The sequence below is a fragment of the Camelus ferus genome, chromosome 11, assembly GCF_009834535.1.
Source record: "Camelus ferus isolate YT-003-E chromosome 11, BCGSAC_Cfer_1.0, whole genome shotgun sequence".
Taxonomy (NCBI): domain Eukaryota; kingdom Metazoa; phylum Chordata; class Mammalia; order Artiodactyla; family Camelidae; genus Camelus; species Camelus ferus.
This window is the reverse complement of record NC_045706.1, coordinates 65,232,509-65,293,146: the sequence shown is the minus strand read 5'-3', so window position 1 is coordinate 65,293,146 and position 60,638 is coordinate 65,232,509. Positions and strand designations below refer to the sequence as shown.

The window sequence follows — 60,638 nt, the reverse complement described above, 5'->3', positions numbered from 1 at the left end:
CCCTCCATGCAGCCTGCCCCTGCCAGCATCTCAGCCTTACCAGCAGTCTTCTCCATCTTTGCAGACCTATTCTCCAAGGGGTCCCTCACGTCCAGCTCCAGGAGGATGGCCAGGTTCTCAGAATCACCAGCAGTCACGTGGGGAATGAAGGGCGGGTGGCAGGGCCAGCAGGCCAAGGATTTCCAGCTCAGAATCCACCGTGAGCCTGGCCTCTTCCCAGGCCCCCGCCACGGGCTGACCACTGCATGGATGGTGGTGAGGGGAGAAATGTGGGCTTATAAGGAGGGAGCCCCCAGTCCAGTAAAGTAGGGGTGGGGGTGGGGATGGGTGGAGGGAGTGAAAGACAGAGGGAATCTGGCCTGTTTCCCAAATCCCATCTGAGCTTCACAAGTTTTGCTATTCCTGATGCCAGTCAGGATGATTGTTTCTTTAAATCAAGTCACTTTTCTTTACACTGAAACACATTTATTTAAAAGGATGTTTAATATCTCACAGGGAAGTAGGAACCAGGGCCACTAGGCCTTTGGGGGAGGAAGCTGGGGAAACAAATGCAACCAAAGAGGGATGTTGGAAACCCTCAAGCTCATGCATGTGGTGGGAAGGGCAGAGCAGAAGGTGCTAGAACGTTTGGGAACACAGTGGCACCAAACACACCAAATGCCTTTCCTTTATTGTAATTGGGCAAGAAGGAGTTTTGGGAAGGGTGTAGCTGTTCTGTTACAAGATGCAGGCCTGTGTGCCCCGAGGATTGTCTTGGGTACCACTCGTGGTGTGTGTCCAGCCCTGTGGGAACCCCTGATCCAGTTCAGTCCCCTATTTTACAGCTGGGGAAACTGAACCCCACAGAGGGCTAGTGACCTATGCTGGTCACACAGTTAGAGGCAGAGTGGGGTCCAGAGCCTGACCTGGGGGCCCTCCCCTAGCTTCTGTGCCTCTTGTGATGGCCGGGCTTGCTTCTCTCGTCACCCAAGCCGGCCTCTCCCATCTGTCCCCAGACCTCACCCCTCCACGCCATCCCCCACGCCTTCCCCACCCCTGCAGTAGGAGCCTGTGACGTGTGTGGTGCTTGTGGCCCAGGGAAACATGCATTCAGCCTTGAGGAATGGGACACCAGCAGCCTCGGTGTGGGTCAGGCTCCCTGTGACCCCACCCCTCACCATTGTCCTCAGCACCTCCCACCATCTGGGGTTCCAACGAGACAAGTGAGGTGGCCATCATGGAGGGCCACCCATGCAGTTCCTCTGTGAGGCCTGAGGCGTACCTACTCCCGACATCACCTGGTTTAAGGACGAGGACCCCCTGCCTTCTGGTGCTGGGGTCGTTTCCACCAGAGGCGGCCGGCAGCTGCAGCTGGAGAGGGCCTGGGGCTCAGACACGGGCATCTACACCTGCAAGGCCAGCAACCCCATGGGGGACGTGGAGAAGGCCACCAGGCTGAAGGTTTACGGTGAGCTCCTGGGGCAGTGGTCAGTCAGCTAGGATGGGTGGTAGGAGGGAGGGCGGCCATGGAGGCCTCCAACTGTCTCCAAAGGTGGCTGAGGAGAGCGGCCAGGGGCCCAGGATACCACGATAGAGGGGTTACCCAGGGAGAAGGGTCATCTCAGCACGTCTCACGTCAGACAGGCGAGGAGCAGGCCAGGAACAGGAGGGCCTGTCTCGGGGCCCGGGCAGAGCAAGTCAGGAATCCAGGTCTCCCCTCAGGGCTCTTCATGAAATTGCCCCCATGATCATTAATAACCAACTGCTCTTAATTAATCACTTCCTGTGGTCAGACCTCCTGGGGCTTTTCACACAGCACCACGGGTTACAGGGACCAGGGCCCGTGTCTCCCCACTCATGGGTGAGCCTGGTGGGCTCTGGGGCAGGTCACCCTGCTAGGAGGCGAGGGGACCTAGTTCATACCTAGAGCGTCTGACTGTGAATCGTGTGCTGCTAGCCTCTGGGCTGGCCTGCCTTGAGGGGCTTGGCTCTCAGGACAGGCGAAGAACTCAGAGGAATTGCTGTGTGTGGGCAGGGATGGGTCCGAGCAGGTGAATTTTGAGAAGGCAGAATGCAGGCTGGTGTGGTCATCGTGAGCCCTTGTGAAGAGTCATCTCTGGAGGTCTGGTCCCCAAAGATACAAGATTTAAAGGGCTTGGATGCTGGAGCCCTGGAGACCCCAAAGGGAAGTTGGGATGTGGGGGGTCTAAGGGCAACCTCTGAGGATGAGCCCAGCTGCCTGCTCAGGGATTCTTCTTCGGGGATCTGAAGTCCTCCTGGAAACGGAGTGAAAAAATGCATGTGTGTGTTTTCAGCGGGGCTTGTGACGCAAACACAGTTGAGAAGCCCACCCCGTTCCCTCTTCTCCCCATGTCCCCTGGTGATGGCTCTGTGGGCTCAGCAACTTGCGGGCCTTCCCCAAGGGGGAGAGAGAAGCCTCCCTCTGGCTACCCCCTCGGCCATTGCTGGCTGAGTTAGGAGCCCGCATGGGCCGGGTCACCTGGGCCAGGGTCTGCCCGCTTCCTCAGGACAGGGAGGGGCCTGTAGGAGCAGAGGCTCTGGTCTGGGTCCCAGGGGAACCCACCACATTGAGTTTAGCGGCTGTCAAGACCTACTGTGTGCACATGCTGGAGGCACACAGAGACAAGCATTATTAGGCTCATGAGGAGCTCGCTGGGGTAGCAGGGCATGGAGAAAAGATGCAACAGTGCGTTGGGGGCGGGTGTATAAAACAATATACATTTACTATCTCATATTATTTCTATGTGTCAGGAAGCCCGTTACCTAAGTGGTTCTGGCTCAGAGTCTCTCATGAAGTTGTAGTCAAGATGTCACCTGGAGCTGCATCACCTGAAGACTTGACTAGACTGAAAGATCTTCTTCCAAGATGGTTTGCTCACATGGTTAGCAGGTTGGTACTATTGGTAGGAGGTCTCAGTTCCTCACCATATGAACCCATCTACAGGGCTCTTGAGTGCCCTTATGACACAGTGGCTGGTTCACCGAGAACAAGGGATACAAGACTGGGCAAGGGGGAAGTCACATGCCTTTTGTGACCTAGCTTGGAAGTAAGTCATACATCTTCATTTCTGCAGTATCTTGTTAGTTGCACAGGTCAGCCTTTCTCAGTATGGGAGGGAAGTAAACAAAGGCACAAAGCTCAGGACCAAGGACAAAAATATAATTCCCAGAGAGATTATTTTCATAGTCAATGCTGCCCAGAAGTTATTCATGCCCAAAATTATGGTAAGAAGATTATAGTCCTTTCTGGAGGGCTGAGACCAAAGGGAAATGGTAGGAACAATGGAAATACTAACAGACCACAAAGTTGTGACCATCATAGGGGACCCACAGGTAAGTACAGCAAACGGTGATTGTGGTTAATGTCAGCAAGAACAGAAAGAAGATGAGACCTTGAGATTAGTACCTGTGGTCATACTATCCACAGGGGCTTTCTTTAGAAGACTTCCAAGAGAAGTAGGATGCAAAGAGCAGCACAAAATGAAAGCCCAGACCCTTAAGAAAACCAGAGATTAATGCAGAGCTCTGGGTAAATGCCTAAAGATTTTCATAACTAGAGAGAGAGAAGTATCTCACATTCAGAAGCCAAATGCAGGGCACAAGGGTGCAAATGTACAGAGACAAAGATAGATGAAACAAAAAAGTTTCAGAAAGAGTAAAAGCAGATGCTATAGTTAAAATGTTCAGTTTAATACACTGGGAACTAGACTTCAGGAAGTAGAAGGGCGTCTCCAGAGGCCTGAAATCATCTTGTTTTAAACGCACTACTGTAATAGAAGATGCCTTGTTTGTTCATTCAATGTACATTGATTACTGCTGCATACCAAGCATTGTAAAGAAAAGCAGGGTCCTCATGGAAAGGACCATATTTTAAATAGGAACTGGAGCCAGGACTGTCCCTATTTGTAGTCCTTGATGGTGAAAAAACGTACTCATCTCTGGGGAAAAGAGAAAGCAAATAAATAAGAACTACACTGTGTGCCCACATTTTAATTATGTTACTTAAGTATCCAGGCTAAATGTGTAGGGTCCTGTCCCCATCCCAGTCCCAAGAGCGGAAGAGGGCCTGACGGCTACGCAGAGTGTCGTGTGGGAATCCTAGCCCGTCCAGTCCTGGGTTTCCCTGGAGGCGGCTGGCAAACCCCTCTGTCTCTGGCCTGCACCCCTTCCACCCCTCACATCTAGCCCTGAGTCCCGCCCAGCCCCTGTGAGTCCACCAGACCACACACTCAGGCCAGAAGTGGCTTCTTTCTTCAAGAACTCAAGACCCTTGAACATGAAGGCCTCTAGGCTCTGAAAACAGAGAAATTGGTGGTTTCCCTATGACGATGGGACACTCAAGGGACAGTACTCATGGGAGGTCCTAGGGCACTAGCCTCTCGTCCCCTTGATGAACGGGGTAAGACATCTAGGGGAGCTGGTGGAGACTGGGGCTCACACTCCTGGTTCACAGGAAGAGGGCCTGGATGATGTGCGGGAGATGGTAAAAACAGACAAGTCCTACCCTGAGCGTCGACTGCGGGGCGTCCTGAAGGAGCCGAGCTGTGGCTGCTGGTGAGAGGCAGGGCTGCTGAATGGGGCAGGGGTGGTGGGGCAAGCAGAAGAGGGGGCTGGCAGAGAAGGAGGCATTTGCAGGCCTCCTGCGGGCAGGTGGGCTCTGCTAAGCCCTGCTTCCTGCTTTTTGTCCCAGCCCTTTCCTCTCACTCGCTGACAAGGACCAGGGCCTGTCATCCCGCACCAGGCTAGACGGAGAGTGCCTCAAGTCCTGTGTGCGGGAGCTGGTGTGGATGCTGCTGGACCACATGGGGGACGGGGGAGGGTCTGGAGGTGGAAAGGGAACCCAAAGTGGGGGGACATCTGCTCTGAAGTCACAGCCCCCAGGGCCAGCTTCCATCATAAGTCATGGACTGAGCCCCACGTACACCCCCTGACCCTGCAGGAGAGCATGGGGCAGCAGGAGAAGACCCTGCGGGCACAGGTGAAGCGGCACACAGTGCAGGAGAAGCTGAAGCTAAGCCAGAACTTCCTGCAGAAGCTGCGCTTCCTGGCAGACGAGGTGTGTCTCCCGAAGGCATGTGCAGAGGTGATGCCAGCCCCAAACCCGAGTGACCCGAAGCAGAAGTGGGGCTGCACAGGAGGCGTTGAGCCAGACCAGCCAGGAGGCCCCTCCTGCTCTGACAGCTGTTGGGGGATGGGGGTGACCAAGCCCTTCACCCTGTCAGGTGTTCTTCCCGCTGGATCAGTGGGAGAAGAAGGAAATCCCAGCGTCAGGGGTCCTTCCCTCCATGGATCCAGGGCTGGCCAAGAGGCAGGACCTCTCCCTTACGGGCCCCCAGCTGCCCACCGCAGTCCCACACAGCATCCCGGACGTCTTCATCTGGATGGTGAGCGACGACAAGCACATGGCCTCAGCCCGGCGCCCAAGCAGGACCTGCTCTTCTCCATCGTGGGGGAGGAGCTGGGTGAGGACCACGCCAGAGTCAAGGCACTCTTCCTCAAGGTGCTGGAAGGGAAGCGAATTAGGGGGTGGATGGGTCCAGGCTTCGTTCAATGGGTCAGCCTCCCTTGGACGGAGCAGCGCGCTCACCCCGAGTCTGGCTGGCCTGAGTTGATGGGGTGCTCAGAGAAGAGGTGGAGAGAGTAGGAATGACAGGGGCTCCCATCCCGTCCATCCTTCTTGGCGCTCTGTTCCCAACCCCACAGCCCAGTGGGATGGCTGCGGAGGGACAGAGGCCCTCTGACCACGGCCTCCTGCAGCCCCCTGCCCCTTCCTCACCCCATGGGCTCCAACAGCTGACCCCGTGCCCACCCCCAGCTGCCAGGGTAGTGGGTCTTCGGCATGGTGGGCTGGAGCCCTGCCTGCATCTGGGCCATAGTTGGCAGTGCGGGGACTTGCTGTGGGGCCTGCCCTGCGGCTTCGAGGGGGTCCAGGCGGCCCCGGGTTTGGGCCTGCACTCCCTCCTGCCCAGCAGCCTGGTCTGCACCAGTGAGTGAGGCTGTCTGCGGCCCAGCTCAGGGAAGCCCCTGGCTCCAGCCCTCACCCTGGGAGGGCACTGGTTGTCGCCTGTTCCCAGCCCCCCAGCCTGCGTTGCCCACAGAGAAGCAGGCCTTCAAGCCCTGTGCCCACAGGTACCAGGTTCGGAGCCTCTGTGCCGCTAACAGCAGTGGCCTCTCAGACCCCTAGCCTGAGTCTTCTTTATCAACTCATGTCAGTGCACAGAGGTGAGGGCCTGGGGAGGAGGGAGCAGCACTGGCTTTGCGGGCACTGGGGGAAGCCTGTGAGGTTCTAGGGCCTGGGGAGACAGATCAGCCAGCACCCCAGATCCTCAGAGGGCAGCCTGGCAGATACCTGTGGGCCCGGGCCACATGGTGGAGGCTTTAATGTGTTTGTTCTCTCTGATAAAATTGCCTTCTAAAAATATGTGATTTGCCTTTTAATTCCGTTTATGATAAACCTGTTGTATGAGACTTAAAAAAAAAAAAAAAAAGATACAGGTCCAAAGGCAGCCCACCCCCACCCCATTCACCGGGAGAGCTGAGGGCAGGGGCCCTCGGTGAGGGGATCGGGCCTTGGCACCTGGCCACTCAAGGCCAGGCCGGCCCCTCCCACGTCCCGCAGGCGCGGGACCGCGCGCTGCGCTCCCGGGCGGGTAGCAGAGCCCCTCCCCCATCCCTAAAGCGTTCCCTGCAGGTGGCAGGTCAGCGGCCTCGCGGGAGGGGCGGCGGTTGCGCGCCCAACGGCTCGGGCTCTGGCTCGCGCCCTCCGCCCAGGCCCCTCTCGGGTCCCCGCTAAGGCCTCGCTCTTCTCTCGAGCCCCGCGCGGTGGGCCCCGCGCGGTGGGCCCCGCGCAGTGGGCCCCGGCGCTCCGGCTGCTCTCCGAGCTCCCAGCCCAGCCGGAGCAGCGCGCCGCCGCGCTGCCGCACCGCCAGAGTGCGGGCTCTGCCGGCCGAAGCCGCAGGCTGCTGAGGGGACTGGGGGCGCGCCCTCCCTGCCTGGCTCGCTTGCCTCCTCCCGCAGCCGGCGGGTGCGACGTGCCGCCTCCGCTGCTCACGCCGCCGCTGATGCAGCCCCCGCCGCTGCTCCCGCTGCCGCTGCCTTCGCTGCCGCTGCCGCCGCCGCCGCCAGTGCCCCCGCTGAAGGTGACTGACGCTCCGCTCGCGCCCGGACCGACCCCGCTACTGGCGGCCGCACCTCTGAGGTAAAGTTCGCTCCACATTGGGGTTGGTCGGCCCGGCCCGGCGGCAGCCTCGCGGCGCCGGCTCGCTCCTGCCCGGGTGGGGCCGGGCGGGCTGGGGTCCCGGGCTGGCTGGGGTGCGGCGGGGAGCAGCGCCGCCAGCGGAGGCCGCCAAGATGTGGGGCGAGGGCCTGGCGGGCGGCGCGAGGCGCGGGCGGGAAGGCGCCACAGGCGTGGTTGGGGGCGAGGGCGCCGCGGGCTCCCGGGGCAGCGAGGGGGCCGCGGGCGAAGGGGCGGCGGGCGGCAGAAGTCGCCCGAGTGGTGCGGAGCGAGTCGGGACCTGGGGGAGGTGGGCGAGCTGGGAACCGGCCGGGCTTCTTCGGGGAGGGTTTGGCGGTGGGGAGCGCTCCCTCCTCGGGGTCCAGACAGTGACCTTGGGAGTGGGCACTTTAGGCAGGAGGGAGGGAACTAGTTGTTCGTCTTCTACATTGAAGTGAACTGTACCCTTCATTTAGGATTAAAAAGTCAGTTGTTAATGTATAGTTTATTTATTTATTAAATTTTAATTTTTTTATTGAGGTATAGTTGATTTCTATAATATTAGCTTAGGTGATACACAGTTACTTCAAACAAGGATGATTTTTTAAAAAAAGCTGGTATCTTGTAGGTGCATTTGCGTATTTGCTTTGATCAACTTAGGGAATCAGAATGGAATACACATTTCATGAGTGGAATTTCTTAGCTATTTTGAAGCGGTTCTATTTAATGTGTTAAGTATGATTTAGAATGGACAGATAGAAATAGGAGGAGTTGGAAAAAAATATAGTAGGCCACAGATTTTCTTGTTGATCTTGCACAAGGAAATAATTAACAATATCTGTTAGAGTAGAGTGTATTGATTTAAGGGTTACGGTAGAAAATAATTCAAGGAATTAGGAAGATAAAGGGTGTTGGTCCATGATGATTTTGAATCCTTGACTAGTTTTAAATATTTGATAACTGTGTAACTTTATTTTCTCCTCTGGATTTCTTTGATAGTGATATCCAAACCAAATTTAAAATTATTTCCTGTTAGTTTGACATGTGTTATCCTTGCTTCCTAAATTCCCAAATTATCTGATTTAATCTCATTCTCATTTCACCCATGATAGAAGTCAGATTAAGCAGTTTTTTTTCAGTGACCTGCAGCGAGTTATAGAGACAAGTCATCTTTTTTATATTAGCGGATTGGGAAGAAAAACTCATAAACTCTCACAGGCTTTGTGTTGTGGATGACTGAAAATAAACTTTTACAAATTAAAATAAGTAATTTTGTTGATTAAATAATTTTAAATGTGATTAAAAATTTTTTTTTCTAAGTCTTTTTGTGAGGTAAGTAAGCAAGGAAAATAATTAGAGAGAATTCTTATGTTTTCTTGTCTTTTATTTTCCTTCCTCCCAATAGGACCAGACATATTTTCAGTCATTTCAGGTTCAGAATATGGTAAGAGTTTTTTCACTTATTTTGAAGGAAAACACATTTATTAATTTCCATAGAGATAAGGGAAGTTTCTAAGAGATGTATTATTTAAAGTAAAAAAACCCCAGTGGAGGTTAAATCCTGGTGTTTCTTAGAAGTCTAAATGTGTTTCTTTGTAAAAATGAAAGTTATAAAAGGTCATTATAAAGAATAAAGTAGGAAAAAGATCACTTATAGTCCCATTATGCTAGCCTTTTTCTTATGCACAATTATTCTGTTTTTCTGCTTTGTTGTGATTATATCATATTTGAAGTTTTAAATTTTTTTATTTTTGAGCATAAGCTAAGGAAATTCCACCTCGGAGTGGTTCCTAGCTTCTGTGCAGGTGGAGGTCCTTGGAGGAGGTCAGAGTTGATTCAGGTGGCGTTTTTGGCCCTCCAGTCCTAGACTGGTCTAGGGCCTAGGAATGTCCTGGCGCTCCAAGGGTCTTTTTCCTGGAGCTGGAGGTCGATCCTGTCCTGCTGCCTCATTGGTCATCTTGTTAGTTCTCTTGTGTTAATTGAATGGTGAGATGCCTAGTTACGGGACAGATCTGTTTCATTGGTTAGTGAAGTTAAAGAAGATTTCTATAGATTGGAAGGGGTCAATATTTTTTTAATGAAGTGCTTTGTCTTAAATAACATTAATATTTATAAAATATTTCCTATCTTAGTTTTTCAAAGCTGTTCAAAGTAGGAGTGTCTCCTTTTGGGATTGCCTTCAGGAAGCACTCCCTGGTGCACAAGAAGAGCAGCGTTCCTTTGCAGCCACATCTTAGTTATTAACTAGACGAATACCCTCCCTTGACATTCATGCCTTCTTCAGCTGATGCCCTGTCTCTCCCCTCCTCCCAGAGTTGGAGCTGCATTTTCCACTTCTTCATATCTCTTCCATCTTTAGCCCCTCTGTTCTGCTGGGCCAGTAGAAATTTTAGCCCCGGTGACAGAATCACTCACAGGTCTGTAGACGTGGAAAAGTGCAGGTAGAGATAATTGTGTGGTTCTGCTCTGTCATCTTCCCCATGGTAACTGGCACATTCCTGTGAGGCCATCGCTGCCTAAGGATGCTGTTTAATGCTGACGTTGTCATGACTGTTACTAACTTGCAGAATGTGTACATAATGAAGGGGAACTTTACTTTCTTTGAAAGTATCTACTTAAGCCACATGTGATAAATATTTATAAGTTCATATTCAACCTGAAAACTACATGGAAAGGGTACATTTTCAGCTGACTAACCATCTTCTTCTTATTCTTTTTTTTTTTTTAAATAACCTCTTCTGAAACCTCATTGGCTTCTAGACAGTTTTCTCTTTTAGTAATAAAATAAATGTTAATTACTTGGATCTTTCTATTGCTATTTTAATAGGTTTCACCAATCCCTGAAAGTGTAAAAGGACAGTTGTATCAGTGGCCTGAATGTGTGGGGCACATGTCATTGATGGGGGTCAGTAGTGGTGCTCAGAAGGGACCCGCAGAGGACAGAAAAGACCTGTATGGTCCTCTTAGTGCCCAAGCCAGAGAGGTGTCTTGAGATCCTAACCGATTTGGGAAGTAGCGCAGATGGGGAGATTTGGTGGATAGGAGCTGTTGGTAAAGCATTTCTGTTTCCTTTTACAAGATGCAGTTTCCCAAACAGGTATCTCAAGAAGTGCAGGCTCCAGTGTATTTTTCAAGCAACATGATTAACATCATTGAACTTTTTGATGATGCCACAGTCTTGAAGCCATCTCTCAACTTCACAACCACTGTGAGTTGGCATATTTATTAATGGTCTAAAGCAGTAAGTTCAGTTTAGTGAAACAGAACGGGAAATAGTACTGTCAGTACTTTTAAATACTTGAAGTAGATAACTTTCCCTCTTCAGTTATATGAGGTATGTGGAATTGTTTCCAAATGACCTTTATCTACTTTATCCCAAAAAGTAGGTCCAAAAAAAATTCTCCTCAAAGTATATTTAATAAGCTGTTTAAGTTAGCCTTGGATTGCAATGTTGAAGTTTTGTAAATTAACTGAAGGAATTAGATGCTAGTCAAAAAAATTCCATTCCAATTTGATTTTTATAATAACTAATTTTACTTCTACCAGAGGTGTAGCATTAAAAATTATCAGCACATCTACTCACTTCTTGAGAGAATATTGAATTACCATTTATTACCTGAGTGAATTCTGACCCTGAGCAGGGTGTGCTGCTGGGCAGGGCTCTGAGACCTAAGGGAGACCCAGTCCCTCCCCTGGAGTCACAGTGTTTGTGACAGTGATGGGAAAATAGACACACAACTGTGATTCAGGGCAGGAAAAGATCCACGTCATGAGTACATTTCTATAGGGATTTAAAACAGGTGTTGGCACACTTTTTCTGCAATGGGCTAGATGTAAATATTTTTAGCTTTGTGGGCGGTTGGTCTAAGTCACCACTGTGCAGCTCTGAAGTAGGGTGAAGCCGCTCCTGCAGCCTGGTAGCCAAGTCAGGGTGACTGCTTCTCAACAAACCTTCTTTACAAAGAGACTGGATTTGGCCTCCTTGCCTGGCATAGCTTGCTGACCCCTGGTTTAAAGCAAGGAGGGATCACTTCTTATTGAATAGTTGGAGAGAAAGTTTATAGTTTCCATGTTGGTGTATCTGTGGAGATCTGGGGACAGGGATGCGCTCAGAGAGGGCATGCAAGCTGTGTTCCCCTTTCCCCATACCTTGTTTGCCCTAAGCATCTCTTCTTTTTGGCTCAATATCCTTTTATAATACACCAGTGATCTAGTGAGGGAAAAAAAGTTTTAGAGAGCTCCTGATTTTAATAATCTTATAATTTAGACAGTTGGGAAACGTACGTTTAAAAAAAAGCCAAAAACAACTTGAGGTTACAAATGATAATTTCCAAATGAATAGAGGGAAATAATGAGAGTTCAGGGTGGGAGGGCTGGCTTTCTGAAAGGGGAAGGTTTAGGCTATTTGTGAAAAGATCAGTCGTGTTTTCAGAGTTGAGATGTGTGAGTTGGAGGTGGGGAACCAGATGAGCTGAGACAGAGGTGAGCACTTTGGTTGGCGAGTTCAGGGTACATTCAGGTGACAGCAACTGGGCCAGGGCAGTGGCAGCAGAGAGCTCCTGTTCCCTGTCCAGGAGTGGTCAGAGGGAAGACAGGAGGTGGAGCTTGGGGAGTTTGCTGAGGGTCCTCAGGGTCTCACCTTTTGTTTAGCTTTATGCTGTTGGCAGTGAGGAGCCTAGAGCCTTAATGAACATGGGAGGGGTGGGGCAAAAGCAGTGCCACGGGGGGACTAGGGGATCTGTGTCCTGTTGGATGGTAGCAGCCTGGGCCAAGGCAGGGAGGAGCCTCCTGATGGGGGAAGTGGGTGGAGATGTCAGAAGTACTTTTCCTCTTCCTGGGGTCCTCTGGTTCTGCTCCTGCAAGCTTCTTGCTTGCTTTTATTGTCTCTCCAGAGTTGGCTCTCCAGGAGGGAGTCAGGAGCCTATTATAATAGACCATTTGGGGTTCTTGTTAAATCTGTATGTGCTGCCCAGGGACTCTTGAGTACCTTGGAATAATTTAAGTGTCCTTGATCTTCCAGGACAAATTGTCAGAGCCGGGGCTTCCCCTGCTGCCGCTTTGGCGGTCCCTGTTTACTGAGCCAGTGGGGAAAGGAGGACTTGATTCTGCAGGAGCTGCTTCTTCCTTGATAGTCCTGTCACTTCACTCCTGAGTGTCAGCAGAGGCCCTCGGGCACCTGCAGGTGTTCTGTGGCAGAGCTGGAGTTCCAGAGCTGAAACCTTCCCCTCCAGCACGCCTGGCGCTGGCCCCCTTGTCTGCAGTTGGGCTAACTGCATTTGCTGGCTTGTTGAGATATTATGCACTTTTCTGTTTTCTGTTGTTTTCTTGTTGGTGCCTGTTCTGGCACCGTGTTTGCTTACCATAGATGTAGGAGTGGTTATTTTTAGCATAGCAGAACCAGTGGTTTGGCTGTTTAATTTTTTTTAAACTTTGTGTTTTTTAAACTTTGAATCCTTCATGATTTTTCTTGCAGCTTTCTCTTGATTTGTCTGTGTTAATGCTAATGAAAATAAGGGAAACATCAAAATAGTTACCCCAAAGGGTACAATATCTTGAACATTTTTACCATAGCAAAATATATATGATATAAAATTTTCCATTTTAACCATTTTAAAAAATACAATTCAGTGGCACTAGTGACCATTCATAATGTACAACCATCATGACTGTCTATTTCCAGAACTTTTCATCACTCTAGACAGAGACTCTGTGACCAGGAAGCACTAACTATGAACTCCCCCCTTCCCTTAGCAACCCTGGTAACCTCTAATCTACATCTGCCTATTCTAGAAAACTCCTATAAGTAGAATCATAAAGTATTTGTCCTTTTGTGACTGCCTTATTTCAGCTAGTATAATATTTTCAAGATTCATCTGTGTTGTAGCACATTTCAGAACCTCGTTTCTTTTTATGGTTGAATAATATTCCATTGTGTAAATGTGCCACATTTTGTTTGTTTATTCTTCTGGTGACGGACACCTAGGTTGTTGCTGTCCTTTGCTTTTGTGACTAATGCTGCAGGGCACATTGATGTACAAATACCTCCTTGAGTTTTCAGTTCCTTTGGGAGTGGAATTGCTGAGTCATATTCCAAATCTGTGTTTGGGCCAACTTTATTCATTCTTTTAGCCTGCTTTACTCACTCTTGCTAGCAATGAGCACTGTTTTTATAAACAGTGTTGTTGCTGGTGAGGGTGTGGAGAAAAGGGAACCCTCCTACACTGTTGGTAGGATTGTAGTTTGGTGCAGCCAATGTAGAAAACAGTATCAAGATTCCTTAAAAAAACTGAAAATAGACTTACCCAAAGATCCAGCAGTCCCACTCCTGGGCATATACCCAGAGGAAACTCGGATTCGAAAAGTACATGCACCCGTGTTCATAGCAGCACTATTTACTATAGCCAAGACATGGAAACGACCTAAATGTCCATTGACAGAAGACTGGATAAAGAGGCTGCAGGGGGTGTGTGTGTGTGTTTATAGTGGAATACGTTAAAAGAGGATAAAATAATGCTGTTTGCAGCAACCAGGATGCACCTGGAGATCATTCTATTAGACAAAGAATGGAACTGTCATTAAATGAATAATTTCTTTTTTTATATCACTTTTGTTGACTTTGAAATGGCTTTTTCTGCTTGTGAGAGTGTGAGAGTATATGTGTCTGTGTCTTTGTCTGGGTATGAGAGAATGTATGCTCATGTGTGTGCCTAAACTCTCAAAACTGAGCAATAGTAAAAAAAAAAAAAATGGGGGTGAGTATCTTCATATTTTGCACAAAAACAAGTGATCAAGAGTGAGCTAAGAGTATGGATGACTGATAATTTAGAGAACATTTAAACTTATATTTTAAAAGGAAATTAAAATTACTCTTCCTAGGAGTGTGGCCCTGGGTATTGAAAGACACAAACCTTGTGAAGAGTGACATTGATGGTGTTTGTAAGTAAAACCTGGCAATGTGACTTAAAGTATTTAGGTCTTTCATCTCAGGTATTTAAAGTTACTTATACGGGTATGAGTACTTTCTGGTTGAACATGGATGTTGTGGTTTTCACTTTCTGTTCTTTGATCCTACAATGTGTGGAGTTTACTGTACTTGGAAGTACTTCCGGGCCATGACGTGGAGTGTTTTTGGCTCCTGCCTAGATCTTTGTAATGAATGCTTTCCATGTGCTCTCTGTTATTTCTTGACATGGTTGTATTTTTGGACCTATTGGAAGATCGTTTGCCTCCAGTTTGTATTACAAACTTTGCTGTTATTTTGGAATTAGACACAACACACACTGAGTTCTTCCTGGGCGGGGTCACATTTGTACATCCTAGTTCCCTGGATTGGTAAGTAGAGATGACCACCCAACTAACAATATTAAGTGTGCTTTTAGGAAGAAGTCATGCAATGTTTTGACTGAAGGAAATGTATCAATGAGAATGGTTAATTCTAGAAGTTGTTCTCTTTCCTTTTAGGTAAAATTATATGAATATCATCTTGAAAGACTCTAGAACTCTCCTGCTTTCTATCCATGAATTCCCTGATTCTGTCAGGTGTTTCCAGTTACTCCACACTGAGCCCCAGGGTCTCCAGCTTTAGGTTGGTTCTTGCCACCACTGGACAGCTGAGTGTCTGTCCTGAGATTAAAAGAACAATTTTATAAAGACTTGTGAAGTGATGCATGTATTAAAAGACACATGGCCCATTTAGCTGTCCTCATGTAATCATCTCTCCTAGACAGCCTTCCAATAGTGTTTTCCATTCTCTCTCTGTCAGGTTCAGCCTTTACTCACCTTGATTCGTGTTTACTTTCTGAACCCTGATGCCCACAGCAGTACTCATTCTATTCGTAGTAATGCTTTTGTATTCTTTACCTTTTCTGAGAACCTTCTTCTACTTTCTACTGTAGCAGAAGCAGCCTGATACTCTTACTAGTGTGTCATGTTCCTAGAAACCTTCTCAAGCCACTGACATGAACGTTTCTGCCTGTCTGCTCATTCAGGGTCAGTAGGTACATAGGGTTCAGTATTTTCTTGGTGACTTCAAGATCATTGTCCAACAACCCCAAGTGAAGAGGCCCTTATCACTTGACTCTCAAAAATTTCAATTACAAATCCTTTGATCAACATTCAGGTCAGCCACTTTCCCTTTTCCTCTTCCTACATCGATGACTCTCACAAAAGATTCAAAGTCTTACTTTTGTCCTCCTGGGGGATTTGAATGTCCATGTGGTTGGTCCATCTAATGTGCAGTATCCTGTGATCACCACTGTGGCAACACTGGTCACCCAAGGTCACGTTATCACCTGAACACTACTCTACTGCTGACATCTCAAATGCCTGTCCTCCCACCCTGTTTATGCCCTTACTCCTTCAATTCTATTAAATGTTTCTTTGGTCTTACTAAAGAGCAGATTATCTTCTTTGGTCTTGACATCTGGTTATTCTGGGTCAGTGGCTCCTTCTGCCCCTATTTTCCTCCAGTACCTGAAGCACATGGTCAAGTGAAGCTGGTAGAATTCTTCCCTAGTCCCTTGTCCTTCTATGACATCTTTCCCATGAAACCCAAGATGGACCATCTCAACTCTTTATCTTACCCATGTGTCTGCACCCTGATGCTTACAAAGGCAATCTTTTGAAAAACAGATGAGAAAATAAATGGGAAAACAATTAATAAAATCTTAGACCCAGAGAAATGCTATTCTTTATGAGCCTAGCAACTTTGGGATACTTTACAAAAATGTACAACAAATATACGCTTCCAGGACTAATATCTGAGGACTAATATTCCAGGACTAATATCATACTTTTTTGGGAATAATTTTAGCAGAGACTTTCAATGAGGGTAAATAACATTTCAGTTCTATTGGTGTCAGGTTTTTCTAATGGGACCAGAGTCCCAGGATGACACAGTTGAGTCAGGCTGGTGGCAATACCATGACATGCAATACCTTTTCTGGGCACACCCTTACCACTCACAGGCTTTGGAAAAGGAGAGAATTTAATGTTCATGGGAGTTTAATGTGAGAACTAGAACTTAAGAATGCACTTTCCCCACATGGCTTAAGGTAGAGTGGGAAAGCATAGGGAAGAAATGAGGTTCTTTTCTGATACGCTTTCACCCTCTCCTCGGCTGAACCTTTCTGTCTCATGTTTCTCTAAGCTTGGGCCTCACAGATTGAACCACACCAAAAGCAGCATTTTCTTGAGGAAGTTTATTATGCAAAGCCTTTGATGATTTTTTCTTCCAGTTTAAGGTGATCATAGAGAAAAGTGATGATTTTGATAGTCTGATGGCTTCAAATGAAATCATTGCCCCAGGACCCCAGCAGACCGTCCTGGTTCCCAGTGAGGATGGGGCAACTCTTCTTTTCCCAGTTACACCAGCACACCTGGGAGAAATTCCTGTCACAGTCACAGCTGTCTCGCCTGCTATTTCTGATGCCGTCACCCAAAGAGTTTTAGTGAAGGTAAGTATTTGAAGTCTAAATAAATGAAATAGAAATTCATAGTTGAAAAGGAAAGAGAAAGTGGTTTTTCTCTTGGTTAAATCTATTGGCAAGACCTAGTAGATCCTCTTCACCCTCCTGGAAATGCCCGACGGTTTTCCATCTGAATGGAAAACTATATCCCATCTATGTTTTAGAAGTAATTGCCAATGTTCCTTTAAATTTATAGGGTGACTAGAAAGCAAGTCAGTTGCATTCACAATCTGTGTGATGTTGGGATCCTCTTAAATCATGCCAAGTTGGTATGTAGATTTTGAATTTTGGAATTCCTCAGTATGGGTAGAAGAGGTCTGGTAGATTTTTTTCAAAGAGAGTATGCAAACAGACGGCTCAGAATAGGGGATAAGTGCTTGTGTTCTGGAGTGAGCCCTGGGTTCGCATGCCTGCTCTGTCAAGGGTGCCTTTGGACAAGGTATTTTACCTGCCTCTTTGGATAATAATAGGACCCACCTAAAAGGATTTCTCATCACATTTTCATCTTTTTCTTTGTCATTTCCACTGCCATTGTATGAAATGTTTTATCAAATTTAACTAGAACGTAAACATTTATCAACAGATTTGAAGCAAAAATCAAGACGTGGGTACTTATCTAACCACACACAGGCCAGACTTACTATCTGCATAGAGTTCTCTGTAAACAGATGAGTAGAGACCATGTTAATTGTGTTCCTTTTCTCAACAGGCTGAAGGGATAGAAAAATCCTATTCGCAATGCAGCTTATTAGACTTGATGGACAGCAGGTGACAAACTACCCTGAGAACGTCTTTTCCCCCTCCCTCCTCATACGGTGAGCGGTTGTGAAAGAGTTCAGATCAGCTGCAGTTGGTAAGAACAGAGTGTGTCACCATCACTGCTGGTTTCTTGCATATAATAATATATATTTTTCATCAATTTGTAGGTGCATTTTCTTAGTCCTAATGAGAAGAAGTTGCAAAATGATTTTAGTTGGTACCCACTGCTGATGACAGAAAGGCTGCTAGATGTGTGTCCTGGACCAGTTCTTGTCAGTCATCAGCACGCGTGAAGCACCTGGGGAACTTGTGTGAAGGCAGATCCTGGTTTAGGAGGCCTGGGTGGGGCCACAGATTATGCATTTCTCACAAGCTCCCAGGTGATGCAGATGCTTCTGGTGTGCAAACCACTCTTTGAAAAGCCAGGCCATACTAGCCTGTGGCTGGAGGGAGGGGTTATTCTAAGGGCAGAGCTTCTTGACCACTGGTGAATGCCAGCACCATCTGTGGGGCTTTGCAAATACATGAATCTCTGGATTCTGTTGTCAGTCTGCTCAGTCAGAATCTCTGGGGTTATGGCTAGGGCTTGCATATTTTGAAAAGTTTCCATGAGTGCTTCTGATCACCATATACTGAGCACTGCTGCCTGAGCAGTTCTCTGTGCAGAACACAAGTAACCTTCACAGCAGGAGCTGCCCACTGGCTGGGTCACCCTCTCCTAGTTACCTTTTGATAACCAATCTAAAAGTCCTTTCAACTGTCCAACAGAGCTTCCATGCAAATGGTTTATTTATAGAGTTGTGCTGTACATGTACCTGAAGGCCATGTGTAGATTAAAAACATCTAAATAGTCTGTTAGGTCTTTAAGGTGTCAGGACCGGGGACACTTTTTCAGATGCTTTTTAAATCTCATTTGCAGGTATCACACTTTTTATTATAACCCCCAACAACCAGTGCCTCTAGTGAGGACTTTTTGGGGAACCTTAGGTAAAATTCTTAAAAAGAATTAAATAATCTCTCTACTCAGGGATGCTCAGAGATGCCTAAGCACCTCCCACAGTGTTGAGATGCTGAGTGATGCAGCAAACACACGGGTGGCTGAGGTGCACACACAAACACAGATAACACACATACAGAAATGCGAACACACATACACATACACACACAGATACACACATACACATACACACATAACACACATACACATATAACACACACATATACATAGACACATAACACACGCATACATGCACATACACAGGAGGGGAAGGAGCCTAGAATTTTAAATTACCCCACTGCTGTTTACATTGGAATGAGTCTGCCTATGGTTATTGAAGTGCTGTGAGGTTTCATTGTAAAGCTTGATTTCAGTAATAGATTTTAAAGCTTTACCATTATATGGTTATTTATTTAAAAAAAAAACTATTTGGTACTCCAGATGCAAGAATGTTAGCTTGTTGTCTGTTGGAAATTTTTGAGAGTCTGTGTTCACTTTGAATATTAAAAACATAACCTGCAGTGGTAATAATAGTTAAAAGCATAGCCTGCAGCAGCGTTTACCTCACTGCGTTAACATCTAATGTTTAAGACATCATACGCTCACATGGCTGCAGCCTACTCACATGAAGCTCTTCCTCTGTTTAGTGGATTCAGTTTCTTTAGAAGCAGCTTTTCACTAGGTATCTGGACTTGGAAGGGTGTATATTTCTAAAATAAGCCACATGATGGATATTCTATACAGTTCAACCATAGTGGGGTCAGAATTAGAACTCAGCCTCTATATGTGAAAAATTTTATGTATTTTCCTGAGTTATGGTGTTAGAATGTGGGTAAAGTGTGTGTTTTGTATAACTTTATATAACTAACTTTGAAGAATATTTCTAATCCCTTTTCATCCTGAGATTCACTGAAATGCTCGAAACACTTGTTAGTTCTACTTTGTTGTTGCTGAATAGAGCACTTTGAAACATACCACAACCCCTGCTCTTAGAAATGTCATTTCTCAAGAACTTGTAGTGTATTAGTAAGGAAATCAGAGTAAAGTTCTATTTCTGTGAAGAATACTAATAATAAAGCCTTGTTTTTCCTATATAAGAATGATGGTTTCTTGATCAATTTCTGACATTTTTGTCCAAGAATTTTTTTAAACTTACTTTTTTGCTAAGATATGCCATGTCCTTGAGCTGAAAGTCTCCTAATTTGTCACATAACCTGCAAGTTCAGTACCACTTATTTGGCCAGTTTTCCTAAAAGCTTGATGCACAGTTTCTACTCTGCTCCAGGCGGTGGAATAACGATACTGCTTCTGGGTCAGGTGCCTTCTGCTCTCACAGGGAGTCTCTTTGCCACCAGTAGGTACAGTTAGTTGAGGATTTACTGAACATATTAAATATCTTGTGCTTTCAGGAGATATTCTTGGTTCTTCCATTAGTGAGGCTTTGCCTCACTAATTCAGATGCCTCATGGCTGTGGTGAACAAAACATGATAAATTTTGCTCCAAATATTTATGTTTTGGATTACCTGACTAAAGAGAAATAACTGATGGGATTTAAGAGAAAAAGCCCCTTTTTTCATTTATGAGGCAAGGGAAGCATTTTGGAAACATACTTTTATTTGTAAAAGTAAATTTGCTTAGTTATCTTCAGTCAGAGTTGACCCTAGACTGTGTTTCAAAATGGACAAATTTTTGTCTCTGTTTGTGGGACCAGACAGGGTTGAATGTGCCAGAGCTGCAAGCAGTGGGAAGCTGTCATCATCCTCCCTCAGCTCAGTTCTCAGTAATCATCGTCAAGATGCTTGTTCAGGAGTTCAGTTCATTTTATGTATTTTCAGGAAGGTACCTGAAATTTAAAGCCACTTAAAATGCAAAGGAATGAGTGTGCACTGATTTGTTCCACATTCATGGAGCATCTCTTAGGGCTGGGGTCAGGTCCAGTGCTGAGGAGGTGGAGGAAGTCAGGCCTTTGCTCTCACGGAAGTCTGCACAGTGAAGAAAGTCTGTACACAAACGCACGTGGTGCCGTGTGGCGGGGACCTTCTCAGTGCATTTAACATTTCAAGTAGTTGGGGGTTAGGAGAGAAGTGTGTTTATGGGGAGGCCCTGCTGGCCCCTTAGAAATGCCACACCGGCAATTCCTCTGCCCTGCTTTCTGCAGAGGCTGATACTGTTTGCAGACACCAGGTGCTCTGTGTCTACAACTTGCTGATAACAACAGTTAACCTCAGTTCAGTGCTTACTATGTGGCAGGCGGTGTCCTAAGCACCTTACATCTAATAGCTCCTTTCCTGGTTGCAGTCAGTGTGGTGATTGTCCTTGTGTTGTTACAAGTGAGGCAACTCAGGCATAGAAAAGTTAACTAACTTGCTAGGATCATGTAGCAAGTGAGTGGCAGAGCTGGGATTTCAACTCACTGTCTGGCCCCTGAGTCTATGCTTTTACTGCCCATACTTAGGAGAAAATGAAAAGTTGTGAGGCCTTGTGACTAATAATAATAATGTAAACTTGATTTCCTCAAGTGCTCCCAGAGCCAGCCACCTGAAGTCCCAGTCTCAGTCTTGCACTGCCATTAGGGGCCTCTAGCAAGATCTCTGTGTGACCAAATTGATCCATCTGCAGAGTCTTAGAATAGTTCATGCAAAGTGGTAGGAAAATGCTTGTTCAGTATAAAGTATATATTGATCAACACTATCTAAATTCCTAAACCTTTTGACTTTATTTTTGCAGTGAATGAGTTCAGTGTCACTAGAGGCAAGTGTTAGTGGTTTTGCTAACTTTTCCAAAGTTAAGAATTAGAAAACTTAGTAGACATTATTTTAATGTGAGCTTTTCTTCCAGTTTCCCTCATTGTGTAGAGACTTGTTTATCCTAAACTAAATTCTATGCAATAATGATAGTAACTAAGACGGTTTAAATGTTTTACAAATGTTTTCACTTAATCCTCACAAAACCCTTGGAGGTAGGCATACTGTTATCATTTCCATTTTACAGATGAGTAAACCGGGGCATAAGGAGGTTAAATAACTTCCCTTTGGTTACCCCTAGGTCGTGTGGCTCTGGGGTCCATGCTCAGAACACTATGGGACAGTGTTTCTTGGCATCATTCTTTGTTGGAAGCAATAGGATGTGATGGAGTTGGACAAGGGATTGGGCCAAGATGCTTCAATAGACCTGCCTGCAAGAGGTCTCTGTGGGGGTTCTGATAAAATAGTAATGGAGGACCATGGGGCCTTGTGGGTAAGGAGACACCAGAGGTTAGAATCTGGGGAGTCAAGTTGGACCAGAAAGAGCTTTAAGATGTTGGCTCTGAGGTGATGCATGGCAGGCAGCTGTCCCTGGGAAGTTGGCCCTGACAAGGGCTGAATGTGAGTAAGGGGGGTGATGAGTGAGTAACCAGTGAGGCCTTGAGTATTTCAGGATGCTTTCATAGAAGAGAGGGGGCTTCATCACCTTGTCAATTGATCTATAATACAGTTGACCCTTAAACAACAAGGGCTGGAACTGCATGGGTCCATTCATATGCAGATATTCTTCAATATTAAATCTACAGTACTCCACAGTGTGGTTGGCTGAGTTCAGGGATGCAGTGGCACTGTGGATGCAGAGGGCCAACTCTGTTATATGTAGATTTTCCCCCGTGTGGCTCAGGAATCTACTGTATACACTTTTCAAAGTGTTTTGGAGGTATGGAGGGTCATCCTATTCACTTACCCTGTAGTCGAAGGCTAGTAACTTTGCAGTTGTCATTAGTGGGTCATTCATTTGGCCAAATAGAGCCAGAATTGTGAAGTAGGTAGGGTGGTGGTCTTTTTTCATTCATTCATTCATTCAGACCTTCGTTGTACACATATTTATTGAGTACCTGCTGTATGCCAGGCACTGGGAATACAAAAGAAAAAGAGTTCCCTTCCCTCCTGTTGCTTACGCTGTGGTGGGATTAGGAAGAGATGGTTAATGTATCAATCAATACATCGGGCAATAAGAAAAATGTCAGATAATGATATGTCTGGCAAAGAATTAAAAGAGAGGTCATTGACAGAGTGGAACTAGTAGCTACTTTAGGTTGAAGAGCTAACACTTACACCGAAATCTGAATGACACAGGCCAACCGTCCAAAGATCAGTCAGCAAAGCGACCCCAGGAGAAGGGAGAGCCAGTGCTGTTGTGTTAGACTGACTCTGCTTGGCATACTTGAGGGATGGAAAGGTGTGAAGGGAGCGTCGCTGGTGGGGAAGAATGGAAGCAGGTGAGTCTGCAGAGGTGAGCAGGAGCCAGACCACTTGGAGCTTTCAAAGCAAAGGCAAGAAGTTTAGATCTCTGTGCTTCGGGAAGCCATTGAGTGGAGTGATGTGATCTGACTGCTGGAGGCTGGGACAGGGGACAGCAGTGGCGCTGGAGAGGAATGGCTGGATTGAGGATACATTCTGGAAGTGGGACTCTTCCCCCTCATCACAGGCTACTCTTCTATCCCCACTTTTAAAACGTTTCCTCTTTTTCTTTTCCTACAAGGCCTCAGCCACCCCCAAGGTGTTGGCAAAGTACCACATTTTCTGCTGTGAAAGTTACATTCCATTTTGGGAATATGTACATCTGAATTTGTGAGTAAATTGCCTTTTTAAAACCAAAGTTTCAAAGTGGCAATTTGCGTCTCGGTCGGGCTTTAGGATGAGTCTTGGGTTCTAACCCTGACTCGGTATCATTTGTGATTTTGTGTATCATGTCACCACGCTGAGCTAAGTTTCCTTATCTGTAAAATGGGTCAGATTATACCTACTATGCTTCATCCATAGCACTGTGATTTAATAAGGAAAAAAAAAAAACAACTGAAATGACATATTTAAAATTACACTGTAGTGGTTGAATGTGAAATGTTGTGTCTTGGCTTTCACATCCATGTGTATACCCATTTTCCATCACAGCTCACAGGGGTGAGAATAAAAAGACCTTGAAGTAGGCAGGCCTTTACTCCATCACCAGTGATGTTTGAATATTCCCTATGTTCCTAGCACTGCATTGTGCATTACGGAGAATGTAGTAGGAAGACGACCTGGTGTGTAAACCCAAGCATCTAGTTGGAGAGATACAGCTGGCCCATGTGGAAGAATGGATACCAATGCTGGGCCTTCCAAAGTGGGGCAGACTTGGAGAGGTGGAGAGGGGAGAAGATGAGTCCAGACAGGGAAGAGCATGAATGGAAGCCCAGAGATGAGGACGAGGGTGTGTTAGGACAGCAGGGCTGCTGCGGGGAACCAGGGGGCAAGTGAGCATATGCAAGTTAGCAGGTGCACATGGGAAGTCCGTGACTTGTTATCGTGTATGTGCAGTTCACGCTGGATGGGGGGCTCCCTCCAACAGGCTGCAGAGGTGATGGCTGGTGGCTGTACTGTGCACTTTGTCAATTGTTTACTTCTGTCTTTGACGATGAGGTTTACTGAAACACAGTCATTATTTTTAAACATTGGTGAATGCCTTTACTATAGAGTTACTTTAAAAAAAACACAATGGACTTTTTATTTAGCAATAGATATAGATGGACAGACAATTTCAAAGAAACGGAGAGAAGTCTTCAATGCTCCTCACTCATTCTTCCCTACTGAGCGCCTTGTGTAACAGCTGCAGCAGCAGACCCAGGTGGTGATGTTGGTAAAACCCACAGCGCTGACGGAGATGCCTCAGAACAGTTTCGGATGCTGCCAGTTACACACACTTGTTCGTGTGTGTCGCTCTGTCACCACCAACATAATCAAGACACAGAACTGCCCCATCACCGTGAGCTCCTTGTGCTGCTCCTCACAGCTACACCTTCTCCATGGTCCTTCCCCAGAGCCTGGTGGCCACTCCTCTGTTCTCGGACTCCAGAGTGTTGTCATTTCAAGTGTCATATGAGTAGAACCATACAGTTTGTGGAACTTTTTGAGATGACCTTCTTTCACTCAGCATAATCTCCCTGAGGTTAATCCAAGTTGTTGTGTTTCTTTTTATTGCTGAGTAATAAGCCCGTGTTACGGACAGACAGACCAGCATTTGGTTAATCACTCACTCCCTGAAGCACATTGGGGAGTTTCCAGGTATGAACTCCATGGAAAACGCTATTCTGAACACTGATGCATAGGTTTCTGTGTGGCTAGACATTTTCATTTCTCTGCAGTAAATGCCCAAGAGTTTCATATGCAGGGTCATATTGTAAGTCCATGTGTCATTATTTAAAGAAACTTGTAAACTATTTTCCAAAGTGGCTGAATCATATTCCCACCAACAATTTATGGGTGACTTTTTTTTTTTTTGCATTGTTGCCAGCATTTGCTATTATCACTGGTTTTTAATTTTAGCTGTTCTGATAGGTGTGTATTGTTATGTCTTGTATTTTAGTTTTATTTAGATATAACTCACATACCATAAAAATCATCCTTTTAAAGTGTCCAACTCAATGGTTTTTAGTATATGTGTATACTAAATATATATGTGTATACATGTATTTAGTATATGTTTCAGATATATGCAATGATCATCTTTATCTATTTTCAAAGCCTTTTCATCTCTCCAAAAAGAACCCAGAGCCCATTACCATCACTCCCAAATATATCCCTCTTCCCAGCTCTGGGCAACTACCAATTTGGGTTGTTTCCACTTTGACCTGCTGTGAATATTTATGACAACATTTACATACAAATTTTTGTGCATATGTGTGTTTTCACTTCTCTTGGGTATTTTCCTAGGAGTCGAATTGCTGGGTCACAGGGTAATTCTGTTTAGCCTTTTGAGGAACCGCCAAACTGTTTTCCAAAGCAGCTGCACCAGTTTACATTCCCACCAGCAGTGGGTGAGGGCTCCAGTTTCTCTACATCTTTGTCAGCACTTGTTATTCTCTGTCTTACTGCTTCTAGTCATCATTGCTAGAAGTGAAGTGGTTCTTTCATTGTGGTTTTGATTTTTGATTTCCCTGATGACTGTTGATTTGAGTGTCTTCTCATGTGTGCTTATTGGCCATTTGCATATCTTCTTTGGAAAAATGTCTCTTCAAGCCTTTTGCCCAGGTTTAATTGGTTTGTCCTTTTATTGTTGAGTTGTAATGGTTCCTTATATATTTGAGATATTAGACCCTTATCAGACATATGATTCCAAATATTTTCTCCCATTCTGGGGGCTGTCTTTTCACTGGGGTTTAAGTTTGTATTTCCCTAATGACTGCCAGGGTTGATATTCTTTTCATCTGCGTGTTGACCATCTGTTTGCCCTTGTTGGTGTGATGTCAGTTCATGTCTCTTGCCCATGTTTGTCATTTCTTCTTACTGGAGCTGTGGCTGTAGGTAGTGTCCTTTGTAGTATATGTCTTCAAAGTGTTCTTTGCAGCAGCACTAGGGTGGGTCAGAGACACAACTGTTCCAAGCCACTCGTGGCTATAGGTTTTAAAAACTGTGATTAAACAACACCTAACATGAAATCTTCCCTCAACAATCACATGTAGAGTACAGATGTTAACTTAGAGGCAGGTTGTATAGCAGATTTCTAAAATTTTCTCCTTTTGACAAACTGAAAGTCTAGACCCACGGAATAGTAGCCCCCTGTTCCCTCCCCCTCCCGGCCCCTGGCCGCCGCCATTCTTTCTCACTTCTGTGAGTCTGATGGCCCAAGGTCCCTTGAATGAGGGGAGTCATGCATTATTTGTCCTTCTGCCACTGCCTTATTCCACTTAGCATGTTATCCTCAAGGATCATCCATGTTTCAGCATGTGACCATAGCTGTGGATTTTTTATAAAAATTTAAAAAATTCTTTAATTGAAATGTAGTTGATTGACAATGTTGTGTTAGTTTCTGGTGTCCAGCATAGTGATTCAGTTATACATGTATATACATATTCTTTTTTCTGTTCCTTTTTATTATAGGTTATTACAAGATACTGAATATAGCTCCTTATGCTGTACAGTAGGACCTTGTTTATCATAGCTGTAGATTGTGATCCATGCTAGGCCATTTCTCATTTTTAACTCATAATTAACTAATAATCAGGTGATCTCACCATGAGTCAGTTTCCCCATCAGCAAAATGGATAATGGTAGGTCCTTGCGGTATGGAACTTGGACTTGACTAAACTCAGAACTTTGTGAGTAATCAATCCCCTCGTCCCCCTCGTGTGGACTTCTTCACATACGCAGAGCAGGTAGCAGAGCAGTTACAGCGCCTGTGCCAAAAAGTCACAAGTCAGCAGGAGAAAGTTCTCATCCAGGTTTGTTGAAGAGGCTTCACTGAGCGACCTCATTTCTTCATTTTTAATTTCTTCTTTTGCATGATGCTCACTCTTGAATCCCCAAACCATTCCAAAGTACCTCAGCACGTATGTATGGAAATGGGAACCAGCAAAGGATCTGAGTCTCAGTAAAGGGTCTTTTGTGCCCCCAATGAGGAGGATTCTCAAGCCAGCCCCACCTGGCCCCATGAGACACCCAGTTCTCAGGGAGTTGCCATGGTAGTGGGCTCTCATACTAGGAAGAAATGAAATAAAGCATTCCACAAGCCTTGCAGACTAGGAAATAGACGTTCTGATGTCTGTTCCAAAAGTCTCCTGCAGTTGCCTTTGTCATTAAATTCTTTCTGTGTTTTATTGTTCCTATGTGGACACAGAGGCTGAATGGGTTGACTGTCCTTGTAGAAGCTTGACAAAGCAGCATAGGATTGGGAAGATTTTTGACCATCAAGCTGTAGTTTTAAGTAAGACAGGACGATCATTTATCCCCCTTCTTGTCTTGGAAGCAAAAAATCTGCCACCATCTGAGCTTTTCCTATGAACATCTTAGCTTATGCAAACTTCTCTTGGGAAAGGGAAATGTATCTTTGCCTTTCTTCTTTTTCTTCCCGACTCCCCCTCCACCCTGTAGGCCCTTGGCTTCAGCCTCATCCCACCCCAGAAGCTGACCAGCTTCAGCTCTCTCCTTTCTCAGCACACACTGTGGTGTTGCACACAGGTGGGGGCATTTCTGGGGATGGACCTCGGGGGTCAGAACAAACACCACCTGTGAATCTTGGACCAGAGGTGATCTCCTCCAGTCTCCTCCATATTACTCTGGTTCTCACTAGCCAGACCCTAAGGGAGGCTGTCAAGCTTCAGTTCCCTTGGCTGGTTTTCATCTTTCTTCTCATTAAATCAGCTGTGACACCTGGCAGAGCCACGCTTCCCCTACGGGGCCTGGGCAAACCCAGATGCTGCCAGCATGCTCTGGGGGGTCAGTGTCCCCGGAGTGCACTCAAGGCCAGTCGGTTTACTCTGCCCAGGCACAAAATGAAAACTATCCTTGGTGGAAGGGAGGTGAAGAGTCATCCAGCTGACCGTTAATGAGATATCAGAGAAGGATTGTATGGGAAAACAAAGACCCACCCTAGGGCTACAGCTCTTAGCATGTGACTTGGTGATGCTGATTTGAATACAATAATCATTATTTCAATCCTAAAACTAGTGATATACCCATAGAAGCTAGCATACTGTTCATGAAGTGTCAAGCCTCTGTGACAGCTTTGTAGGAAAGCAAAGTGGTCATAATACAGGTCAGAGGAAGTAAACCAATGGCTGTGTGCATAGGACCTACAGAAAAAGCAAAGGAAGGATGTTCTTGGACGGTGTCAGACGGTAGCAGCGCACGTGCTATCTAAGTCATTTCTGTTTATTTGCTCTGAGAAGAGGGTTCTTTTTTCCTTTCCTTATTGTGTGGCCAGAGAGAAGGGTCAGTTTCTTAGTTTTCTGGGACATGGTTGTAGTTGTGTCTGGAGACCAAGGTTAGTCTCTCTGTGCTGTTAGTCTTTTTGTTTTCATCTCCGGGTTCTCCCTGCAGACCCAGGTCAGCCGCCTGCTCAGAGGTCATCCTCCAGGCCCCAGATTCACCTACATACTTTGCTGACCCGTGTTTTGTAGCCTCCAGGCTCTGCTAGACAGTTGAAACTGACCCCATAGACTAATTCAAGGTAGAACAGTAAAGGAGATGAGTGACTGTACATACTGCCTTTCCATAAACATTTACATTTTAAAGCTTTAGAACCTTTAATTCTAAACAGTGACTGAAAGGGCAGGAGAGGTACACGATAGAAGGGGACTAAGACGTGTAAACGAGTAAGTATAAATAAGATATAACGATGGAATGTACAGCACGGGGAATGTAGCTAATATCTTATGATACGTTTAAATGGAGCATCATGTATAAAAGCACTGAATCACTGTTGTGAACCTGTAACGAATGTGATATTATAAATGAACTATACTCCATTTGGGGGAGAAAAATGAGTGGATCAGGCCACTCAGGCAAGAGTGGGAAGGTAGCTTCTCCTTTCTGGATGATACGTTGGGTCACTCAAACTATATTGCTGGCACCATCCGGACACCATCTGTGCTCAAGCCCAGGACCGAGTTCGTTCCTCTGTCCAGTTGTTCCTAAGGAAGATTAAACCTGCTGAAGTCCAGGTGTGTCTTTTATGAGTCTTTATCTGTGTAGTCAGGCTGTAAGCTACTAATGAAAAGGAATCCTCTCTTTTAAATCTGATTCTTTTCATGAATGATAGGAACTTAATACATATCTGTTAATGATGAAATATTAACATGCCCGAAGGAGTCAGCAGGAAGTCTTCCCCAGTGTTAGAAACCTGCCTACAAGGCTTTACTGGGAAGGTCCTATGAGGGCTTGGATTTTGTGTTGTAAGAGACACTAATTCAGTGCAACCCTCAAGGGAAGGTCATTGCTTCTCCCCCAAGCCAAGTCATGTTGCCAATGTGTTTCTCTCATGACTGGAACTTAATGCTTTGTGGAGAAACCTATCTGAGGAAATTTGCTTTAGATGGTGCCATTGTCAGCAGTGCGATCAGCTTGCTATAGGATTACTACAGGGGCAGTGGGTTTGCTTTTTGCTCTTGAAAACCCTGCTTCATCAAAGCTGGGCTCTAGAGACATTTAGGGACACCAGGGAAATATGTCAAAGGTACTGCTTACTCTCCTATGCACTCTTAAAGGTGGTGGATACCATCTTGAGTGTTGGCCTGGGATGGCCCACAGGGCTGACTCCTCGGATCACTCCAAACGAGTTGACTGTAGGTGAGTCGTTCAACCTCCCTCAGCCTCGGCTGCTTTATCTGTAAAAGTGGGATAGTGATCTCTCTTTACAGAAGAGATTTAGGATTTAAATGAGCTTTTCATGCAGAGAGTTTGGCACAGATTAGGAAATGGCTAGCTGGTGAATGGGAACTCTCTAATTTGGCATATGCCCAGATGGTTTGCATTTTGGCCCATTGAACTGTCATCTGAGAATAGTGTGTGGAGGTAAAGCTTGCAGATCAAGACATTTGAGCTTCCAAGTGGAGACTGCTTTAAATCTTGGACCCCAGAGGATGAGCATGGAGGCCCAAATGCCTGGCAAGCTGTGTAGTGGCTCACTTTGGCAGGTGGCGGGAGAGCAGGGGTTCGGTCGCTGCCATGGAGAGGGCTCTGAGCGGAGAGAGGGCTCAGAGTGAGTCAGCTGGTTGGATGCCCAGGATTCCTGTTGCCACAGACTGACCGTGTCCCCTCTCCCCTCAGTACATATGTTGAAATGCTAACTTACAGGAAGTAGGGTACAGCTCAGTGGTAGAGCACATGCTTAGCATGCACAAGGGCCTGGGTTCAATTCCCAGAATGTCCATTAAAAAGAAAAAGAAATACTAACCCCAGTGTGATGGATGAGAGGTGACTAAGTCATGAGGGTGAAGTCTTATGGATGGGATTAGTGCTTTTCTAGAAGAGACCCCGGTGAGTTCCCTTGTCCTCTCCTCCACGTGAGGACTCGGCAGAAAGGTGGCCGTCTGTGAACCAGGAAGCCACGCTCACCAGACACCCGATCTGCCAACGTCTGAACTTCGGATGTCACAGACTCTTCGACGGTGAGAAGTGGGTGCTGCTGTTAGAGTCGCTCTGTCTCTCGTGCTTTGCTGCAGCAGCTGGACTGGACTAGGATACCTGTCAGCACTGTGACCTAGTGGGCTTTCTGTTTTGCTTTGTTTTTTTTTTTAACCTTTTTAAAGAGAAGTTTCTGGTTTACAGTAAAGTTGAGTAGAGATCAGATTTCCTGCACACCCTCTGCTGCAGCACGTGTGACCTCTCCCTCTGTCACCTTCCTCTCCAGAGCGGTATGTCTGTTGTAATTGGTGAACATGCACTGACACATCCTGATCATCCAAGGCCCACTGGTTTCCCTGGGGAGTCGCCCTTAGTGCCGTCCTTCGTCTGGAGTTGGGCAAGTGTGCGGTGACGCAGACCCACCATCAGAGCATCGTATAGACTAGCTCCGTGCCCTCCCTTCCCTGTGCACTGCTGATGCATCCTTCTTCCGCAAGGGTCTTCGTGGGTTTTCCACAAGCATGAAGCTATTTTGTGTATGGGGCAGTGCATGTTTAGATGCCCATGAGTCTGTTTTTATCTACTTGCATTGTAAGACCATGAGTTAAAAGTAGGTTCAGATCAGATGAGCTGTAAAAAAATCAACCCTGTAACATAAATTTCTTCGTGACTGTGGTTTCTTGACAGTTGAGCTTCATGTGTTGGAATTCTCTTAAAATCTTTGGCTACTCCTCCCCAGAGGGTAGGGACTGTCTTCTTCATTCTTGCAGCTTAACACACAGAAAATGCTCAGCAGATGCCCAGTGAATGAGTGCATGAATGCTCAAGTACCTTCCATTCCCTGTCATTTGTGCTGTTCCATGATCTCCTGCTGACCACGGGCCACGCTTCCTTCACTTATGCTGCTGCTCCTACCCATCTTTCTCCCTATCTGTCTGAGGAAACTGGGCAGTGGCTGGGTCTCCAGAGACACACAGAAGTTGCTCCTCCCAGAGCCTAGGCTTGTGGCCAGTTGATATGGCCTTGCTCCAGTGTCTGAACCCCATCTGGGGAGACATGGGGACTTGGGTGCCAATGACAGCCATCCTACCCCTGCAAGAATTCTCTTCTACTGTCTTCAAGACAGCAGCAGGAGGCAGTGTGGAAGGGTATGTCTTGGGGCCTAGGAGCACATGACTGCTGTGTCCTGAAATGAGCCTGGCTCGTTTCAACTCATTGAAACCTGGGGAAATAAAGTTTAGCGCCTGTAAAGCGGAGTTGAGTTGATCCAACTTGGAAACATGGTTAAGGGATGAAAAGAGTGAAATGCTTCAAGGTTGTCCTGTAAAAGTTGCTGTAAATGCACAATGTGTCAGTTTCCCATCAGCTGCCAGGGGCACCCCTTTGTGTGACTGAGGATGCTGGCAACAGAAGACTTGTTAGCAGGACTCAACCCCCTGATACTCGGCAGGTGGGCACTGCTTGTTGAGAGCCCTCTGCTGGAGGCCTGGCCATGTGCATGAAGGGAGACTGGAGACCCATAGACCCCAGGAGGGGTTGTTTAGTAGTGATTTTCCCATCCTTCTTCTAGTATTATCCTTCTTAGGAGATAATATGCCAAGTAGGATTGTGTGCCAGGCTAACAGCATCTTTTACACAGAAGGATTTGTTAAGTGGCTAAAGTGATAAATTTAAGACCTGCAAGATGGGAAATTCTTTCAGGTATTCTGGATTGATTTCACACAAGATATATTTTATCTTTGATCAACCCATCGCCCCCCTTCGCAGTCCTAAGGCCTGTTAAAGAGCAGTTGTTGGTAACCTGGAGATGTCGGTAATGTCTGAATAACTCACGTAGAAATTCTGAACTAGGTGATGAAAGAGATAGAGGTGGGAGAAGATGGAGGAAGAAGAGGCAAAATGTAGAGGATTGGAGCAGATGTTTGCTAAAGGATTTTCAGAAAGAAGAAAAGAGAGGTTCTGTTTTTATAGTATTTGGAAATAATGATTATTGAAAAGGAAACCAAAATGAACCATAACCAAAAACCTGAAGTGACTGAATGATGGTATGAATTTGTAAATCAAGCAAGCAGGGCCTGGTGCAGAATGTTCCTAGGGAGATGGAGCCCAGCACCGCCGGGCAGTCTCATGTTGTCAGTGTTAACTCTGCCAAGAGGTCTGTCATTTTATATTTTAAATTTGGGTGAAAGATAATGTTTTCTACTGTGACAGTACAAAGAAAGCTGACTTCCAAATTCATCAAAACTTAATGTGATTTTTTTCCCTTCTGTTTGGGAAATTGACAGGTGGGCAGGTGCTTACCTGTGCCCCGCATGTTCTGTGTGCTTTTTGGTCCTTGTTCCATATTGAGATTCTGAAGTTCATGCTGCTTCTTAGTGTCATAAGATCTCCTCCAATCCTCTCATATAAAATTTGAAGAAAATTGTTAGAGCAATTCAAAGAAGGTAAAAAGAATGTCTGTGTGGATTAGGTTTTGTAAACAAAACAAAACAGAAAAACAACTTTTCTAAAATTGAGCTGTTACTATGCATGTCAATACCCCAAACCACAAATTTCATTTATCCACCAAAGCTGTTGGTCATTGTTAGAAAACAATGTTAATATAGTCAGTTCTAAATTACATGTGATGCCAAGGTGACATTTTGAATTTGTGCTTAACTTTGGGGGAAATATTTCTTTAAATGGGTAATGCTGATTTTTTTTAAGAGGATTGAGATAAATTATAAGTGGCAAAGTAATTTTTTTCCCAGAACTTTCTAACTACCTCCTATTTTCTATACAACCAATAGCAGCAGCATAGAATCCCCCGCCTAATGGGTACATTTGATGTCCCGTAAGGTAGTGAGAATAACAAGATCCCAGTGGGTTAAATTCTCACAGAACCAAAGAGCAAATGTCTTGAATACGATAATGAAGTTGAACCACTATTCCTATCAAGTAAGAATAGAAAGCTTCTGGTACTGACAGTTAATTTGTGAACTGAGGGTATCCTTTGATCGTTAAAAAAAAGTTTAGTTCCTTTATTGTAAACAAGTAAGAATGTTTTATTAAGTGTGCATGTGAATGCCTTTTGTATGTTTGCATTTACACTGAAGGTCTTGGTCCCAATTTTATGTGGCCAAAGGTATTGATGTTTTATAACTTCCACTGTTTATGCTTGAAAAATCTTCTAACACTTGTAAATAATACCACTCATCCATATTTCCTTCTAAAATATTTAATGGTTTCTTTTAAAAACCTGAACATTTTTGCTAATCGGAAGTTTATTTTGGTGTGTATGTTGCGATGTGTCATTAAGTTCTTATCACTAATTGATTTTTCCCAAACCATGACTTAATAATTCATATAACTCTCATTGATTTGGGTAGTTTCTATTAGCAAGTTCTCAACGCTATATTGTTTTCCAAAAATATGCTTATTTTTCTGTAGGCCAGTATTGAATTTTATATTTATTAATTATATGGTTTATAATCTAATAGATAAAATTTAATTGATCTCATATTTCTGTAAGCATGTTTAAAGCTATTTTATTATTTAACTAGGACAAATCACACTATATATCTATGCAAAAGCCTATATTTACTATTAAAAAGATAGAAAACATGAGAAAGAAAATAAATATGAAACAAGGAAGACCTCAGTAGTCAAAGTGGATGTAGGTATGCCTCACTCTGCTAACACTTGAGTTCCCCCCATGCAAGGTTCTAAAGAGTGATGCTAAGCTCTTGCCTACCTTCTTCCCCTATGAGAACCCACTTGGGTCTCAGGTTGGAGGCTGAGCCACCCAATTTGTTTCTGGTGAACAAAAAATTGGCCACCAAGAGGATGGTCGTAACAATTTCTTGGCACCAAACCCCTATAAACCTAAGAGGTCCTATGTGTGGCTCAGATTCTGGAGCAAATAAAAATGGCTTAAGACTTTGTGAAGCAGAGATGCTCACCCATTTTTGTTGAAGGTGGAAATGCACAGGGGGCTGACTGTAGTCCTGAGGAAATAAGTTCAGTGCCAACGTTTGCCTTTTCTCGGAAGCAAAGGCCCTTGTGGGAGGGTCAAAGTAGGTCTGCTCTGTGCTCTCAGAGTGCTGGAGGGTCCACGACACAGGGGTTAGTCTGGATTCGATGGGGAAGTATGGAAGTAAAACAGGACAGAGCTGAAATTTTAACTTGCATTCTCCGAGAGTTTCATTGTCTGAGAGCTACCAAGAAAAGTTACAAATACCCTATTCTGCCTAAGGAATCTCAGAATCACAAATGCTGTCTTCTCTGGCTAGATGGCCAAAGTAGGAAGAGGGTGAAAACGTTTTCCAGCTGTAAGCTGCCGTGATAAGCAGAAATGATCTTAAGAGGAGCCACAGAGATGTGGAGTATGCCAGCAAGAAAATGCCCAGATCAGGCCTGCAGTGTTAGGGAGAGGGGAACTAACCATGCCAGTTTCCCCAGGACTGCCTTGATTTTATCACTGATAGTCCTGTGTCCCAAGAGTCCCCTAGTCCTGGGCAAACCCGGGAGCCCACTTAGGACACATTAGTACGCCCCAGCGACTGTCCTTCTGGATCCACATCTTTGTACCATGACCATGTTTCTCACAACTGCTCCTAACCACTGACTAGCACAGTAGGGGTACAGTACAAGCCCATTTCTGGAAGAAGTGGGATTTCTTTATTGGGTGACTTAGGCTCCGGGACTCTCCTTTGGCCTGGCCAGAAGCATTAGGATTGTTCTTCAGTTTCAGACGTTCTCCCCAATCCTCTTTGTTCCCCTCTGCCTTCCATGTTTGCATTTTACTTGATTTTTTTTCATCTGCATACTGTTCTTCAGTTATGACATCGGTGAAATCTACACCAACCGGTCTGTGCTTTCCTTAAGTACTGCCAGAAACTGTCTCCTCTGTCTTGTATTACAAAATTACGGCTTAAAAATTTTCTTCACTCCTGGTATAAAAAGCAAAAGAAAATAAAACAAACCCACAGATATCCAATGATCATTTATGAATTGTAATGAAAATGTAATATACCATCACAATAAAGAAATGGAAAAAACCCAAATATAAATATATCAAGAAATATACAGGATTTACATAAGGAAAAAAGACACCAAAAGCTAAAGAAGGACATAAAATAAGACCAATTGAGAGACATATCATGTACCTGGATACACTGTTATAGGAGACTGATTCTCAGTGAAAGTTAATTCTCTTAACATAATTACCATCAAAAGTCTCACTAAACTAAGAATTCTTTTTAAGGGGACATAGTGATGGTTAAAATTCGTGTCAAATAATTTAGAGGTAAACATTTCCAAGAGAATCCTGAAGAGGAAGAATAAGGAGGGGAACTTTGGACATGTGCTACTGATGCTAGAAGCAGTAGACCATTCAGTGGAACAGAATGGAAAACCCAGAAATGGAAATAAACCTCTGAGAACTGAATGCAAGCTAACGTGGTACAGGTGAGAAAAGATGGGTTGTTTGGGACAAGTGGATAATCGTTTTTAAAACGTCCTCCAATGTTACCCCATGCTCCAAAACAAATCTTGGATTGATGAAAGATGTATTTGGTGGAAAATCAAAGCAAAAAATAAAAGTGAAGGAAATGTGAAAACATAAGGCTGAGCCACAGGGAAGGGTCAGCAGGCACGTGGAAATGCGTTTTCATTTCATCTGGAGAACGTACATCAGATTCTCTTAAGTTTGCACTGAATGACACACATTGCCACAATCTCTGAAACCATGAAAAGAGCTTTCTGCTGTTTGCATCTGCTACATTCCATGGAGAGCGGCTGGGGCTCAGAGGCATGTGGAAAGGGCTAACTAAAAACTGGCACTTGCCATCTGCCCCTCCAAGGATTGGATCAGGTTGGCACTCGCCACCTAATTCTGCTTGGATTCAATCATGAGCTGCTGCCACCGCTCACCTCCAACACTCCGTGAGAGGAGTTCAGGACAGAGGTCAAGAGTGAGGCACTCTGTGCTCTCGGAAAACTGGCTGAACAGGCCTTCAGATAGTTAGGTATTTTCAGGAGAAGATTTTATGACCCAAAGTCTTGCATCTCCTCATATCTAGAAAAGTATGAAAATCATTGACAGTGACATCTGCTCCTCATGACTAGCAGCAGCCTCTGCCTAAGTTTGTGCTTGACTGCATGTGCCCCTCTTCACTGAAATCCTGTATGACACTGAGTTTTCCCTTTGCCTCTTTGGAAGAGTTTCTCAGAGCTTTCATTTTGCCGCCAATATAACTTAACCCACACTCTCACATTGTGTGACTTTATTTCAGTCAACAATGGGAATAAACTGAAGGGTAAGGAGGTTGAAAGAGTTCTCGGGGGGAGCTCTCTGGGGGACGAGGCCTTCAGCATCCTGAAGCTCCACGCCACTCTACGGCCAGTCACATGCCAACACGTCTTTCTCGGGTGAGTCTAAATTCTGCAAATGTCCTGAACCACCCAGCCAACTAGCAGCAACATTTGAAAGGAATGCAGTGTGGCCCAGAAGCAGTGGCAGAGATTTGAGACGCCTGGGGCTGGCACATGTGGGCGGGGCGTGCTGGGCCTCAGGGCCTCTGTGCGCATGGGCAGTGGGTCGGGGTTCCGAGGAGCATGGGCACTGGAGCGGCGTTGCTAGGCTGCGGTAACTGTGTACGGATAGAGTCCAATGGACACAGCTTCCCAGCCAGACCCCAGTGGTGGTGGAAAGCCTATTCGTAGAAATGATGAGCAGATTATTTTGCTTTTGCCATGAGAACTGTGAGTCACCCATGGGCTGTACCATCAACCCTCAGAGAGACCGCAGGAACTCACAGCCTGGATACCACATCCGCAGGAGAGACTTAAAAAATTCCACAAAGCTGCCTTTGTTGGAGATGTCAGGAAGGTCCAGCGTGTACTGTTCCTTAGGCAGAATGGCCTGGATGAGCCTGATAGGAAGAACAGGTCACAGGGGTGGAGGGACAGGGCGGGGTGTGTCTGAGAGGGGCTGGGGGCCGGGCCCAGCTGTCAGTTTCCCTCTGAGGCTCCTGGAAACCAGCATGGGGTCCAGTGCCCAGCAAACTTTATAGGCGGCTAAAGCTTGAACTGGTTTTGGACCCACTCATAACTTCCCTTAGAGAGCACTTTCCTGACAGTTTTTCAGTGATTTAACTGCATGTCAGTAATAATAGAAACCAAATTCAACATAAACATAAAATGGCATCTTATTTTGAATGTACACTTTTATATACAGAAAAGTGTGTAATGAGAAAAATAACTCCCATGATAGATGAGCCTCTGGGATAAAACTTCTTGGTCTCAAATTCAAGATCTGTTTTATATCAGTGTACACGTTTGTACATGCGTTCTTTACTGAAGGACCATAGAGGACAACTTTGAAGTGGGGAGACAGCTGTGCTCTTGAATAGGTGGACTCATTTTCTTAAAATGTGTGGTCTTCCCATATTTATTCAGTTTTCCATAAACCAAGTAAACATATCAGAGTTTTTAAAAATTTTGAGTTACACATGCTGTTTTGAATTCTTGTGATGAAATTCAAATTTCTGTGTAGTAGACAAAGACAAAGCTTTGGCCTTCTAGATATCAAAGTGTGCTGTAAATTTCCACAAATTACTGATTTACCAACAGTTGAAAAAACAGATAAGTTAATGGAATGGAACATGCCCAAACACCCAAGTCTATGTAAGACTTTGGAATTTGTTACTGATGAAATTTCATGTAAGGAAAAGAGAAGTTATTAATGAATGGTGGAGAAATAATCTATTTAGAGAAAAGTAGCTAGATTTTTATCTCACAAACATAAGTGTCAGATGTATAGATTAACATTTTTAAATATACAGAGTTAGCAAAGTACCAGAAGAAAACATAAATTCCTATCTATACATTTTTTATGCTGACAAAGACATTCCTAAGAAGGACTTCAAAAGCAAGAATTCTGGAGGTTGATTGAACAACATAAAAACAAAACAAAACAAAACCCTGTAGATCAGAAAATAAGATTAACAAGAGAAAAAACAATGTGGTTTTAAAAGATGTACAGTGTATTTGTGTCAGACAAAATCTTCATTTTTACTGACAAGTCTTTGAAAGCAACAAGCAAAAAAAGCCTCTAATTTGAAATTGGGCAAAGTACTTTTTTTTTCATATCTATAAGTGACCAATAGATAATAGGGAAAATATCTAATATCTCTGTTCAGAAAAGGAATTTAAGTTAAAAGAAATGAAATATCATTTTTCCTTCACAAAATTCATCAAGATGAAGAGCAGTGGTACTTTTACTGCTGATTCAAGTTTTAGTTGATTTTGAGTTTTCAAAGAGATAATTTGCTGATAAGTACTACATTAAAAAATATATATTTCCTTTACACATGAATGCTATTTGTATGAATGAGAGATAAATAGAGGTAAATTAGAGATAAATAACTTACAACTTATTTTTCTCAAGGACTACCTAAAACAGCAATGTATAAAGGAAAACTCAAAAGATTTTTGAAATCAGTTGCAGTGCATTTGGTATGCAGCAATCTTTGACCATGGAAGGTGGCATGGATACTAGATGTATGTTCACTTGCAGAGATGACCTTTTGAAGATCACTGAAAAACAAAAAAAATCAATTTTGTTATATATAAACAGAAGAGGGCTATGGTCTCTTAGCCAAAAATAGGTACACAAGTGTGATAAAAATATAGTTCTGGGCATTTGCATTCTTTGTGAAGATTTTCCTTTTAGTAAAATTAATTTCTACAATGAAGCAGTAGAAAACTTCTAATAAATATTTATTATGAATGAAATACTCCTGGGAAAGAGCAAGAATATGAATCTTGCACAGATAAAAATAATTTCTAACTTTCTATTTTAAATTTTTTTTTGAGGATTTGAATCTTGAGACAACTTCTAGCCTCTTCAGAAGTAAAGGGAATCTTTTTATCTGTGCTTGTAGATTTTACTGGAAATATATTATATGCCTATGTTTTGGAATATATGTAGCTTTATTGCATATCATATGTAAATGATTATAGAGTAATCATTTTACTTTACATTCTTATGGAAATTAAAAATAGCAAATATAAATGATTATTATTGTTGCAAAAATTTGTAAAACTTTAGGTATGTCCTTATGACAAGAAAGTCAAAAGTAGCAATGTCAGTGAGTGTTCCTATTGCAAAAGTATTGCTTTCCTTTATAAAAGATTTCTTAAAAGAGATTGAACTCTCCAAGATACTTATTAATTCTTTCAATCCATTTATTCCTCAACTGTAACCTGAATACTATGATGTAAGAGACATATTCTTCATCTGTCTTTCAGAACCCTTTCCTCCTTAAAAACTCCATGTTGCTTCTTCTGAGCAAGATGAGAACTTTAAAACTGAAATATTAAGACTTCATTTTGGTTTAAGCTTTTCCTCCCTTCTTTCAAAAAAAAGTGTGTCTGAAGGTAGGAAACTGTAAAAGCTAACGTTTACCTGCCCCTTTGAACATTTAGAGTAGTATATAATTTCGATATTTATCATTGGAAATTTTGCTTTCATACAATGTACAAATCTAAATATTGAATAAAAGGAGCCATCCTGATTCAGCTGACCTGAATTTCCTTTGGCTTAAAGTTTCTTGAAAATCAGAGTAAGAGTTCCATTTTCAAAAATTCTTGTTTTGTTATTTGAGTTCTCTTTCCTCATAATGCTTTTATTTTATGATTTTTCAAACTGAAGTCTAGTTGATTTACAATATTGCCTATCATGTTTTTAATATCTAAAGTTGATTTAAATGCCACCCGTGTGACAAGAACTGCAGTAGACCTGTGGTATAGACCATTATTGCACTTACTGGAAGGCACCATAGGTTGTAAGATGCCCCACTATTTTATGTCCCAATAAGGAAGTTTTTTAAGTGCTGCCAACTCCCAGGTATAGAGAACAAACTAGTTCACAGTGGGAAGAGGGAAGCAGGGAGGGGCAGTATAGGTGTAGGGAACTTAGAGGCATAAACTGTTAGGTTTAAAATAAGCTACCAAGATATATTGTACAACACGGGGAATATAGCTACTATTTGATAATAACTCAAAATAGAGTATAACTTTGAAAAATTGCGAATCACTGTATTGTACACCTGTAATTTCTGTCATCATGTTATACATCAACTATACTTCCACAACAATAAAAATGCAACCGGACACAAAAAGACATTTCAATAATTAGACCAACAGGAAAAATGAGAAAGTTTTTTTTAAAATTCTACCAATTATGGTTGTAAGACATGATGAATTTTAAATTGCCTTCCCATGCCAGAGATGTTAAAACTGTGAGAACATGAGCATCTTAGAATCATTGAAGTCCAGTGTTCTCTCTAATTCTTACAGCAGCAAAGTAGGTATGGTATCATTTTACTTCATTGAAATGTTGTCTTTGTAAAATAGGAGTGAGAGTCATAATTATATTGTCTAACAGCAGCTGAGCTGTTACTTGTGCAAGGAGCTGTTCTAAACACTGCATAGATTTTCATTGAAGCCTCACAGCGGTGTCCTATGAGATAACTCCTACTTCATCCCTGTTTGGTTGATGAGGAAATTGAGGCACAGAAAGGCTAAGTAAATGACAGCTAGTAAGTGACAGTTAAAGTAGAAGTCTGGCCCAAGTTGAGCTGAATCTCAAGGTCATGCTTACTATCCAAACAAGTTGCTTTTCCTTTAATGTGGTGAGTAGTAACAGCTTCTAAATCGTATTCTTTCTGCATAAGAAAACTGAGTATTTCTTTTAAAGGGGTAGGAAGAGCATGCTATTGAATGTTTCCAATGACATGAGTAATGGTATGTTTGAACTAGTACGCTCTAATGTCCTAAAAAGTCCTCTCCCGTTCATAGGACTGCCCTCCATTTGGCCTGTGCCAATGGCCACGGAGGCGTGGTAACTCTCCTGGAGCGAGGATGCCAGGTGAACACTCAGGACAGGAAGAAAAGGACGGCGCTGATCAAGGTGTGTAGCCGCCAGCCGTGCCCACGTGAGATGGATTCCATGTAATGACTTAAATCAAAACTCAATTGATCTGATTTAAGTAAGTATAATGAACGGGTGGGACTTGTGACATGTTGACTTGGAATTCCTAGCACTTACAGTCTGTTTCTTGGCATGATACCGACAGGCTGTATAGTGCGAGGTGGAGGAGTGCGTGGACATCCTCCTTAAAAGTGGAGCAAACGTCAACGCCGCAGATGTACTTGGCAACACTGCACTCCACTATGTGGCATCCTCAACACAACGTGTATTGCGGCGAAGCTTCTATCCCATGCCGCGGACATGGACGTGAAAAACCAGGTATAGCTCCACTCGCTTTCTTTACAAAATATTTGAAATACAGGTTCTTTTTTAGCCACAGGTGTTTTACTTCTAATAAATGTACTGAATAGACTACATCAGGCCCTATTACCATGGAAACAAAGCCAAAGCCAAGGCCAGGGGCTAGAGAAAGGTGATGCCCACAGAAAAGGCAGAGCTCTGTCTCCCAGCCCCTCTGCTACCCTGGAAGGAACAACTCCCCATTAGGAAGTGCTTGGGAGTGAGTGATAGGTTCAGAGCCCACAAAAGAGGAAGGCCTTGGGGGAGTGAAGTGATGATGTGGGCTGCCTGCCTTCAGAGGCAGGGTGGCTACTGGGGATGGGTGGGAGGAGGAAGACCCAGTATGCAGCAGGGGAGCTGGGTGAGTGCACTTGGGCAAGGGAGGCAGCAGGCCACAGGCCCTGAGCACCCCAGGACCCCCGGTAATAGGATCAGGACAAGTGAGGTCAGGTCATGTTTGACAACCAGCAGGGGCATTCACTGGTGCTGGTGGCCACATGGCCCACCATGTACACCTTGGGGTCTTCCATGCTCAGCCTGGTGTAGCTCCTCAGCGGGGCTGTGGCTGTGTGTGGGCAGCAGGTGATGGCAAAGCTGGTCTGCCTGCTTTTGCTCTGGGACATCCATTACCTCCTGGCACTGCAGCCCTGCCAGGAATGCCCTCTGCTGACATAGTAGGTGCAGTTTTACGTATTGGAGGCTCAGGCACTTCCTGAGTGAAAATATTTGGAAAGAACTTAACTGTCTAAGATTTCACTTTAAATAATGAGATTTCCAAAGAAGCATTAGAAGTTGCAGCTTTCTTTTATTTATTTATGGCAGATATTCGTGCAAATATTGCATTTGTCGCAGGTAAAAAATTTCAGTTTTTACCCACTCACATTTTTTTCTGATTGGTGTAAAAATCAGAAAGCAAAACTTGCCTTGGAAATAGACTTTGTCTTAACACTGAAGCGAAACAAAAACATCTGACAGTATAACCAACTTTTTGCTGCTATCGATAAGTTTCTGTTTTATTAAAAAAATTTTATCTAAAAATGATTTCTGTCTCATTGCCCAAGGCTTAAGAGGAAATTAAAGGAAACAGACTATGGATTGAGCAGTTGAAATACGCAGGGTAGTTTGGAAATTGGGCAATTGGGAAGTAGCAAGAGGAGGTTTTTGTTTTCCTTCTGTTGATGTAGTTGTTGGGCAAGCTGCTCTTCACTTGTCGGGGAGAAACACTGTCATCTTGGGAAAGAGTGTGAGTGAACTGTACACTTGCCGAGACATCATTTTTATGGGGACTCTAAGGAAATCACACTGGTGGTGAACAGGGGGTGAGTAAGTGGGAAATAAGAGAGAAGAACATATAATGAACTGACCAGTGTCCTATTCTGGCAGAAACAGCCACTTAGATTAGAGCCTAGACTTGGCTTTCAAATCTAGGATGTCTTGATGGGAAGTAAGGAATGCATGGATAATGAAATCAAGTTGCTTCTGAATTGACTAGTCCCTGTTCTACCGCTGTATACCCAGGAGAATGAAATGCAGTTTTGTTAAGTGACTTTCACGTCTCACACTTTTCTTTGTGCAATTCCTCAAATGAGAGGAGGAACTGGCCATGTGGGTAAGCGATGAGTCCGAACTGGTCGGTTGTCTCCTGTGCGAGTTCTCAGCTAAAATCGTGCCAGTGAACCACAATCACCTGGCAGCATTTACAAAAATGTACAAGCCTAGGCTCTCCCCTGAAGATTTTGATTGAAGAAATCTAGTAAGGCCTCGACACAGGTATTTAGAAAGATTTCCTTGAGATTCTGACACAACCCTTGGGTAAGAGCTATTGAATGGCTACGTGTAATACGTGTAAATTCACAGATCTCAAAAAGAAGACCTCTCTAGAAGAGTGGGAGTTTGACAGATGCTGCCTCCTTCAGTGCTCTCCTTTCCAGGCACATAAGCTTGACTTGACTTTTATCTGTCTCTACTTCTGTGCTTGACAAATTAAAACGAGTATTATTGGCAGTATCTGTGGGCTTGAAGAATAACTCCTTTTTCCTTCCAATCACTGATCATTCAGTGGCACTCAGAGAGTCTTAGAAATTTGCTTATGGTGAATGATTTAATAAGTAGAGCCCTTTAAGGATTTTGCATCTTTTGTTACCATCCAAGTCATTAGGCCAACAGGGTTTTCCTGACTGCAATAATAATAAATCATGACCCTTCCACTGGTTAAAGCTGTGTAACCAAATCATGCAATATATCAGGTAGATTCACTGAGCACCTGCATCATCAAAATGGTTTTTTTTTTTTAAATTGCAGTATACTTGATTTACAGAGTTGTGTTAGTTTCTGCTTTATAGTGGTGATTCAGTTATATATATATATATATATGTGTATATATATACACACCACACATATACATACACACACACATTTTCATATTGGCCACTTTGGTTTACTACAGGATGTTGCATACAAGGCCTTATACTGTACAGTGGGACCTTGTCATTTATCTATTTTATATGCAGTAGTTTGTATTTGCTAATCCCAAACTGCTAATTTATCCCTCCTCCACCACCTTTCCCATTTGGCAGCCATCAGTTTGTTTTCTACATCTGTGAGTCTGTTTCTGTTTCTTAAATAAGTTCATTGGTGTCAAAGTTTAGAGTCCACATATTAAGTGATATCACCTCAGATTTGTCTTTCCAACTTACCTCATTCAGTATGATAATCTCTGGGCCCATCGATGTTGTTGCAAATGGCATGATTTCATTGTTTTTATGGCTGAGTAGTATTCCATTCTATATGACTGTACCATGCAAGATGGCAGTTTTAAACATCAAAACCCAGGAAGTTACTAACAGAAGGGAATTGTTTTAATAGTGTAGTTTCAGCCATCTTATGAACTAAAGATCCATATGATTAACAATAAGGGAGATTGAGATACAGACTGTAGTCTGAGTAGGCATAGGAAAAATTCTTAAAGTGGGTATTATGAGTCTTAATAGCACTTTTTATGACATGTTGGGGCCCAGTTTTATTTTTATTTTATTATTTTTTTTTGTAGGACATACGATACTAAAGAAAGGAAAGGTTTTACATCCAAATATTTGCTTTTATACCCAACTGTTTGGAAGCACAGCAAACATAAAAACACGAGTGGGCTATAGACGAAACATGGCCCCTGGATATGTTCAGTTGGCCTCCACACATCGAGTCAACGTTTAAAATTTAGGAGACTTGTGCAGAAATCTACACTTCAGACTTCTCCTAAAGGAACAATTCTAGTGCCCAGTGTGGTCTGCTGTGCAGAGGCAACCCCTTGTCAGTGGGGTGTGTGGTCTCCACTTTACTGTCCTCACCTGGGACCTTCACTTAACACGGGTCCCCTACTTTGCCTCTGTAAGCATTTGACTTGACAATTCCTGTCTTATAGTATATTTTGATAATGATTTTGAGATTTTAAAGGCAGTCTGTATTGATTTATAATCTATTTCATATTATATAATAATCTCAAGCATGGGATTGAATCTTTCAAATTAGAACTTATAAGTTGATTTTTAAAACAAACTTTTTCTTTTCATGAATATGCAAATGATCATATTCCCATTAGAATGTCTGTAAACCTGATAAGGTTGGTCGTGGTCATAGCTGGATAGGTTATGCTCACTGAAGACAGCGTGATATCTTTCTCCTCCGCGTGGCTCCTTAAAGCTGCACTTGACTCAGCAGTTACATGGTTCCCTGTGGAGCAGCGCTGAGAGCGCTGAGCACAGTCACGGAGCAGTAAGGGGACGACAGACGGCCTGGCAGAAGCAGAAGTTCTTGGAACCAGTAAGTGCTTGAAGTGAGTTGTAGAGAATGACTTCACAGTGAATCTTTTGAAGTGGTCAAGGAGGAATGTTTTAGAGTAGGAGCACAGAGGGGTGAGGAGGAAAAGGCTACTTTTTATTTACTTTACATGACATGTTTATGTTCAGAGACTTACAAGTTTTTACTTTCAGTTTTGAAATATGTCATTTTGTACATTATACACTGTTTTTGCTGTTTACAGAATGACCTGACACCACTATTAGTTGCCATAAGGGAAAACAGGCAGTGAATGGCAGAATTTTTAAATGAAAAACAGGCAAATATACATGCAATTGAGAAGATGAAAAGGTACAGTAGTTTGTTCTCTTTAAAAAAAAAAACCTTTGATGTTGTTCTTGAGCAGTATCAGTCAGGAAAATTAAATTAATAAAAGGATTAACTTGGAATCCACACATCATTGGTTAGGTAGAAAAGCAGTTCTGCTGGGTGTCACAAAGAACAGAATAGAGCAGGATTCATCTTCCTTTAGAATATTGACTGATGTCATTTGCAACCTGATTCTTTTGATCATATGATCTCAGAGGTCAGGGAGATCACTTTCATTTCATTAGTATGAATTCCACTTTTAATTGACCTTATGATAGAACATTGAATTTCTGAATTCTTTTATAATAATTTTTAAATGTCTACTGTGTATAAATTTTTTCTTAAAAGATGAAGGTTAAACATAGAGGAATTTGTTTTGTCTTTTGGATGACTATTAGCTTGAAATGACTTTCTTTGAAGAATACTGATACTTTTATGTTATCACGTATGAGTATTCAACACCATTACCGGATCCTATAGACTCATCCGTTTTTATCGTTTTTCAATTCTTGTACATTTTGATGTTTTTATTTTTTAATTGATAATGGTAGAAAGAGGAAAGATAGCTTTAGTGATTGAATGAACATTTCCTTTAAAGCAGACAAACCAGTGGTAGATAATAGGAAAGAGTTGAGCTTTAGATCCAGACCAGGTTTAAGTCCTAGCTTTCCTGTTTGTCAGGTGTGTTCCCTGGGGAACATGACTTCTTATCAACAAATAGGTTTCCTGATACGTAAAGGAGGAGAGGAGTATGTCCTTTAAGGGGGGTTGTGTGTAAGAAATACATACGGTATTTAATTCAGTGCTGAGCACATGCTTCTCAGCATGATTCACTGCAACCATGACTATTTTTATGGCCATCCTCATTCATATTATTGTCTTAAGCCTGCAAACAGCTTTTCTTTTCCTGATCTCTAGCTGATTTTAAAGTATAATATTTCAGACTCAGTAAGAAATGGGGAAATCTTTATTTAAATCTTTACCTACTTGAAATAAGTGACCTCAGCATCGTTTCTTGTCCATCAGAGGACTTTAAATCTGCAACTTCATCTCTGTGTTACCCCAGTAGGACAGGGGGCTGCTTTTTTGTGGCTTGCTTTTGGCCTTGAGGTAGTTTGCTGAGATGAACACTTGAGCATGTATATGATCAGTCTTACAGAGATGGTCAAGATATAAACTTGGTAAAATATATCAAATTAGCTGTTTAAATAAGTTAAGTAAATTCCTCAGAGGAGGGGGTGAGTTTTCTTCTCTGATTTTAGAACAACCCTCATGCTTGCTGTAAGTGGTGAATCACCAAATATGATCAGGCTTCTTCTTCAACAAGCATTGATGTCTTTTCTCAAGATATCTAGGCATGGAGTGTAGAAGGATATACTCTTATTGGTGGTTTTAATATGTAAGTGTTTGCATTAAAATGGCTATGATCACTAAACTGAGGGTGAAACTAACTGTTACTTGTCACAGGACAGGTGAGAGTTCCGAGTTGGGTGCAGGCAGTTGGGGGATGGCAGTGAGCTGTGCCACATCATGAGCTGGAAATCATGCTGAAGGCCAGACTAGTGAGATGCAGCAGTGGCCCAGGATTCTTTATCTCAGGGTCTATGAGCCCTTTATCCTTCAGCATCCTTGTGTTCTTTATTTCATTCCAAGTGTATCCCTTATGCATGGGGTACAAACAGTATCATAACTGATTTTTCTAAGTAGCTATTTGGGTCTTAAAATGTTTAGTTGAGCAGAAAATCCTGTCTTTTGCCTTGAGGACTTTCTTCTGTACTCTTCCTCTGGAATCTTCCGAGAAGCGAAGGGATTCCCCGAGATCAAAGTGACAACTGTCTTCCACAAGTCACTGGGGTTGGGGTGGGGAGGAGGGCTTTCTAACCATTCTGTTGTTTCCCTCAATTCTGTTGCTGCAGCGTCAGTATGAAAACTGGTCTTAACAGGGTCTCGTTGGCAGCTGGGTCTGCGCTCTGCATGTTGCTCTCTAAAGACCTTTAATAAAATCATTTTAAAAGAAGAAAACAGAAAGTGTCTCTGCGGTTGGTCCTGTTTGACCTCTCCCGGGATGCCCTTGCTGACCCACATTTCTCAGCCTTCCTGGTGACCCACACTTAGACTGCAGAGCGACAGCTTGTTTAGTTCTCATGCATTGCTTGTGTGATGTCCTATATTTATAAATTTAGCTACAAAGTATGTAATAGCTGAGGTGCCCTGAATTATAAACCCTGAAAAAAGGGCTGCTCATCACCATAACTTGGAACATTTTTCTTAAAACTGCAACCTTTGAATGTTCCACCTATGAAAAAAGCACACATTGGTTTTATCCGGGATGCTAAAATAGTTCTGGCATTAAAGTTCAAGAAGGATTTATTCCATTCCTTCACTGTTTCTCGGAGCATTTTGGGGTTATATTATGTCATGAAATCCTCTGAATACTGTTGGAAATTAAGGCAGTAAGCTCCCAGTTTTATAGAGGAAGACTTTGAGCTGATTAGAAACAACTTTTCCAGGAACAAATAGCTGTTGGTTTCAGAACTCAGACTTCTGAGTTCAAGATCCTTTCCATATGTCAGGCTAAATCTAGTTCACTCAGTGAGCTATCCGGCCCTCAATTCATGACTACTTCACCTTACTTTTTTTCTCCTTCAATTGCATGCTAAAAGAAAAGCTTATAGAACTTACAAATTTGAGGTATATAGGACCACTGAAGTTTTGATATTAGCTCTGCTATTGTCTGAAATAATGTAAGAATTTAATATATTTGGTAATTATTTTCATATTGGCATTCAAGAGTAATATTTATCAATTCCTTTTTTTTACATAGCAATCACCAATGGATTTCTGAACACAAAGACGAAAAGAGATGTGAAACGCCTTTTCAAGATACCAATCCAGATAAGACTCCTGATTGTAAGTTACTCTCTGTGGTCCTGCCATAGATGAAGAAAGTAAGAGTGAGGAAGTATTGATCATGACAGAGCAGTGAAAAAACCAGTGTGGAAATTTCATGTATATCTTGAGTTTTAAAGTTAACTTCTCCCTTAATGTTCTAGTATTCAAAATTATTTAGGAAGTTAATTGTAGGTAATTTAAACCCTGAAACAGTGTTGTCTGGAAAGAATTTCACTTATTTAAACACAACCCCTGAAATCCCATATTCTTTCTTTGTGTAAAGAAGAAAAACAGATTTTTAAGTTTGTTGTACATGTCCTCCATCAACCACATCATAACACATTGGACTTCTTACAGAATTGGATCTATAATGTTTACAACAAATGGGTTACACTTAGGAAATGAATATTAGTTATTGCATAGTGACTCATCTCACTTAAAAAGTTACTATCTTTAAAACTGGGAAGTCAGCAATCCCTTCCTGGTACTCTAAACAAACGGCAAACAGTGAGCACTGCCAAGCTGAGCCAGTGCAGCACACCAGTAAGAGAGAGTTTTTGAAAAGTCCCCAGCGACAGTACAGAAGTCCGGAAAGCAGTGCCTTATGGAGAAGCACTGGTCACTTTTCCCATCCTTATACCAACCAGGTCTCCCTCTTACCAACTTCATGCCTCATAAGTGCAAACAGAATGGGATATGTTGACCTAATGAGAACCAGATATTTTCTTCTTCTCTTTCTCCTCCTCCCTCTTCCTCTTCTTTTTGGATACTTGTCATGAAACTAATTTTGTTAGAACAAGCTGCTCTGTTGCCATCAGTTAAAGGATTTTCATCATAAATATTCAAATAGCTCAACTCAGGACTTAAGAAATTCCAGTAAAAGCACAAAAATGCTTCACATGAACATGAACACTGCTGTGCTGCCTGGGTGAGAGCCCTGGCGTTTGCACAGTCTGCAGTGTGTGAGGGCCCCTGGAACATAGCAGGCCTCTAGCAAGCAAAGTGCTTCTGGCGGTTGGCGTTACATGTTATAGGAGACACAAAGATGGAATTGGTAACTTTTGTCTTTAAGGTAATCATAATACAATAAAGTTGTCCCTGGCTGTTTTCTGTATTTTTTTAAATAGAATTTTGAAAGAAAGCATTTTCATTTATCTGATAATTATTTATCACTGTTTAAATCATTTTTTCCCATGTAAATGGCTGTCAAGTGTCTTGTAGGTACTAAGCACGAACCTGACGTAACAAAATGCAAACATTTAACACGCAGCCCCGTCCCCCAGGAGCGTGTCACTTATCGTCATGTTTGTGATTCCCTCTCGGTGACTCTGCTCCCTGTGTCCCAGGGCCCCTAGGGCTTCCTAAGTTTCTGTCTGTATCTTTCTTTGGTATTTCATATGTGCCTAATACTTAAATAAAGTTCATGGTGAGGAAATGCCTTTTGAAAAAGTGGGTAGGATTTAAGGGAAGCATGCAGAGCGAGTAGAAGTTTGCTGGGAAGCAGACAGAAGGACAATATTTGGTAGTAGGAACATCTTTCAAGATGACATTTGGCCAAAGGAACAGCAGTGCAGAGGCAAAGATGTGCCAGGGAATTCAAGAGGATTCATGAGTTTCATGTTGTTGGTCCAAAAAGGATGCCATGGGCCTGGTTGGGAACAAGGTGAATACGCAGCTCAGGAATGCTCCGGAAAGCCCTTTTAGTTCTATAGAGAAGAGTACGTCTCCTGTACACCCTGGGGAAATATATCGGAATGCTGCTTGCTGTAAAGAATAATAGGCCTGAGGGGCAGTGGCTAAAACAAGAGGAAGCAGGATTGTTTAGATGGTTCATTGATGCCATCAGCATCCCAGATGTTGTCCCTCCTTCAGCTGTGAGGCTGGTGGTGGTTGATGTCTCCTTCCCTGGTCTGCTGGTTAGCAGCAGGTCCCAGCATCATATTCTCACATGACAATATCCAAAGGCCGGAAGGGCTCCTTTTGTCTACCTGTTTTCCTACAAATAGGAAGAACAGTGAGATGCTTATAATAGATTTCCCTGAACATTTTACTGGCAGGGTTATATCACATACTCATTCCTAAATAAGCCTCTGGTAAAGGAAAGGTAGTTCCACTGATTATCTTAGAATAGTGAATTCTCTTTTCAGAGCTGGGGATATTGGGATAAAATAATATCAAAGTCAAGTTGCAATTGTGCAGCAAGAAGGAAGAAAAAGAGTGGCTGTCAGGTTGGAAGTCAGCAATATGTGCTGCAGGGATTCCATGGGGAATTTTGAGCACAAGAGCAAGAAGATTAGATTTGAATATTAGGGCTCTCTGGTCATGACCTAAAGCATAGGAAGGGGTGACCAAGCCAGAAATAGAGAAACAAGAAAATGGTACTGACACCATGAAGATGCTCCAGAGGAGCCACCAGATGAAAAGAAGTTGACCTTTGTGGATGGAAAAGACAACACTGACATGGCCAGTAAATTAGTGAACATCTATGGAGTTTGATTTTTCTTCTCTCTGTGCTTAAAAGCTACTATAGGGCGAGGGAAGGGAATAGCTGATTGGTAGATGGATGGGATGCTTCGGATGCAGGATTTCCTGGGTTGAATCCCGAATACCTCCATAGAAAAAGAAAAGAAAGAAAAAGAAAGGCTAGTGTAAAATATCTGAAGACTGTAGATCCATTTACCACATCCATTACTGTTTGCTGTCCTTTTGCCAGCTGTCTTCATACATATCCCAACCACAACCAGGTTTTTCTACAAGGAAATGCTTCAACCCTCTGAAATTCTTTTGTGCAACATTGTTTTATGGAAATCTTGTTGAATGGAGATAGACCTACATGTGTGTGTATAATAGACAGTGGTCAATGTTGTCATTAATAAATGTGTGACTACATTCTCTAGGTGAAACATCAGCTTTCTACTCAACAGAGGAGGAAGATGCACCTTCTCCTGATACGGAGGTACTGTCTCCTTTTGTTACTTTTCTTCTTCTTTTAATATGTAACCATCTAGGGTTGTTAAAACATAAGCGGATGGATGCTTTGACTTTGCATTCTGACATTTACATTTTCCCATCACAATTCACATATTTTCTAATCTACAGTTAATACTGGCATTCTGTGCTTTCGGTCATGCGAGTGCATGGTACACTTGTGTTAATTTTCCACGCTCATCTACTGAAAGTCGTGTTTATACCTAAATTCTTTGCTTGGAATACTTTGCCGTTACACATTAGTGCAAAGTTTTAAATATAAATAGTTCCCTGTGCAAACTTGGTGTATTTTGAAGATTCTTCTGTTTTGGCCTTTATTACACTCCTCAATTTTGGATCCATCAAGTGATGTCTCTTATGGAGTCTTGCAAATGGGGTCTTTGCATCCCATTCCCACTAAGTGTGTTCTAGTTTCCCATATGAGTTTTACACTGTTTCCAATCATGTCCATTTACTCAAGCTGCCCTTCTTCAAATCCCGTTCCCTTCCCCTCTGCACTTGGCCTCTCTTTGAAAACACAGCCCGGTCTTCCCAGCATTCCCTGAGCCAACACATGCACCACACTCTTCTCTCCTTTGTGCCCTGAGTGTCCGTTGACTTGAGTTGTACAGCTTTTGAATGGTCCTTTTGTGCGCTGATTGGTTTTCACGTGTCCCTGCCTCTGGTACAAGAGCAGAATCTGTCTTTCGTTTGCATTGCCAGCTTTTCCCAGGATAATGCCTATGATGTGGTAGATACAGTAAATATTTTCTGTCTCACTGACTGAGAGCCTGAATGGCCAAATCATGAGTATGATGGCTTCTGAAGGTGGGTTTTTAATATTCTTTTGTTTTGTTTTTATAGGAAGGGGTGACCAAGGCAGAAATTGAGAAAGATGAACCTGGTACTGAAATGGATGCAGACGATGAAGGTGGTTGAGAGGAGCCAACAGATGAGAAGGAATTGACGTCTGTGGGTGGAACAAACAAAGCTGACATGTCCAGTAAGCTAGTGAACATTGATGGAGTTTGACTTTTCTTATCCCTGTGCTTAAAAGTTACTGTGGGGTCAGGGAAGGGTGTACCTGATTTGTAGATGGATGGCATGCTTCGGATGCAGTAGTTGCATCGCCGGACCTCCATTCAAACAAAGAAATGAAATGCTAATCTAAAATATCTGAAGACTGTAGATCCAGATACCATATGCAGTACTGTTTGTTTTCCTTTTGCCCACTGTCTTCCTACATAGCCCAACCACGACCAGGTTTTCCTTCAAGAAAATGCTTCAGCCCTCAGAAATTCTTTTGTGCCCCGTTATTTTACGGAAAGATTCTTGAACTGAGATAGACTTATATGTGTGTGTACAATGGACAGTGGTCAATGTTGTCATCAACGTATATGTGACTACGTTCTCTAGGTGAAACATCACCCTGCTACTCGGGAGAAGCCGAAGACGCACAGTCTCCCGATGAGGAGGTACTGTCTCCTTTTGTTATTTTTCTTCTTCTTTTAATATCTAACCATTGAGGGTCGTTAAAACATAAGCGGATGGATGCCCTGACTTTGGGTTCTGATGTTTGCGTTTTCCCATCTCAATTCTTGACTTATGTTTTCCAGTCTACAATTAGTCAAGTCCGTTTGTGCTTTCGGTCACGCCAGTGCATAGTACACTTGTGTTAATTTTCCATGCTCACCTACTGGAATCAGTGTCTATATCTAAGTTCTTTGCTAGGAGTACTTTTCTGTTATATATTAGTACAAGTTATTGAATACAGATAGTTCTCTATGAAAGCTTGTTGTAGTTTGAAGATTCTTCTGTTTTGTTTTGGTCTTTATTGCACTCTTCAATTTTGGATCCATCAAATGATGTCTCTTATGGAGTCCTGCAAATGGGGTCTTTCCATTCCACTCCCACTCAGTGTGTTCTAGTTTTCCATGTGAGTTTTCTGCTGTTTCCAACCTCGTCCACTTGCTAAAGCTGCCCTTCCTCGAATCCCTTTCCCTGCCCCCTCTGCACTGAGCCTGTCTTTTAAGACACAGTCCGGTCTTCCCAGCATTCCCCGAGCCAAGACCTGCCCCAGACTCTTCTCTCCTTTGTGCCCTGACTATCCATTGACTTCAGTGGTAGAGCTGTTGGATGACCCTTTTCTGTGCTGATTGGTTTTCACGTGTCCCTGCCTCTGGTACAACACAGAGCAGAATCTGTCTTTCGTGTGTATTCCCGGCTTTTGCCAGGATAATGCCTATGATGTGATAGATTCAGTAAATATTTTCTGTCTCACTGACTGATACACTGAATGGTCAAGTGCGAAGTATGATGGTTTCTCAAGGTGGGGTTTGTTTTGTTTTGTTTCACAGGAAGTTTCAACTGAGCCAGAAACTGAAAAAGAAGAAGATGTTACTGAATCTCTTGAAGGTCCTACAGAGGAATCAACTGTTCAGGCCAAAATGACTTTTGATGAAGGAGTTTTTATATTTATCTTATTTTTATGTAGCATTTACTTGATATTTGTAGTGTTATATAAACCTACGCTTGGTGACATGTGGCCGGGTTAAATGTTGTATACTGCATTGTATCCGTTTGTTTGTGTCTTTTAAGACACAGTCCGGTCTTCCCAGCATTCCCCGAGCCAAGACCTGCCCCAGACTCTTCTCTCCTTTGTGCCCTGACTATCCATTGACTTCAGTTGTAGAGCTGTTGGATGACCCTTTTCTGTGCTGATTGGTTTTCACATGTCCCTGCCTCTGGTACAACGCAGAGCAGAATCTGTCTTCCGTGTGTATTCCCAGCTTTTGCCAGGATAATGCCTGTGATTTGATAGACACAGTAAATATTTTCTGTCTCACTGACTGAGAGCCTGAATGGCCAAGTCATGAGTATGATGGCTTCTGAAGGTGGGTTTTTAATATTCTTTTGTTTTGTTTTTATAGGAAGGGGTGACCGAGGCAGAAATTGAAAAAGATGAACCTGGTACTGAAACGGATGCAGGCGATGAAGGTGGTCCAAAGGAGCCAACAGATGAGAAGGAATTGACGTCTGTGGATGGAACAGACAAACCTGACATGTCCGGTAAGCTAGTGAACATTTATTGAGTTTGACTTTTCTTATCCCTGTGCTTAAAAGCTACGATCGGGCCAGGCTTGGGTATAGCTGATTGGTAGTTGGATGGCATGCTTCGGATGCAGGAGTTCCTGGGTTCAATCCCCAGTACCTCCGCTAAAAGGAAGAAATGAAAATCCAGCACACAGTATCTGAAGAGTGTAGATCCAGATACCACATCCATTACTGTTTGTTTTCCTTTTGCCAGCTGTCTTCCTACATGGCCCAGCCACGACCAGGTTTTTCTTTAAGAAAATGCTTCAGCCCTCAGAAATTCTTTTGTGCCCCGTTATTTTATGGAAAGATTCTTGAATTGAGATAGACTTATATGTGTGTGTACAATGGACAGTGGTCAATGTTGTCATCAACGTATGTGTGACTACGTTCTCTAGGTGAAACATCACCCTGCTACTCGGGAGAAGCCGAAGACGCACAGTCTCCCGATGAGGAGGTACTGTCTCCTTTTGTTATTTTTCTTCTTCTTTTAATATCTAACCATTGAGGGTCGTTAAAACATAAGCGGATGGATGCCCTGACTTTGGGTTCTGATGTTTGCGTTTTCCCATCTCAATTCTTGACTTATGTTTTCCAGTCTACAATTAGTCAAGTCCGTTTGTGCTTTCGGTCACGCCAGTGCATAGTACACTTGTGTTAATTTTCCATGCTCACCTACTGGAATCAGTGTCTATATCTAAGTTCTTTGCTAGGAGTACTTTTCTGTTATATATTAGTACAAGTTATTGAATACAGATAGTTCTCTATGAAAGCTTGTTGTAGTTTGAAGATTCTTCTGTTTTGTTTTGGTCTTTATTGCACTCTTCAATTTTGGATCCATCAAATGATGTCTCTTATGGAGTCCTGCAAATGGGGTCTTTCCATTCCACTCCCACTCAGTGTGTTCTAGTTTTCCATGTGAGTTTTCTGCTGTTTCCAACCTCGTCCACTTGCTAAAGCTGCCCTTCCTCGAATCCCTTTCCCTGCCCCCTCTGCACTGAGCCTGTCTTTTAAGACACAGTCCGGTCTTCCCAGCATTCCCCGAGCCAAGACCTGCCCCAGACTCTTCTCTCCTTTGTGCCCTGACTATCCATTGACTTCAGTGGTAGAGCTGTTGGATGACCCTTTTCTGTGCTGATTGGTTTTCACGTGTCCCTGCCTCTGGTACAACACAGAGCAGAATCTGTCTTTCGTGTGTATTCGCGGCTTTTGCCAGGATAATGCCTATGATGTGATAGATTCAGTAAATATTTTCTGTCTCACTGACTGATACACTGAATGGTCAAGTGCGTAAGTATGATGGTTTCTCAAGGTGGGGTTTGTTTTGTTTTGTTTCACAGGAAGTTTCAACTGAGCCAGAAACTGAAAAAGAAGAAGATGTTACTGAATCTCTTGAAGGTCCTACAGAGGAATCAACTGTTCAGGCCAAAATGACTTTTGATGAAGGAGTTTTTATATTTATCTTATTTTTATGTAGCATTTACTTGATATTTGTAGTGTTATATAAACCTACGCTTGGTGACATGTGGCCGGGTTAAATGTTGTATACTGCATTGTATCCGTTTGTTTGTGTCTTTTAAGACACAGTCCGGTCTTCCCAGCATTCCCCGAGCCAAGACCTGCCCCAGACTCTTCTCTCCTTTGTGCCCTGACTATCCATTGACTTCAGTTGTAGAGCTGTTGGATGACCCTTTTCTGTGCTGATTGGTTTTCACATGTCCCTGCCTCTGGTACAACGCAGAGCAGAATCTGTCTTTCGTGTGTATTCCCGGCTAACATCACCCTGCTACTCTGGAGAAGCTGAAGACGCACAGCCTCCCGATGAGAAGGTACCATCCTTGTGTTAGTTTTCTTCTTGTCTAATATCTAAGCATCAAAGAGCGTTAAAACATAAGCGGTTGGATGCCCTGACTTTGCGTTCTGATGTTTGCATTTTCCCATCCCAATTCTTGACTAGCATTTTCTAATCTACAACTAATAATGTCATTCTGTGCTTTGGGTTTTGTGAATGCACAGTACAGTTGTGTGAATTTTCCACTCTCGCCTAGAGAAAGCAGTGTCTGTATCTAAATTTTTTGCTTCAAATATTTTTCTGTTATAGATTAGTACAAGTTATTGAATATAGATAGTTCCCTGTGTACGTTCGGTGTAGTTTAAAGTTTCTACTGTTTTTCTTGTATTTTTTGCACTCCTCATTTTCGATTAATCGACTGTTGTCGCTTACTGAATCTTGCAAATGGGGTCTTTCCATTCCTTTCCCATTCAGTGTGTTCCAGTTTTCCATGTGACTTCTTATGCTGTTTCCCACCTCATCCTTTTACTCTAGCTGCCTTTCTTTGAATCCCTTTCCCTGCCCCCTCTGCACTCTGCCTGTCTTTGAAGACACAGTCCGGTCTTCCCAGCATTCCCCGGGCCAATACCTGCCACAGAATCTTCTCTCCTATGTGTGCTAACTGTCCGTTGAGTTCAGTTGTAGAGCTGTTGGATGACCCTTTTCTGTTCTGGTTGGTTTTCACGTGTCCCTGCCTCTGGTACAACACAGAGCAGAATCTGTCTTTCGTGTGTATTCCCGGCTTTTGCCAGGATAATGCCTATGATGTGATAGATTCAGTAAATATTTTCTGTCTTACTGACTGATACACTGAATGGTCAAGTGTATAAGTATGATGGTTTCTCAAGGTGGGGTTTGTTTTGTTTTGTTTCACAGGAAGTTTCAACTGAGCCAGAAACTGAAAAAGAAGAATATGATACTGAATCTCTTGAAGGTCCTTCAGAGGAATCAACTGTTCAGGACAAAATGACTTTTGATGAAGAGTTTTTATATTTTATTTTTATGTAGCATTTATTTGATATTTGTAGTGTCATATAAACCTACACTTGATGACGTGTGGCTGGGTTAAATGTTATATACTGCATTGTATCCGTTTGTTAATTCTTTCCCCTCGATTGATTAAACCCGTCTGTATAGCTCAAAAACCTGTGGTTTGTATTTGTATGGTTTCCATTTTGGTTCTTAAACTATGTGTTCTCAAATTTCAGAAGTATTGTTTGTCATCCTGTTTCCATAGTTGTGTTTTTGGTATAAATGGATGTGTTAAATTTTACAGTGATTTAGAGAAAAACATTTGATTAAAATGAATAGTGTTTTTGTTTTTGTTCTTTTATTTTTTCTGTTTTCATCTCTTTAACTTTTAAAACATATCCCTGCTTCCTTTGAAGTGTTATTATATGTTCATGTAGATCTGCAGGGACATTTCAGGAGAAAGAACAGTATGGTAAGCAATACAAAATATGTCGGTTTCTTATACCAACAGTTGATTCAGTCATGTTATATTCAGGGCCACCCCTAATTATAGGAATGGATTCTTTTCCTCGAACTGTGTGAGCTGTATGCACTGTTTCCTGTTTTTAAATGTACCTACCCACCCCCCCATCTCCAGTGTTTTCTCACCCTTTATGCAGTTTTTCACTCAGTTGAATCCTCAAGGGGGCCCCACTGCAGATCTCCAAGGTCCTTTCTGTGTTCCGCTCCCTCCTCTCTAGCCCTCTCTCCTCTGATCTCTATCTGCATTGGTTTCGCCAGACTCCCTACTTCATCACGTCGACTGAGGGAGTCTGGTGGACCCTCCTACCTTCGTTCCCTGTCCCTGTGTCACGGCCTGGATATTCTCCCAAGCCCGTGCACTGGGGCGTTCGGTAGACTCACTTCATGTGTTTTTAGGGATAACTGTCCTTCATTGCCTGAAGTCCTTTGTCTTAAAGATTGTTTTTTCATGTATTTTATCTGTTTTGGTTTTGCTTGTTTCAAGGAGGCAGGCCCGTCAGTGCCTGTTCCTCTGTCTTGCCTGGAAGCCGCCTGCAGGAGGCCTCGGTCACCGCTCTAGGTGGGCTGCTTCCTCCTGGGCTTAGTGGCTTCCTGCTCATCCTTCATTCTCAGTGTGACCATCTCTTCCCTGGGGAGTCTTCCCTGGGCCCAGTCCAGACCAAGCCCTGTTATGTGATCATAGAGCTCTCTTTTCTTATAGTAGCCATCTGAATTTATAACTATTTTATTTGTGATTCTCTTCTACTAGACTGTACACTAAAGGGGAGCCAGGGGTCTTGTCTGTTTTATCTTCAGAGCTTAGTAGAATGTCTTCCACATTATAGACGCTCAGTATATACAATTGTTCAATCTATGGATGAGTGAATGTGAAAGTGCACAATCCTTTATACACAAAAGTTACTCATATCTTTATTTCTATTTTTTATTTCCTCCTAATGAAGATTACGGTAGCTTATTGAAAATTCAGTATGCAATTCTTTCATATAGAAAATGAATAGAACTCAAAAAAGCAGTGTGAACTACTTACAGGGAAAATTCAGAAATTGGAAAAGAAGCTTAATAGGCTATGAAAGGAGCTGTCAGAAACTAAAGGAATGAAATCACAGAACATGAAAAAGTGGTGTGGGAACGAGAGCTCTGTAGCTGAGGCATTGAATTTCTTGTTTTTAAAGAAACATTTGAACTCTTTATATTTGCTTTAATACTACAGATATGTAGGAGAAGTTTTATAATTGCTAACTTACCTTTTGGGATTTTACAGGAGAAAAAATTTCATTAGTATTGTGGAGTATGAAATTCTTGGAAGTAATACAGCAAGATAAATATACACATACATACATACATATATATATACACTATATCTTTAAAATATCTTTGATCCGTATTTGTCAATTGTTCTCGAGAAAGTTTATGTTATTTTACATTCCCACGTGTAGGATTAGAAAAATGGCCATTTTTCTCAAGACAAAGTTAAAACAGTATGCAATTTTATTCTTAACATGAATGGGTGGAATAAAAAATAAAATGAAAAGTGACTGTTGACTAGTTTATTCAGCATCCCTCTCATACAGAGAGAAAATTAATACAACGGTCTTTACTGAAAGCACAGATTACTCTTTATTGTTTAATTAACATGGATCCTGTCTTGTTCCAGAAGTGATTCTAAAAGGATTTATTAAATAGATAATAATCAAGGTAAGTTTAAAGTGTTGTGAAAGAAGAAACATAAAACTTGGAGGGGGGAGGGTATATACCTCAGTGGTAGTGTGTGCCTTGCATGCATGAGGTCCTGTGTTCAATCCCCAATACCTCCCTCAAAAAGTAGAAATAAATAAAGCTAATTACCTCCCCCCACAAAAAAGAAAAAAAACCTAAGAAAAAAATGTAGGGCAACAGGGAGTAGACTCCCCAGCCTAGCCTTGGAGGATAGTAATTTGCGGATCTCTGCTCTGTAAAAGACATCTGCAGGTGTTACCTTACACCTAGGTGCCAGTCACCCAGCAGGGGCACAGGAGCAATCTCTTTGGATGCCCACCTGCAGGAAGTCATGACATCACAGGCTTTTGCACACCTCCCCCTACCATGTGTCCAGTGCCCCAGGAGGCTGAAAAGGGACATTCTAGGGCCCCTCTTCAGGCTCACTTACAGGTAGAAGCCATTCAGTCCAGCCCTGCCTGGAAACCTCTGTCCAAAGGCTAGGGGAAGCACCAGGCCCCTGTTCTCTCAAACCACCGCTTTCTGTCATGGGATCCATGTGCCTGTGGGAGTTAGCACCCACAAGCCTGAAACTTGAACACAAGGGTTCTCACCCTGCTAGTCACCATGCACCGTGCTCCTGAGAATGGCTGGAGACCACAAATCCAACCTCTCCTGCAGTCACCAGCTCCCAAACACTCCCCTGCATCCCCTCACTCCACCCACAGCACCCTCGTCACACCTCCACTGTGGTGAATCTGACTCCAAAGCTGGAGGCAGACATTCCTCCTCTGTGCTGACCCGGGAATCCAGCAAAGGCACCTCTATCCATCTGTGCTTACCTGCCTGGCATCCCTGGCCCACTCTCTGTACCTGGCGTTGCCTGAGGCTTTCCCAGGAGACTC

General features: G+C 43.4%; 1 protein-coding gene across 12 annotated transcripts; it reads left to right on the top strand.

The window, feature by feature from the left end:
• The first annotated feature begins 15,049 nt into the window (after positions 1 to 15,049).
• On the top strand, positions 15,050 to 60,314 carry LOC106730256 (cyclin-dependent kinase inhibitor 1C-like). Of its 12 annotated transcripts, none has more exons than XR_004324079.1 (14): positions 15,061 to 16,668; positions 17,390 to 17,533; positions 41,129 to 41,319; positions 41,407 to 41,579; positions 45,637 to 45,743; positions 48,586 to 48,671; positions 51,551 to 51,609; positions 52,485 to 52,623; positions 53,037 to 53,095; positions 53,978 to 54,689; positions 55,112 to 55,170; positions 56,054 to 56,111; positions 56,455 to 56,542; positions 57,421 to 60,314. XR_004324079.1 is itself a non-coding variant. In XM_032491801.1 (11 exons), the coding sequence occupies exons 5-11, from the start codon at positions 45,685 to 45,687 to the stop codon at positions 56,487 to 56,489; spliced, it is 495 nt and encodes a 164-aa protein (XP_032347692.1). In that variant the 5' UTR covers positions 15,050 to 16,668; positions 17,390 to 17,533; positions 41,129 to 41,319; positions 41,407 to 41,579; positions 45,196 to 45,684; the 3' UTR covers positions 56,490 to 57,412. The 12 variants fall into 12 exon arrangements, 2 of the variants coding, with proteins under 2 accessions (XP_032347692.1, XP_032347691.1); XR_004324077.1 differs by having other exon boundaries at positions 15,063 to 16,668; positions 53,978 to 54,035; positions 54,551 to 54,689; positions 56,054 to 56,542; XR_004324075.1 differs by having other exon boundaries at positions 15,065 to 16,668; positions 56,054 to 56,542.
• Positions 60,315 to 60,638: the final 324 nt, after the last annotated feature.

Bases quoted from the DNA above. Each gene is read 5' to 3' on its own strand.
- LOC106730256 (XM_032491800.1), top strand. From the start codon at position 45,685: ATGGCAGAATTTTTAAATGAAAAACAGGCAAATATACATGCAATTGAG. The intron at 45,744-48,585 runs GTACAGTAGTTT...TTTTTTACATAG, and splicing joins GCAATTGAGAAGATGAAAAG to CAATCACCAATGGATTTCTG. The intron at 51,610-54,550 runs GTACTGTCTCCT...TTGTTTTTATAG, and splicing joins CACCTTCTCCTGATACGGAG to GAAGGGGTGACCGAGGCAGA.